This window comes from Styela clava, chromosome 7 (assembly GCF_964204865.1).
Source record: "Styela clava chromosome 7, kaStyClav1.hap1.2, whole genome shotgun sequence".
In the NCBI taxonomy this organism is placed as follows: Eukaryota; Metazoa; Chordata; class Ascidiacea; order Stolidobranchia; family Styelidae; genus Styela; species Styela clava.
This window is the reverse complement of record NC_135256.1, coordinates 22,514,228-22,569,715: the sequence shown is the minus strand read 5'-3', so window position 1 is coordinate 22,569,715 and position 55,488 is coordinate 22,514,228. Positions and strand designations below refer to the sequence as shown.

Here is a 55,488-nt window from a genome sequence, read left to right as displayed (position 1 = left end):
TATATCGAGGGGTGTTCTTGTGCAGTCGCCTCGTCTTCCCACAAAAATAGTTTTGAAAAAGCATAGGCATTTCTGAACAAGAAACCAAGATGTATGGAGCATGCTGGAAAAGTTTTTGTTGTGTTGTTTGTTCCATCGGATTTTATTTAGGGACTATTTGAAAACATTCACAATTATGAAAGCATTCTTGTAAAATAATTGACGTCATTTGCCGGCGTAGCAGGAAAACGGAAAAGATGATAATGGAGATATCTTGTCGTATCGAATTAACATACAATTTTAAACGTGATAAAAATCGTGAATAAAATTTGATATCTGAATAAAAGTATTTGTATCGGCCATGAAGCTGTTAGAAACGCATTTGTGAAATAGCTTGTAGTCAATACAAATATTGTACTGTAGCGATTGTGGATTGTAACTGTGGATTATAATGTTATTTGACTCCTCCATATTAATAGTATGTTGCATTCCCTGAAAGAGGTCACTTTATGATTCGCGACAACGATAAAGCCTTCGTTCTATATAGCCTGCTTTATAAGCGGCCTATGTGATGTCGTATGTTTCCAGTTTCGCCGAAAGGGCTGAAATATATTGTGCTTGTGATATTATTCTGTTTTTGACTGCATTAAGAGTTAAGTGTATTATCAATATAATATCTGTATTTGGAATAAATTGTGAAACTCTCAATATAACAACATGTGGCATTCAATACATTGTGTGCTTTATTGACCAATGAAGGAGGAGGAGATTAGGATTACATTCCATAACGTGTGTTCAATAACACGGGAATCGACTATCTACCTATAAAGGCTGCTATTTTATGGTACTTTTCATAATGGCTATTCTTGAAAAAAATAAAGCTCTGTATCTGGTTTATATTCATTCAAATAATCTCCCAAAAGCGACCGAGCTGCTTACAAACTTTATGTGGGTGGGTGAATATGTACAAATACATAATAATTTTTCCAGAAATATAGCTTGACCAGAAAAAAATGAGAACGATCAAAAGCAAGCACATTCATTGCATTCACGTAGTTATATCTTACTATGACGTCATCATAAACATTATTCGAGCTGAGCTGTTTTCCGAGACTGTTTGTTAAATAAATGCTTCTTTATTACTCATGTCTTAATAATTCAAATGTAATATTATTTTAAATTTAATTTAAATTGAAAATGTAATATTTTTAGAGGAAATGAGGAATTTTTATTAATCTTCATTTGTTATTTATTTGGATGAAAACCTTTTAGCGGGCTACCACAAACTGCTTTACGAACTCCACGATATAAATGGATTAATTTAATTTAATGCTAATTCCATGAATTCCAATTTAGATTGAAAATAATCTAACCGATTATGAACACAAAACAACCACATGTAGTCAAACAAAGAACAACTTTGGAAGGAGAATCACTTCGGATGTAGCCAAACCAGTTGCGTTTTTTGCATCGCATTACTTGGAATCTAATTGACTCCTTAATAAAAAATGCAAGTCATATGTTGTCGCTTGGCTTAATTGCTGATAAACAAAGTTGCAAATTAGATTTGCTCTCTGTCTAGCTAAACCAATATAGGTGCTCCAAAGCTCAACTCCAGGCGAATGTAAAATATCAATGTTGTGAAATAAGTGAAACCACGAACTGCCTGCAACAATAACATTAAAAGCCAGAAGTTTGATTTCAGAAATGCTCAACACATAAATCGAATACACAAGGTTGCGAAAAACGCCAAACATGAGACATATTCATTAAAAATGCTATAAGGATTTACAAAAATGGGATTGGAAAAAGTGGTTTATCCAACAAGAAGATATTGATTGTCTGATGTACAACCGTGAACATTTGGCAGGAAAACTGGAAAGTCTTGACACGACAGAAGGTAATTGTACCTGGCAACAGCGAAACTTTGTTTCAATGTTATTTTTTAGAAGGGGGATTTTTTCAAAGAAGAGTTGGTCCTAGAGCAGGCTGCCCAATCCGCGGCCCGCCGGAGTGTTTTTTGCGGCCCGCCCTATAAAGTTTGTAAGCAGACTTTTCAAATTTTTACATACATTTTACTATACATAAGTCTCTTTCGTGATTTTGGTGTAATTATTCCTGCCATCATTCCACCTATCTACGTTCAAATGCCGGTTTTTATTATTACGTATGTGTCAAGTCTTGTACCCTGGTGGACATAAACGTCATTTTTTTTTATTTCTCGCAAAACTGTGCACTCTGTTCGACGAACTATAAAGATATTGAAGTCAACAATATCTTGGGTACTGGTCCCCGGACTCGTTGTCTTTTTATGTTTCTACTTTTGTTCATGTTATGTTCGCGTTAAATAAGATTTTGGAAATAAGCAATTATTAATTTGATTGATTTAATGTTAATAAACTCGCCTTTTATGTATTATGTAATTACCTATACTAAAATCAGGACTTATCTGGTACTAATGTTTGGTACAAACGTTTGCGGCCCGCGACCGATTTCGTCACGTGAAAGTGGCCCGCCAGATGAAAAAGATTGGGCAGGGCTGTGACCTAAAGGGGGTAAAAGCAGGCTCATTCATTGCATTAAAGTTTCAAGAATAAATAATTCACAGAACTCTGTTATATAAAGAATGTGCTGCAATTTTTTTTAGTGCTTTGAGTTTTGAGAGACACTGCTTATAATGGTAATCAAGGAAGAATGTAGTTATATTTGGTTATATCTTACTATGACGTCATCATAAATATTATTCCAGCAGAGCTATACCGAGCCTGTTTGTTGAATAAATGTATCCTTATTCTACTCATGTCCTAACATTTCAAATGTAATATTATTTTAAATATAATTTAGATTGAAAATGTAATATTTTTGATTTGTGAATTTTTAATAATCTTCATTTGTTATTTATTTGGATGAAAACCTTTTAGCGGGCTACCACAAACTGCTTTACGAACTCCTCCGATGTAAATGGATCCATTTAATTCAATGCTAATTCCATGAATTCAAATTTAGATTGAAATAATCAACCAATTATGAATACAAAACAACCACATGTAACAACATGTAACATGTAACAACATGTAACATGTAACAACAAACAACAACTTTGGAAGGAGAATCACTTCGGATGTAGCCAAACCTGTTGCGTTTTTTGCATCGCATTATTTGGAATCTAAGGAAATGTTCACACGTTGAGCGTTAAATTATTCGAAAATGCAAGTAATATGTTGTCGCTTGGGTTAATTGTGATAAACAAAGTTGCAAATGAGATTTGCTCGCTGTCTAGCTAAACCAATATACGTGCTCCAAAGCTCAACTCCAGTCGAATGTAAAATATCAATGCTGTAGAAAAAGGGAAACCACAAACTGTCTGCAACAATAACTCTAAAAGCCAGAAGTTCGATTTAAGAAATATTTTGATTCATATATAAGCCATAGCTTAAGTATGGTGAAAGCATTGTTGGAAAACATCGGTCATCCGTATTTCGAGTCTTGAAAAATTAAAAACTTTTATTTTTTAAATTTTCCAAAGCAAAAATTGGGGCCAAAATCACATCATTCATATATTTATTTGCATGCCGAACAAATATAAAACAGATAAGGTACAAAACAATCATTCGATTAGATATGGCCTCTGAAGCTTTCATGGGTCTTATAGCGACAAAATGTACCTGTTATTGATGTACTTTTTTCCAGTGATTGCTTTGCCACTAAATCTCATTATTAATGTTTGTTTATACAACAAATGTTTTCTTGAACCTTGTGATTCAAAATGTAATACTATATACTGTTAAATTCAATATCAATTAAAAGTGTAATATTTTACATTTGTGAATATTTTTTTCAATATACTTTGTTGTTGATTAAAATTAAGACTTTTTAGCGTTCTACCACAAACTGCTTTTCAATTTCGTTACATTGGAATAAAGTAGAGATAATGAACAGCTTATAAAGAACCACAGAACACAAAACAAACACATGCAATGAAATAAATACCAAATTTGGAAAGAGAATCACGTCGACTGTGGAAAAATCTGTTGTTGTTTTTTCAATTGCAAATTTAAACAGGTTTCGTTGGAATTATCACAAGATTTTGTGGAACTTTTTTAGTTAGAAATTGGCTTATCTAACATATTGTCCTCTCAAACCCGACGTCCCACAATCTCCGACGTGATCGTTTACTTTCCCATCCTCTCGTAACTCCGCTTGCTTCGCCATAATCCGATTTGTGGAATCTGTTTTACTGGAAATGTTTAGTTCCCGCCGATTTACATGGAACATGGTGGGTGGTTATAGATACCTACATAGGAATTTTCATTTTAGGGCTCAAGATGTATGTAACTATTGTTCATGACGAATTGCTTTATTTCTGTCTCGCTATAAAAGAAAAAACCCTCATTACATAAAACGTTTTTTTAGTTTTCTGTAAACTTTCCGAATACAATACCGGTTAAAATATGCTATGTGTATATTAATCAGTTTTTTTCAAGTTTGGTTATTATCCAATATTTGAATTTTACATAACACGAAAATAATTCTATATATATAAAGAAGTAATGATTTAGCATATTTTCATAGACAAATTTGCCGTAGGCTCTAATTGTGTCAATGATTGAAACTTCACAATTCACTCAGTTCACAAGCATTTGAGAATCTTTTTAATCCACTGCCGGAAGCAAATTTTATTATGTACATGAATATCAAAAACAATCGACTGAAAATCCAGAAATTCCATTTTTTATTTGTCCGAATAGGATTACATTTCATATGGTATGATTGTTCCCTTATTGGAAGAAATTGTTCGAAACGTTTTTTTATCTCAAGTTCGATTGCATACTTAATTTACAGTTCGCGATGCATCTCTCGCATACATGGACCATCCCCTTTAACTAGTAGTATTAAAAAATTTATTTTTGTGAGGCGATCCTGGCCATATTTCCAAACAAAGCTTTGAACAAACATTCACTTCCTCAGCGGGAAAAAACTTTCAGTGCTCGAGATATCTGGCATACAATAAATATCAGTGAGGCAGCACTGGGTGTCTTTGTTAGAATCCTGGTGCATACTTGTTTCTGCTCATGCATTCTCATACTATTATTATTATACAAGATTAGACGTAAGCAATGCAGCGTGATTTGGTCTTATGCAACTTCACGATGTTAAACAGCATATTGATGATTCTGTACTTATTTGTATTTGCCTTTATAGCTATTATATGGCACATACAAAATATTTACAAAATATCTATCTCAGGACATTGTACATCTTGAAACTAATTGTGTTTTTGTTTGAAATTCACAGCAGGCATTTTCTTTATAGCATCATTTATCAATGACTCATCAATAAATACCTCATGTAACCGAGTATATGAGCGTTGAACACAGAGCATATAAAATTCAAAGAATTGTTTACTTTTATTATGTTTGTCATGTATCAGACATGAAAAAATGAGAAGGGATTTTTTCAATGGAGCTTCAAGTTCTATTTTTGAGTATAGAGTATAGAAACCACGTAGAAACTCTTATTCAACAGATTGATGAAACTAATGTATCGAAAATGGCGTCATCATATTGACTGTGTCGTACTTACAGAGATATCTCAATTTTGTTCAAATGAATGTATATATAATGACTCATATGGGACAAATATTATTGTAATATTAATTTGTAGTATTTTTAATTTGTAATCCGTTAAATTAATCTTGTTTCGGTACGAGAACAACACGTTTATCGACGCAATACTTTCCCAGTTTCGCCCTGCGGGTCATTGAGATATTAACTGTAGTGATGCCCGATAAACGAACTCACATAGCAATGTCGAGTGATATTATGGATCGTCTCAAGGATCAAATATCATGCGATGAAATACCAAACCAACTAAACACACCGCAGTTATCTGATGTAGAGACTCACGTATGTACACCTACACCTACGCATTTTATCAGTAAATTAGGAGTTTACAGATGAAATATGAAGTTTTAACCTGTTTCTCAGAAAACTCGTCTTACATCAGATAAAAATTAAGCATTACCAAGTAAAAACCATTGATAAAGGCATAGTCGAAACATTTGTTTTAAAAACCAACGCAAAAATTAGATGGGTTTCAATCAAGTACAATGTCAGTGATATATTTGTTTTTATTTTGCATGCAGTTGAATGTATTTACAAAAGTTACCAAGATACAAAATTTTTGTCAGCCGTGACTACAAATTTTCTTTTCTTTTAATTCAAGTTAATTAAATCGGGTTGCACAGGAAAAAGTTGAATTACGACTTTTTCAACACTGACATTTGCTAGTGAGAGATAAATGTCATCTTCAATGTCTCAAAAGTCAGATGAATGAACAAATATAGCTCGATTTGAAACTAGTTAGTGGATAGAAACTGAAAAGTATGTTCATTCACGCGACATTTTTGTCTTACTTGCATGACTAAAACGACGTGAATGGCAAACTTGGAGTAGTTTACAACAAAAAGATACCGATCAGCCACCTAGTTTAACGTTAAGGACTTATATTTGAATTTGGTATAGCACACAGATTATGAGTTTGAGGTGGATATCAAATAAACTTTTTTTACATAAATGAAGAAAAAATACAGATGTTGTATAAAAGGGTTAACATGCTGAATAATTTGACATATTTTTCTCGCGATATCTAAATAAGCATGAAAGTTTTCATCTCGAAATTCTTTTCTTTAATAATTGTCTTACTTTAAGATTGCTCTTATATGATAATCTTTATATATCGGTATATACAAGTCAAACTCTGACTGATGTCAGCCATCAGCGCTGTGCGAATAACTGGTTAATTTCACAAAAATAATGAGCCAAATAACACTCGCAGCAACACTCAGAGTAGCGATCTAGCATTTTACATTAAAGTTTTGTCATTTTAAAATAATCCAAATCGACTGAATATTGACTACAGGTTTGGTGACTAATTTTTAGATTATACCCGACCCAATATACTTGATTTTCTGCTATTTGCAACACTTAAATTTGCCTATAATTCAATGTGTTTTTGAAAGATATAAATCGGAGAAATTGCTTTTAAAATGATCCGCAAAATATATTTGGTCTAATGATATTTAAGGCACAGTTGTTTGACTTCGCCTAAAAAGTTTAAATAAAACTTAACCATGTTTTTTAACATGTATATATGCCGTTTCTATTTCACTTTTTTGTATATTCATTTATTATGTTTTCATTGTCTTGTAAAGTAAAAATTATAAAAATATATAATTCACAAATACAATTTAAATATGATTTCTCAGTATTGTTCCAACAAAAAATTATCATATATTTCATTATTTTTCTAAAAAATATATGTGACAAGACTTATTTTTGACAATGTAGGCGTGACGTGAAATTAATGTTTTAAATCCCCGGGGGCGAGAGGATAAGTGAACAACTAAACTATTGGTATAAAAAGTAATGCGCTAGTTAATCTGATACCACTTTTCTATTTTCCAACGCCAGGAGACAGATTAGTTTTGCTGCTGCTATTTAAAGGCAAAGTTGAGAAAATGGGTTAAAGTTGTAACCTATGTTATACTATGCAAAACCGTAGTAACGATATTCGCGTTGTTTGTAAAACATAAGCTTGGTGTAATCATATGAGCGCAGGAGAAACTAGAATCTCAATTTGGAATAAACGAATATATAGAAAATAAAAATTGCTGTGCCCTCAATAACATATGTGAATAAATAAACATGCATTTTGATTCTTGCATCTGGCAGAACTTATAAATATACCACAATACTTAAATAAATTAGTGTGATATTTGTTGAAAAATGAAGCTGTTCGGATTTGTTGCTGTAGCAACTATTCTAGGATTGTCCTACGCAGATGACAATGGTTTCTACAACACGGGCGATGACTGTGAGTATACCGAAAAACATTTAATTTGCGTCCAGTATTGAAACAGCTTTCAAAAAAATCAAAATGGCTATTTTCTGATAGATGTTATAGGAAACCTTAATTGATGAAAAAATTCCTTCCACTCATAATTTATACTTTTGTTTTGTCGTAAAATCAAACATGGTACCAAAAATTGAAATTTTGGAAGCTTCATAGAATAAAATTTAAAAATAAATCCAAGATTAAATGATGAAAATTGAAATTAGTTCTGATGTCTGATAGCAGATTGTTTTTAATTTGAGGAACTATATACACTAAATTTTGCTCGATTTTGAGCATTCGATATGAGCTATATTTAGTTTAGACCTATTTTGCTGAATAGAAACAACCATACATTATTGACATTACAGATTTTGATTTAATCTGACGAAAAGCGTTTCCTATTTATTATTTTATTTATAAAAACATTGTGTCTCTCTGTTATTAATGCTTTAAAGATGACACATTTATTGAAATCATTTTGTTCGTTTTATTTACAGACATACCCAACGTATACCCACCAAATACGTACAAACCAGATTCTTACAATCCGAAACCTTATGAACCAAAACATTACCCAACGCCAGATAATACATACTACCCGCCCACCGATGACACTCTGTACCCAACCACTCCAACTTACTGCTCAAATCCAGGAAGAATTCCCCACGGAAGCCACAGTGGTGGAAATCAACAATCGTTTGCGGTTGGGAAGACCATCACCTACAGATGCAAAGCAGGTTACAAGCTGAGTGGGGCAAGCAGACGAACTTGTGAATTGAAACCAGACTTTTTACATGGACCTTTCTCTGCCTATTGGATGCCAGAAGCACCAACTTGCAGAAGTGAGAATTTACTTTCGTGATTTTCAAATCGTTTAATCGAATAACCTTGGAAATATAAATTATTTACAGTTAAAATTACAAAGTAACAATATAACACCACGAAAAACCACTGCAAAACATTGTAACAAATAAAGTTTTTGTCATCTTGTTGATAGATATTTGTTTAAAAAATTATTTACAAAACTAGCAAACATTCCATTTTTTATCAGAGCCATTTGTCACTTATTGTCGAAATATTGATAAACCCAATCACGGACACTTTACTGGGGAAAAGGAAGCTTACGTAGCAGGAGACATGGTCAAGTTTTATTGTGATGAAGGGTATACGTTAGAGGGATTTACTGTGCTTACTTGTGGAGGGAGCGCTTGGAACGATGTGGAACCAAATTGTATCTGTACGTGTAATATTCTCGCGCATGACGCATGTGAATGGGCAACACAAGTCATTCGAACTTTCCTTTTTGACTTCACTTCGATTTCACAATAACAAATTGCACCAAGGGCTATTTCTTATACTCTTGTACGCAGAACAAACTAATTTACGCAAAAAAAACAGGATGAAACATCTCATTCTAAGTCAACATAGAAAATTGAAAAATATTCCGTTAAATATTCGGGTATTCGTTTGAAGAAGAGTGAAATACGAGTATTCCACGTTAAATTTCTTGTTTTCCAATAAAGTTTGGGGACGTTATTGGTGTTTTGACATATTTTACCAAGTCACATAGTCGAACTTTGAGACAACGCTCGTTCGTTGATTTGGCATGGAATCATTAATTTCATTTATATTTGTCATTCATTTTTAACATCTGACACTTAACCATCAGAAACTTTTCTCAAATCTTACATACTTTTTAGATAACTTTGTTTCCTGTGAACACCATGGCAATTGCGGCGAACAGGAAATCAAAACCCTTAGAGCTATATATTGAATTCAGAAATATATATGAAATGAAAAATGATAAAAAAAATTGCCATGATATTGATCTGGTCCTGTACTCTAAGGCGAGATTCTTGCATGGTGTTGTTGAATTTGAGGAGTTGCAAATTGAAATAGATATGATCGTGAATTTTGTAAATGAATGGGTTGCGGATGTTTTGAGAAAATTGCATTGTTTTTAAGAATATACTGATAATTAATGATGAAAACACAACGTGGTTTGTAATATTTGAAGCAAATCTACCAAAAATTACCATAAATAAACTAGCTTTAGCTATGACTCATTGGTAGTATGGAGTTTGCGCATTATGGATTCTCATATTCATAACGAAAGCATGATTCTAATCAAACTATTTTCTATCTTATAGTTGCAACACTTTAACTTAGTGCTATTCTATCATCTTCAATCATTCAAAATACTTTATTTCTACATCATCCTCATTGCTGTTTGTATTCTATATTTACAAATATTTTCAGACGGTTTCGTCCTAACTTTGTTGTTTTTCTTTGCTTCGAATGAGAACTTGAAAATTGTTGTTGCCAGTGAACGTGCATGAAACATTGGCATATCTTCATTTAAGATATTTTTCCATTTGCCGTGTTCACATACTGTAGGAAAATGATTCAATGATCTATCTCTGCATCTTGTTGTAAACAATATTATTTACGCAAATTTGTCTTGTTTGTAGCTATCAACCCTTGCGCATATGCGTCTTGCCCGAAATATTCAAAATGTGTGAGAGATGGATATGGAGGACATAAATGTGTATGCTTAACCGGATACACCGATCAATACGGACCCGGATGCAAACGTAAGATATATTTTAAATATAGTTTCAATAAATAGAATTTGAACAAGATTTTAAAATACCTATAATGTAGTATTATTTTTCCTATCGTAGTAGGTCGGAAATATTTAGGTTAAATTTAATTTCATCGAATTGAAAAACATTACCGAAATTAAAGTATTTTGCACTCAAATTAATTGTCAAATCAGGCCAAGCCAAGATCTAAAATGAGTTCGTGATAATCTGCCAGATCTCTTATTTCTTTGTCTTTGCTTGTGCGTTTCAACTAAAACACTTTTCTGCAGCTGTTGACCCATGCATCGCTGCAACATGTCCAAGATACACAGAATGCAAATCAGATGGTTATGGAGGTCATAAATGCATTTGCATGAAAGGCTACACCAATGAGTACGGAGGCGGCTGCAAACGTGAGTATAGTCAATTATTAAATTGAAAATAACGAAACATTTATGTCATATACAATGCATGGTCCTGATATTTCAAAATAAAACAAAGCATTTCTTTATTTTCATTTAGCAATCGACCCATGCTATGGAAACAAATGTCATAAATATGCAAAATGCTATGCACGCGGTGATTCATACGATTGCAAATGTATGGACGGTTATAACGGAAATGGATATGGAAATTGCAGACGTAAGTGCAGTATTTGTTTTACAAAATGAAAACCTTCAAACTTGATAGACAGATATGAATCTGTTACTTTTTCAATGTATGAGAAATGGAATTTTCCCCTATTTTTACCACACCATCGTCAGTGAATGTCCAACCAAATAAACACCGTCTGTTGAATTACACTAGTGCACGATAAATCAACTGTTTAGATATAAAATCGTCATGAGTGACGGCGCTCCCAAAGTATGTTCACCAAGATGGCGCACAACCTGGACCATAACCTGCTATACATACTCTGTTCCGATTGTGCTCCTTCTTGGCGCACATACTTCTGGAGCCCCTGAGTGACTGCTACACAGAGCAAACTTGTACAATCTAGAATTACTCACATATTTTTTTAGAGGAACGAAATAAGCGATGAACAGGACATTTCACTTTTTTTATCTCGAAAATGTCGAATTCCCAAATTCCGAGATTTTGCGCATTTCATCGCGTTTCTAGATCAAGTCATTGTCAATCATACACCAGTGTTTAGTGTCAGTCATCTCTCCCGGCTTGAAAATTCGATAGCTTTGTAAGAAATAGGAGATAATAAATATCATTTAAAAAAATCTTTGAAATTTCTCTTGATTCTGCACAATATGATATAAAACTCTTACCTTGTCTTCCCGCGATTAGATAAATGAAATATTAGTAATTATTTATATCGACACACAACACTTATATTATGTAAAAACATGTTTAGTAAGAGGAACATTAAAAAAAACTAATGCATATAATGATATAATATGTATATATGTATCTAATGTATATGTATAATAATTTATATCTATAATTCTTTAGAGGTTTTCCCTTGTGATCGTAAACCATGTCACGCAAAGGCAACGTGCGAAAATTATGGTAAACATCAATTCAAATGCACATGCATCAAGGGATACGAAGGTGACGGAAAGAAGGTTTGCAGAGGTAAATCAGTTACAGTACATAAACATTATATTGCGATCTAGCTCCCGGTTATGGCAAATAGGTATTTATCTAATGTAAAATAATATTGAATTGGTAATGAAAACGTTTTTCTGCAACTGTTCATCAAAGTCTTATTACAATATTTCTTAAAATATTTAATATTATGTATTGCAGAGATTGACCCCTGCAGAAATCATGGATGTGACACTTACGCTAAATGCATTCCACAAGGCTATGACAGTTATGCATGTGAATGTTTCGATGGATACAGAGGAGATGGTTACAATTGCAAAGGTGAGTTCATATTGAAATACAATAAATCGTATTGTGATTGATAAGGTCAACATTTCCAGCTTGGAATTTATAGTATTCTTGAGACAATATCTTTGAAGTTTATGAATATTTAATTTATCTTAAATCTGATATATATTGCTGGTAATGCTGATAAATAAAGTATACTACAATGAAAGCCATTTTGGACAATTACAAAAATAAAAATAGGCTGCATGTATTCGAATATAGTCAGTTAAAACTTGAACTCTCTGTAAAATATATTTGCCAAGAGGTTTTTTTCTGCGTCATAAATGAAAGCTTTCGTAATACAAGAAATCGTTGCAAGATCGTGTGACGAACTGTCTAAGCCAGTGGTCGGCAACCTTTTGTCGCTCGCGGGCCAAAATAAGTGTTGCAAGGCATTGGCGGGGCGCATATATTTTTAGAAAGTTGAAAATCAAACAGAAGATACTTTTTATAATAAAAATCAAGCATCAAGCAGTGATACATCTATCGAATAGAATATAGATTTATTTCCCCATTGCATTGCATCTCAAAAAATCCCATTTGGATATTTTTGGCGCCATTAAACCTTTTACACTTAGCATCAATTTTTTTTTGTGTTTTGTTATCATTTGTCTAATTATATTTATATTATAGGCTCATTAAACGAATAATTGTGAATTATATACTTGTTAGGTTATAATATAATTTTGTCTACACGTGTCTCACAATAAATTCTGTTACGTTAAGAATATAAGTGTCAAAACAGTTTTGTCGCTATAATTCAGTGAAGCGTCGCGGACCGGATTATATTACTCCGCGGGCCGGATCCGCCCCGCGGGCCGTAAGTTGTTGACCCCTGGTCTAAGCACAAATCATCGTTTCATCAAGGTTTTCAGCTTTCGTGCAAAATTTAACAGTTGAAAGTAATAAATCATTATCAAGATTAATAAACAATCAAAGTGTATAATTAATATACGTATTCCCATACTTGTCATGTAACACCTGTACATTATTGCCCAATTTCCAATTTTTCAGAGGTTTTCCCTTGTGATCGTAAACCATGTCATGCAAAGGCAACGTGCGAAAATTATGGTAAACATCAATTCAAATGCACATGTATCAAGGGATACGAAGGTGACGGAAAAAAGGTTTGCAGAGGTAAATCAGTTACAGTACATACAATATTATATTGCGATCTAGCTCCCGGTTATGGCAAATAGGTACTTATCTAATGTAAAATAATATTGAATTGGCAATGAAAACTTTTTTCTGCAACTCTTCATCAAAGTCTTATTACAATATTTATTAAAATATTTAATATTATGTATTGCAGAGATTGACCCCTGCAGAAATCATGGATGTGACACTTACGCTAAATGCATTCCACAAGGCTATGACAGTTATGCATGTGAATGTTTTGATGGATACAGAGGAGATGGTTACAATTGCAAAAGTGAGTTCATATTGAAAAGCAATAAATCGTATTGTGATTGATAAGGTCAACATTCCCATATTGGAATTTATAGTATTCCTGGGACAATATCTATGAAGTTTATGAATATTTAATATTTCTTAAATCTTATATATATTGCTGGTAGTGCTGACAAATGAAGAATACTACAATGAAAGCTATTTCGGACAATAATTACAAAAACAGAAATAGGTTGCGTGTATGCGAATATAGTTAGTTACAACATGAACTCTCTGTAAAATATATTTGCCAATTAGTTTTTCTGCGTCATAAATAAAAGCTTTCGTAAGACAAGAGATCATTGCGAGATTGTGTGACGAACTGTCTAAGCACAAATCATCGTTTCATCAAGGTTTTTAGCTTTTGTGCAAAAGTTTAGCAATTGAAAGTAGAAATTCATTATCAAGATTAATAAACAATCAAAGTGTATAATTTATATGAATGAATGTATTTCCATACATGTTATGTAACATCTGTACATTAATCTTTCTGCCCAATTTCTATTTTTTCAGAGGTTTTTCCTTGTGATCGTAAACCGTGTCACGCAAAGGCAACGTGCGAAAATTATGGTGAACATCAATTCAAATGCACATGCATCAAGGGATACGAAGGTGACGGAAAGAAGGTTTGCAGAGGTAAATCAGTTAAAGTACATACAATATTATATTGCGATCTATCTTCCGGTTATGGCGAATAGGTACTTATCTAATGTAAAATAATATTAAATTGGTAATGAAAACGTTTTTCTGCAACTTGTCCCCAAAATCCTATCATAATATTTATTAAAATATTTAATATTGTGTATTGCAGAGATTGACCCCTGCAGAAATCATGGATGTGACACTTATGCTAAATGCATTCCACAAGGCTATGACAGTTATGCATGTAAATGTTTTGATGGATACAGTGGAGATGGTTACAAATGCAAAAGTGAGTTTATATAGAAAAGCAACAGGTCGTATTTTGATGGAAACGGCAATTTTGGCTAACAAACCCAGCTAAGCTTTTGTAGTATTGTTGAGGTAACATCGATATCCGTATGGCCTTGCTGGGCTGTGTGGCGAATTGCATATTCCTAACCAATATTATATATATCACAATTTTTGGACATGGCTTCAATAAAATTTAGCACAGCTTTTGTGTGAAGACTAACGGTTGAAAGTTGAAATTTAATAATTAAGAGTAACAAATAATTGAAGCATACAATTGATATGAAAATATGTATTTCCATACTTGTCATATCAAGGTCTGTACCTGAATCTTTTTGTATAATTTTCTCTTTTTCAGAGATTTTCCCCTGTGATAGTAAACCATGTCACCCAATGGCAACATGCGAAAATCATGGTAAACATCAATTCAAATGTACATGCATTGAGGGATACGAAGGTGACGGAAAGAAAATTTGTAAAGGTAAAGTGTGATCACATCAAATCCCTAAATTATATGGTACATCAGGGTGATCCACGGTTGCGAGGTTGAAGGACCGCAAAACCTTTGGAGGAGGTCTGGCGGGTCGCAGTTGTAGAAAACCCACAAGTGATCAAAACATGGCGAGTTCACTCACTTTAAATAATTTTGAGAATGAGAGTTTATCGTTCAAATCAGTTTTTCTTTTCAAGGAGACTATATAAAGCCTTTAGTTGTTTTAAAATTGCTTCTCGAAAATTGCTTACCGAAATTGCTTCTATTTTCGGTATCATTTCTCGTGTTTGGTTTTGTAATGTCGCTTGGAATTATATTATTTCGTGAGAGATATTACTCGAAAACATACCAGAGACAGTGATTTGACGTTGTTGTGGGTTAGGAAATACGTTTCCTTTCCGTTTACTTTTATCACCTTTTTTCTACACTCATTGTATGAAGATTTGTTATATTACCAAAAATTTATTACTTAGCGTGAGCAGGCCTAGTGCCACCGTCGAAAAACAACAAGTTCGTCTAAGTTGGGACCTCGGACCCAATTAAAAAAAAAAAAAGATTGCGCTTTTTGTCACTGCGGTAACATGCCCAACGCTTAAAAATAGGGGAGTGTTTTGACTAAGATGAAGGAATGTATCGGCGGGCCGAATGCGACCCGCGGGCCGCAGTTGGGACCACCCTGTGGTATATAATTGTTGTTTGCCATTCCAGTGAAATAATTCCCGTGATACCAAAATAGGTTCATCCAAAAGCAAATACACTGATTGCAAAGCTAAACTCCCTGCAGTGTGTTTAAAAAATTATAAACAAATCTAAATAATTTATAATGCAGAAATCAACCCATGCAAAAACCACGACTGTCACAACTATGCTAAATGCGTACCAGAAGGGTACAAGAGTTATACATGCCAATGCGTCAACGGATATTATGGAGACGGTTACAACTGCAAACGTGAGTTTTTTAAAAATTTTCATTGTTATTAATCATACTGTACATGTTTTGGGCTCAAGAAAGATGCCATAAAATCGTTGCAAAACTACTTTTGTTTTCACGGACATCAGTATTTATTAAATTAGGTCACGTTTATCACTGTAAGCGTCTGCAAGTTTGTATTTGTGACTTGAGGCTATACTTATAAACCATAAAACGTGATGCACAACACATTGAGCCGATCAAGAAGAAAGTAGGTAATTTTGGTTTTAACTGGTTTGGTTTTTGTTCCAAGCTATTTCATATAAAAGAGAAGCAAACGCTCTTTTACCTATATTTACGAAGAAAACATGCATGACACTAAATGTTAACTTTTATCTCAAGGCAAATATGAAAATAATTAATTCTATAAATAAATTTCAAATTTTATTACTATATCACACATGATTAACAATAAAGTAAAAGAAAGTTTAATATGGACGGGTGTTGGTCGAAAACCAGAAACAATGGCGTTATTTTCTATTTTCAGTTTTCAAATTTAAACTTTGAAAAAACAAATTTAAATTTATTTCCCAGTTCCTTGTGATGACCATACCTGCAGCCCACACGCACAATGCATTCCCACAGAAGGGGGCGAATACAGATGTGAATGTACAGATGGATATTACGGTTCTGGATACGAATGCAAACGTAAGTTCATTTTTGAGGAATGTTTCTATATATGTATAATGAAGTCGGCATTGAAAATTTGTAGACACTAAAAACAATCATCCCTAAAGCACAGGTAGGAACACATGATCAGAAATGTAAAGAGAAAGATTGTATACATTTTAAATTGATTTTACCACCGTGTTAGCCTACAGAATCCTATGTAGCGCATTCTAAAACAAAACGTTAAAAAGTTTGGAAACGAATAGAATCTCCATGTTCAAAAACCCACCTCATAGGTTATAACTACAAATTGATTCATTACCGAAATACCCCGTAAATAATTATTACTAAATATATTATATATAATTTTGCAGGACCATGTGATGATCACATGTGTGATGTGAACGCTCAATGCTTCCCAACCACAGATGGCAACTATGCTTGTGTATGCTTTGAAGGTTATACTGGTGATGGTTTCAGCTGTAGAAGTAAGATTCAATTCTTCTCAATTATACTTCAATTTAATCATATTCGAACGCAAGGGTGTATCTTCCTCTATCACTGTAATTAAATGAACTATTTTATGATATTGCCTACTTTGTATTTATTCAGAACTTTTCCCGTGTGATCGTTATCCATGCCATGCGAATGCTTCTTGCACAAACGTCGACGAAACTCATTTCACTTGTGAATGCAATAAGGGATGGAAGGGAGACGGCAAGATTTGTATCAGTAAGTTTAATTTAATAATATTAATAACTTTGTTTATGAATGCTAAAATGTTAGCCTTGTGGTAGCTAATTTCTGGATTTGAGAGACTTTAAAACTAAGTTTCTAAAACAACCAAATACCAGACAATATCACATATATATTTATATTGTCTTTCGTATATAGGAAAATATCCATGTGAAACTCCCGGTCTTTGCCATGAACATGCAATTTGCAAAGACTTAAATTACACTCATTACACCTGCACATGCAAAGATAATTACCAAGGAAATGGAAAAGACTGTAAAAGTAAGTCATGCAATATATTAAAAAAGCGAACGAAAGTTTTGGTTGAACATTATTTTAAAACTAATTAGTACTGTACATCATGCCATCCTGTTTCTAAAGACAACCTATATTCGATTCAAGTAGAAGCCTTTTCAACAAATTTATAGTTTTACAAAGAGGAGAGCAATGTTCAGATATACGCTCACAAAGGCCACATCGTCATTGTGGTACAATTTTTCAAAAGTTGTTTTTTCCACCGTTTAATAAAATAGAGTTTGACTCGCGAAAAACGTACTCTCATAACTTTCAAAAGAAACTGTTTTACTCTTCGTTCCTGTTCGTTCGTTTCTGTTTTTTGCTAAAATTCATGAATATATAAAATTAAAATCCTTCTCTGGGCATAATATATTTCTGTAATTTTTATAGTTATCAATCCTTGTTTCCTTGTGGACTGCATGGAAAACTCCAAATGTTTTGTTGAAATGGGCGAAGCCGTTTGTAGATGTGCTAAAACCTACAAACTAGTTGGTGACATATGTATAAGTAAGTAAACAGAATAATATTTCAAAAGGTGATGCAAAACGTACCAAGATCTAAAGTTTTTAAATTGTACCAAAATAACCTTTTTTCAGAAATCAAGCCGTGTGATCGAAATCCATGCGGCGAATACGCTAATTGCATAAATCAAGGAGACTATGATTACAAATGCGATTGCCATCCCGGTGACTATGTTCATGACGGACCTAATAAATGCAGACGTATGTATTGAAATATAGTTTCCAATAAAACTCCCAATATTTCGAAATCGTGCAACCTTCCTTATCGGTACCTTCTACATGTTTTGAAACGCATCACTTTTTTTGTCTGTGACTTTACTTTTGTCACGGCCTGTAAACATGTGAGCGCACAGCATAGGTTACTTAAAATATTTCATGGTTTATTGCTACTAAATATATAAAAAGGGGTTGGCCGACACCCTAATATAATTTTATGGATCTATAGTGATATGAAACAAAACATTGACTTATGAAGTGTTTTTTATTTCATAGTGTGTACCGAATGTGAAAAATCAACACTGTTTCCTAAAAATTGAAAATAGTAATCATGAAAAAACTTTAAAACTTTACAGAATTGTTTCCATGTGAACGCAGTGTTTGTGACCCCCACGCAACTTGTGAGGATAGAAACGCATATGAATACAAATGCACATGCAAAGAAGGGTATTATGGAACCGGGAAGCCAGGACATTGTAAAAGTAATTACACAAATTTTTACGCATTGCTTCACACCGTCAGACGTTGGAAAAATTGGGACCACATCAATTAAATAATCTACACTAGGTTGCCAACGTCTTCCTGAGGCTATTGATGTCTTCGAAATACAGCAACCCTTCGCCAGCAGAACGCGCATATGAGTTTATACGTAACTATACTTGACGATTTACAAAAGTACATTTTGCCATTGACTCACTCACGTGACAAATCGCTATGGGAAAGTCTCTTATCATCATCGCGCGAAATAGAAGTAAAATAGTTGACAAGTAAATTCTTTTTCACTGGGCTCAAAAAACAGCTTGGAAAGGGTTTCTAAAAGTATATTTCTGCCCAGACTTTTATAAATTATTGTCTTTTTTACTTTTATTATTATTTTCAGGACGAAACCCATGCGACAAAAAACCATGCGGCATACATTCAACTTGCAAAAACATAGGATACGATAACTACGAATGTAAATGCTACACTGGATACGTCCAGGGTTTAAATAACAGATGCAGACGTAAGAAAAGTCAATTATGGTTGTGATAAAAAGAAGTGTAATGTAGTTATTTCTAAACAATTTAATATTTGAAAGCGAAATTCGAATAGCATAATTTATTTCATCTGCGGCTTTCAACTGATTATTATGACATGGTGTTTGTAAGGCGAAACGATTATGAAATGTAATCGGATTGAGACTGCAAAATTGATGAAATAGAATATAAATATATGCATGGTAGCAAAATCGCAAAAAATATTTCTTTGCAAATACCAAAACTAAACAGAAAACAATGAATCAGTATTCAAATTTTAAGTAACAAAATGATATAAACCTTCGATAGAAGGAGAATAACAGTCAGTTCTCTGGTAAAAATTGCGATTGTAAAGTCTTATATTCTGACTAAAACATATCATTTCTGTTATTTTTGGAGACAAAATGTACATATATACGGATCGATTTGTTATTATGTTGTTGTTGTTGTCCATGTTCAATTCCTTATTAGTATTTTTCTCGCTTTCCTCATCGCTTTTCTCATTAACTACTGCACCAATTGCTTCATTTATTAAAGATTGTATTTTTTGTTAGAAGGATATTACTGTACTTTTATTTATCTCAAAATTTCTGTGAGCTTTGTGGAATTCGCTTTTTTTCAACGTCATTTAAAAATTGTGCTTATTGTGGCAATATTATTCTGTGACAGATTGTATGCCCGTACTTTCATGTCCATAAATTTTGGAATAGCTCTTTTGTTTAATCCATATTTAATATTTGCGGTCCAATTATTGCAAAATGTTGTATTAGAGCAAACTTTAATTCCTGTTATCTCAGAGCAAAAAATGTTATGTGTGCAATATGATAGAAATTGGCTTGATATCGTCTTTTTTAATTGATTATTCGTTCACAATACACAGAGGTTTTCCCGTGCGAGAAGAGCGTTTGCGACCCGTATGCGACTTGTGAAGACATCAGCCCCACGGAGTACAGATGCACGTGTAAATCCGGTTACATTGGATCTGGTAAACCAGGACATTGTAAAGGTGAGGTATACACAATGCCATTAAAAACGAAAAAAGTTTAGATAATAGATTTAGATTCGCTAGAATATTTACTAAGGATTTTAATAAACAATGTATTGCCGATTGTCACAAGTAGTTTCAAACCAACGCTCATGATTTCTTTTTTATAGAACCAGCGCCACCAAAGCCATCCTGTAAAGGCAGATGCACCAACTTAGGATTGTATGGATATACCGATGAATGCAACTGCGACTCTTCGTGCGTGGACACCCGTAATTGTTGCCATGACTACCACAAATATTGTAAGAATTTATCAGTTTTTGAAAAGTTATGTTTTTTTATTTTCTCAAATTTCGCCTAAGTTGATACAATTTTGAGTAAAATTGGTTAAGTAAGATATTGCAGAGAAGCAACATTGTTTTACTGCTTGGTGGAATCTTGTGTTGTTCCTAAATCTAGACTCGATTGATCACAATTTAACCTTTTTTGCAGGTAAATCTATTATCTACTAAATGCTGAAGACAACAAGCAGCATTAACAAGAAAAGTATATCTGGTTTTTCAATAAAAATGTAATAAACGTATATTGTATCAACATATTGTATTCTGCCTGATTCGATTGAAATAAATGCATACTCATGAAAAAGTATAGTAAATAAGAATGATTGGACAGGATATATATCGCAGAAAAAATGAAGTTTTATTGCAATGAAGCGTGACGAATTGTCTTCACGGCGTATATAGGTTGTTGGTATCAAGATTTACAGTAACTGTGAGAAACGAGAGCAAAAATACTGATTAAATTAATCATCAGGGGGATTTTATTAATTTTAAATATCTCGTGTTTCCTAATTGCTGAGGCAATCATTCAGAACAATTCAGTCTCACGTACTAAGAAACGGGACACTTTGTGAATAAATTTCCACAAAGAAAAATTGCGTAAAGCAAGGTTATGTCAATCATAAAAAGACGAAAAATCGATGTAGACTTTTCTTCGATTCAGCTCTCAGCACAGCAACATTTTTTTAGGGAGTGTAGCATTTATACAAATGTGGCCGCTGGAATAGGAATGTTACATCATAAATCACGTACACGTAAAGCAAAACAAATGCTTAGTTGTAATTTAAACATAAATTCCGGGAACTCATGTGTTTTATAATCAGATTAATTAATAAACAAGTAACGTAATCTACCAGTAAAATGTTCTATGAAAAAATTTATAAAGAGCTTCATTCAAAGGTTCATAAAACTTTCTTAATGTAATCCTGTCATCGAGAGTTAACAACGGAAATGGTGACCTTTTTTCAAGACTCAAAGATCTTGTCCTGCCTTTATTATCTCCAAGACAACTATGAACACAGTAAAATCCTTTTTCATTATTGTAGAAAAAATCTTTTTTTGTAATAACCTTATCAACTCCTAAGAAGTCTTGTATTTTCTCAATCACGTTCCAAGGTCGTTTAATAATTTCCTCGCCGTTGACAATAAGAAGTTGGTCTTTTGAAAAATACCTAAGCCATCTGCTTAGATGAAACATGTAAAATCCATTTGTCAACAGTGAAGCTTCATAATTGTTTCGAATAAATTGTGTAAATGCTACATGTTTGTGATTAGACGACAGATTGTTGCTGCGTACGATTTCGTTCAAAGTTGATGACACGTTTTCTGTTAGTTCGTGCACTAATTCAGCCACCGTGGGATTTTTCTTTATCTGAAACGAAGATTAACTGATTACAAGAATAAAAAGCGCAAAAAGTTCTTAGCATCTGAAATTGCATATACAGGCAAATTATACTATTTAATGACTTATAGTATAAGACTTATCGATCGAAACTGCGGTTTTGATTCATGACTCTATAGTGACACCGCGTGTCCCATCACTAATTAATTAATAACCCGCTAATTATACGACATAATTCAAGCCAAAATCAATAGGCTTCTGGTCCAAGATATGATGATTGCACATGCGAAATTTGGAGCAGATTCAACCACGCCCTCGTGAGATATCGCGTGCATCTAACAGACAAACAGACAGACAAACAAACAAACAGACAAATACCTATCAACATACTTACTGATCTAAAGATCGATAAGTAACAATATAAACTATTGTGGTATTGATCTAGATCACAAAATGCACTGAACGTTATTCACCTTTTTTGTAATGTTGTATGTTTTCCCAGTATAAACGTGAACAAATTCAGAATAAAACCTGTCAATTGGATTGCATAATATAAGTATGAATTTAGGCCGAATTGACTGAGAAGAGTAGAATTTGTGAATTCGTTCAGGAACCCATTCCGTCACAAAATATTTCGGTGTTTTTTCCATAGTTATTTCATCTTTTCTGCTCAACGGCATTAATGATCTGAATTAAAATTTGATATGATTTATTCATGTTTATAATATAGCAAACGATAGCAAACGAATATTTTAGCTTGGTTTCAACTTTTAGCTAACAGGGCTAAATCAATCAGGCTAATCAAGTCCCATGCTCCGAAAACTGGCTAACTAATTCCATACACAACATGGATTGGTAACCGAACGAATGGCCGTAGTTCACCATATGATGAAGTCGTCTAATCGCCTTTCCTCTCTCCCGGGATAAATCTGTAAATCCTAGCCTATATAAATTATGCATATCGCACAATTTCTGATTTTGTACAAATTAAAGATGGGAGGTAACATTCGAGCACCAAATATACTTAATATTCACATCGTTTTAAATGGGCCGCTGCTGAACTGGCTGTTACTGGTGATCAGATGCAAGAGATACAAAAAAAGTTAATACAATATGTATAATATAATATTTTATTTCTTATAACTTCTTTCAAAACCTGTGTACTGTGATACAAATATCACAAACCTGTAATATTCTACACCTTTTTCAAAAGTAGCATTGTTGTCAAAAAAGTGTGGTTCTGCTTCAGTTGGAAGTTTGACTTTAGGGTGTTTACCCAAAAAACTTTTTAAAGCTCCGGTGCCACATTTTTTGACTCCGATACAGATGACCTGAGAATTAATCAGAAAAGAAGAGAAAAAACTCGACAAGTTTGATAACAAGCAGGCGTAGCAAAAAAAATGTTTACCTGAGGAATTCGTCTTAATAACAAAGACTCTTTGCTCCTTTTTGTAGGTTCATTGTTCTTCGAAACAATCCGTTTTTCTTGTCTATTCTGCAAAATGTTAGACATGTGGTTTATTTTCATATGTGTCGGTCTGCTTATTTTTACAAAGTTCACCGAATCTCTGAAAAGTATATGAGACTGCTACTCTCATCAATTCGCGATCTATAGTTATGATCAAAGACAAACACACCAGATATACTGGTAGTTGGGGCAAACATTTATGGGTGCAAACGACCCCTTGGTGAAAAAGACCATATTTGCGAAAGTCCGTGCGCGTAAACCAGTGCTTCTCAAATGATGGGGCGCCCCCTACAAGAGAGGCGTAAACAATTGGGGGAGGGGGACGTGATATTTGAAAATAAAAATATTTGTTAGATTTGATCTTGCCCGCTTTATTTTTGATATTTCATTTAAAAAAACTTCATTTATTTCATTATTTTACGTTCCATCCACGTATTTTCAGTGCAGAGCTATGCAATAAAATTATCATCTCACGTTCTGGGCGACGTGGATGTGCGTTATATGTTATGTCTACTTTTGTTAATTCCTGGGCAAATGTTTTTATCCGCATCTGACTGCAGTTTCTAGTTATGAATGACTTGAGCCATCGACGGTTTCAGTTTTGGGCGCTTTTCCAATTGCGACCTGCACAACTTTTACAACAAAATGCCGTTTTTTCACCAACATATGTTCTGATGCCGTCGCAACGAAACTGGCCACAGTGTATAGATATCTTAATTTACATCACAGTGATCGTGGAAAATTCAAGTTTTCCCAAAAACCTAATACTAGTAGTTTTTTGTAAAAGATGTCTTCCAAAAATACTTGGTCTAATGACTATACACGACGCACCCAAAGAATAGGCGGTCTTGAGAATGTAACGCAAAGATTTCCCACAAGACCAGTTATATACAAATTCATTTATTATAATCTATAGCCTTGCACGATATTAACTTCAACTGTTGGAATAGTTGGGGTTCGACAGAGCTTGCATAATAACTTATGGGTACGGGAGGTTCATAAAGGTTAAGTCTAAACTATGGTATTCAATGTTGCTGACATTATTTGCAACGTAATCTATAACTTGAAGTAACCCAACCACTTATTACTCCAATTGGATTTCCTTAAACATCCTCAAACAATTTTTTTTTAATTTTTCCGTTATAACTTGAATATATTAAAATGGTTCGTGTGTTCAAAATATCACTGTGAGTCTATACGGCGGTAGAATCAGCAATGTTGAGAGCTTCTTTTACAAGCATGACAAGTACTTACGCTTGTCGTGCATGGTTAGAGTTACTATTATACGCCAGTTGTGGTGTTCCTTCGGCGATCTTAATTATTATAATTTACTGATTTAATAAATATATTCAAATTCCGTACCTCCTGATATATTTTTGTTTTCCATCCAATATCTATATCCAAATTTTTACCAACGATTTTAGGTCTATAAAAGGTGTAAATGAATACAACACTCGCAGCAAGAATAAATCCACTTAGCGTAATCCGTTTTGACTGAGTTCTATTTGCCATATCACAAAACTGTGAGGCTAAGATTGATTTGAAAAATGTGTTAGATGTTGCGTTAATGAACTCCGTAGATGCAAAGTTTTGTAACAATCCGCCTTCTGGTTTGTATCAACAGCTCTTTATTGAAACTACCGGAAAACAATCTTTTGCCTATAAATTCACAGCTAAAATACACACGTTATACGATTATTGCCAATAATCAGCCTAGGGTAGTGTTTGTGTTTCTTGATCTTTTCAAGCCGCATGCCCCTTTGGAGAATCTTATAATCTTTGCGACCTCACTCTACAGATAAATTTATAATTAATATGACTTTCTATGATGCTTTGAAGTGAATTTGCCGTTCATGAACTCATGGTGGATTGAATCTCAGCAGACTACTTACACACTCAAGCTTTCGCTAACCTGTCTTACAACATTCAAAGCCAAAACAACATTTGGATTTTCTGACAATTCCATTTTTGTTTGCTGACCAGAATCCCTTACTTTGATGCATTCATTAATGATAAGGCGAAGATATCATGAACGTACAAACATACAGAGGCATTGGGGCAAAAAATAGTTTATTTTTTATTCTGATTCAACCGGTTGAGTGTCTCATTATACTGTCTTCAACTCTCGTGCAATCTTTGAAGTTGTCGTTTCAAATGAATTGATTAAAAATATTTTATATACCGTCAACTCTATTTGCGACTTGACAAACCAGGTTGCCGTTGAAATTCGCTCAAGCGAGAAGACACAATTCAAAAATAAATACTAATAGATGTTAATCGAAAACATATCGACTAAATTAGCTCTTCAACAAAAGCCTGAGTGGACTAAAAATAACTTTTATAGGAACAAGGGTGTATAAATCTACATCTTGACTAAGTAAAACTATAATCAGTCAATTTAATTGGCATAAGAATATTAGGTTCCCTGCAACTGCCAGTACATTTTACAGTTTTTTGGGAGTGCCACACCTTAAGGAATCGCTTCCATGATTCATTTGAACAGTGCGAAAACAAAATAAACCTTATATATATATATGGGGATAAAAATTTGCAAGAATTAGCTAGCGCAATAGACTTCCAAGATATAAAATAAAAATGATGGCATTTAATAAAATCATTCTTAATAAATAATAAATACAGGGATCTATGGACCATTAATATATTAAGTATCTTCAAAATTTGAAAAACGTATACAACGTCAAATGGTGATATATGATCGTATATGTATGTAATACGGTGACAAACTTATTCATCGTTCCATTGACGACGATGTTGGAAATATTTAAAAGTGTGACTCGTTTGTATCATCTTTTAGTAGTATTTCAATGCTAACTATTCGGTACTCTCGTAGTACTTGTATGTGTACCATGTTAGGGTCAGGCCATTATTTTATTTTCCTTATTTTAGTACTCTTACAAGCTCGGGGACTGTCTGTGTTAGTCAAGTGAATATACCCCCTGCCCATGGTCTTCAGTCTTTACACAACTTGATGTAAAGTAGGCGAACAAAATTAGTTACCTCCATATTGGTACACATACTTCTGGAAGGCCTACTATATTCAATCGAAAAGTATTGTTAATATCCGCCAATTTCGAATTAATATAAATTCCGCGGAAACCATTCGAAATTAAAACATTCAAAGTTTCTTATCCTCAAGGAATTCAGAAAAAAATGGAAGCCGAATTGTAAACATGGAAACAAATGCAAATTCATGGATAGAAAGATGTCAGGTAAAAAGAAAGTTTTCAAACCCTGGTCAAAATGCTGAATTACAATTTTGAATTATTCAATTTGCTAGAATTAGCAATGGCAATTTAACATGATATCTAGATATGTATCAATGACACCAAGTCTATTCTGACGGGGATTGGGGAAGGACGAGCACGCAGCTAGTTTTATTTCATGGATTCTCATGCACGTTTCTGCCGTTTTTTAGTCATTTATTTCAAATATCCATCCATCATGACAAGAATATTCAATATAACGTGCAGTATGTTGGCAAACTACTACTTCTGACAAATCTCAAAGGATAAGAATGCTCTGTCTGATCTGTTTACAAGAATCATATATTTGAAATTTAGCGTTGTGGATTCTTATTATAAAACAGCAGGTTTATCATAAACCAAAAACGTGCTCGGTGAATCCTGATTTCTACTTTTGGTGTTGCGGAGCCCTTGAAAATGTTGACTATTATTCACGGACCCCCAAAATAAATGTTAAAATTGTTACTTTCAGATTAATATTCCTGAGCAAGGTAAAAATACTTTACTTAATTTAAATGCTGAACCTTTTTCAATAGGGTTAATACAAGTCATAAATAAATCTAAATTTTAAAATTAATTATATATACTAAAGCTGTAAATTTGACACTTGACAAACATACTAATAAATTAGGGGTCGAATCTTTTCCATTTTGACATTTTTGGAAGACTTAAAAGGCCGCTAATAATGTGCGCGATTGCATTTTGTTACAATCGCCGATTTTTTTCCTCAGCATGGCGTGTTTTTGAACCTTTAAACATCATTACGCCGGTGTTTATTCTCCCTAAATCAAATATTTCCCTCGGCATACACTTGTATTGTTACACAATGACGACGTTAATTGCTCTTTTGTTGTTCTCGTGAGGAATTAAGAGTTCAATGTAAAAAATATGTTAACATTTTATAGTCATCGACGACGAAATGCTAAAAATAATAATTAGTAAAGAGGTAAATCCGCAACTCAAATTTCTTGATTGAAAATAGGCATTCTAAAATATTAAAACCTAAAATGGAAGATCACACGTTTGGTTTCAGCAGACTCACCTCAGATTGAAAACGCTTTTATAGACATTGTAAATCACAAAATTTGGTGTTATGTTAGGTTTTCATCGTAGTAACTGCGAAATCGAAACACTGTCAATTGCGTGCGCGATGTACCTTCTTTCCCATTTTGAAACTACCGACGGAGCTGCACGCAATCCATTGTGCGCGCGATCCGCGATGTACCTTTTTTTCATTCTGAAACTACCGACGAAGCCGAATGCAATAAAATAAATTTCAATTGTTCGTATTTTGCCCAGACTTTGTGATTTTTAAAAGGTGATATCTTGCTTAAAAATAATCTCAAGTGCGAAAGAACAAATCAAGTTTGACAAATCCCAAGATCGCAAAAATACTACTCCAATTTATTTATAGTTGGCAGTTCATCACGTATTTTATGTTACTTTAGAATAGTATTCTTTCATTTTAGTAATCCTAATAGTAATCTCGAATCAAGCGTGAGAAACGATGAGCACAATTACATTATAACGACGAGACACGTTAAATGCTCGCGTCGGTCATGGATTGAATATTTTACGCAACAGAAATCTCGTTATCCGTTTTTTCAATCGCGAATGTTGCGAGGAAATTTCCAATTCCAATTTTGAACCACCTCCCTCTTAAGAATCCTGGCTGTGCTCCTGCTTATAAATAATGTCATAATTCCGCCTCTTTGCCATATTTTGAGACTATATTGTTGTCAGATTTTATCAAAGCTGTTATTGCTTCTTTGAACAGTTACAAAATTAGTCAGTATTTTGAAAAGTAATCGAATAGCTCGCGGAGCCCCTGGGTTTCTCTCACGGAGCCCTGGGGCTCCGTACGGAGCACTTTGAGAACCTATGCTCTACTCTACTACTCATTCGCTATCATGAATTTGTCAATCAGAATAAAAAGAGAAACAACAACTTGACAACTAACACATAAATGTAGTTCAAGGAACCGCAAGTGTTCCGCGGAACAACGGTTGAAAATCTACAGTGTAGATTATACTTTTTTCACGATCCAATTTTCATAAAATCAAAGCCTAAGGTTACTCGCGACCCCACAACTGGAAACATAGAGCAACTTCAAAAAATCAATACTGTATATCTGTTTAATTATCTAAATGGGAACAATATCGACTGCAAGTGGACGTTGACGGTGAACATACATTAGCCCAAAAAAATATATGAACGATTCCGGCAATGCGCCGGAAAAACCTCAGAAGATTTGATAACACATGGCGTCGTATGAAAACCACGGTGTAAACATCTCAGATCATCTTAGATAAGAATTACAACGGTTCTTTGACGAAACAAGTTGTTATGCATTGTCTCTGAATAGCCGGACCTGAAGCGTACGATACTTCGGGAATAGTAAGATTGCTTCTAAATATACATAAATTTTAATTCTTATTTAATATATTTCAACGGTGTATTTATTATTTTTAGTTTGATATTAACATATTACAGATTGCTCCATCATTAATTCAAAAATAAAACAAAGCAAGAAAATAAAATAGGAAAAAATTTGTACGGAATCACATCTTTTAAGTGCCTTTTTCTATGCTAGAACCCAATGTGGTTTTGTGTTTAACTGCTCGGAACGCTTCGAAATTATGTATCAAACGTCTAAATACGTAATATCGCAATACAAAAATGTTCGCTTTTATGTGGAGGCGTTGTGGACAAAACACGCAGCGTACTCCTAGATTTCAGACACGTGTGCGATTAACAAACCGTTTCGCAACTGACCGAATCCTAAAGTGTAATTACTCAGCCAGCCAAAACACCGACTGGCAATCAATACCATATTTGCCAATCACCTAATAGTGGGCTAATTGTCAAATAAAGAAACTTTGCTTTGTATATTCCAAGCGGCTACACCGGTACAAAATAACAAACCAACTTAATTTCGCGCAGCCTGGCAAAAAGTCCGATTCGCGTACCAGCGGGACAGCTCACAGCTACTCATTCGGATGTAACATGATCAAAAATGCTGTAAATAGGAAAATATTATTGGCGCTCGTCACATTGTCACTTAATTCCATTTACTATTACCGGTACCTGCCGACAAGCTGGAAAGGTTGTGTACCACATAAAAGTTTTATCGAGCAGTTTTGGCGCCGTTTGGACAATAAATGGAGTTGTTGCTGAAAAATCCGAAGTTAGACACTATTACGTTACCTGTCGAGTGACGACTGCTGAACAACACAAATTTCACTTCCCAAATCCTATTCACTTGTGTGCGTATCCGAGGTCGCGACCCACAGTTTAGGAACTACTGGATTATATGATAAAACAATGTGATGATCAATAAAAAATACGCGTTAGGTGTTCGCGTTGATGTCTTTATCACACGAAATATACCAATACTATGGTCGAACAATGCGCTTTATTAAAACGAAATCTATTTAGAAGTATTGCCAAGAATCACATCACCTCAGTTAATACGTAGATGTATACGAATCATGATTCAGCATGTTAACAAATAAAGGTCGAGGTATGGATGTCGCGACTGTGGGATGATTACTATGGTTTGTAACAGTATTTAACCCTTTGTGTTAATAGTACGTTGAATTTAATGAAATCATACTATTCTGGCCTGTTTCCATTATTGTAATTTATTTGCGACAAACGTGTATGCAGTGACCTTGTGTGTCCAGAAGATTGATGACGTATTTGGATCAATTCAATTCGATCATGCAACTTTATGATATATATATACGAATATTTGGTGTTACAATATAATATGTGAATATTTAACCTTTGAAGGAGTTCTGTTGCCTAATGGTGATTTATCGGCAACGAGCGTATGTACCTGTCTTTGAGTTCCGAGAATTTGAATCCGACCATCACACACGAAATGAAAAACAGTGTTTTTTTGATGTTCTCTTTGTATTGGACGTTTTGATTTGTATTTGTATTAAGGGTTCAACAGCATATTCCAATACATCTGTTTTTAGATCATTTCAATCAGATCGTACAACTTTACGAAATACGAACATTTGTCGTTACAATTTATTGTGAGCTTATCAAAGAAATTTCGTTGAGGTTAATCCCGCTGAAGCTCGTTAATTAGTACAGGAGAGGGACATGCAAAGATTATAGGGTCCGTCTTTCCCCACACGGGAACAAAGCTAGCTTGAATTAAACTCACTGGTGTGTTTAACTAAAAATGATACATGTAATTAGCTGAAAACAACCAGAATTACTGAACTCATACCCATTTAAAATTCATTATTAAAACGTGTTTGTCACAATTAGTGATTGGCACAATTTTGTTTGACTATTCTGACTCCTTGATCTTTAGTCTAAATCAAAGCACGCGCAAATAAACACAAATAAAGATAAAACCACCAAAAATAAGGAAAATAAAGTCCTTTGGCATAATAATTGATTTTTTTACTTACTCTTATTAGTATATCTGTAGAAGTCAGATGTAGAAGAGAAATATGGCGGCCAAGACTCGTACATCGGAAACAAGGCCGTTATCAGAAAAAGATCTGAGAGACAAATTTGGATATATGCCTGGTGAAATTACAACTCTCAGATTAAAACTCCAGAATCTACTCAAGTGCAATATTACTTGCTTGAGAAGCAGGCTCAGAAGTTTTGTGCCAATTTTGACATGGCTTCCAAAGTATATATTTATGGAATATGCATTAGGAGATTTTATTTCTGGAATAACAACAGCTATAGTGAGGATTCCTCAAGGTCTAGCATATGGATTACTAGCAGGATTACTTCCTATAAACGGATTATACACTGAATTCTTCTCTCCTCTCGTTTACTCTGTATTCGGTAGTTCAAGACATATATCTGCTGGAGTAACGACTATTATAAGCCTTATGCTTGGGAATACTTTGGCCAGAATAGAAATTAATCCAAATATATTTTAGCTGTGAATATCTCAACAGTTGATTTCTCACAAAATGGAACCGAACGACCTAATAATAATATTATTGCAAACTCCAGTTATTCACTAGAAGGATCCTCGATTGAATACACGGAAGCTCAAAGGCTTACGGTTATCAGCTCCTTAACTGTTTTGGTTGGACTTATATTACTCTTGCTTGGTTTCTGCAGACTGGGCTTTGTTGCGATGTTCCTATCAGAACCAGTTGTATCAGGATTTACAACAGCTGTTGCTATCCATGTTGTCACTTCACAACTTAAACATTTGACAGGAATACCACTGCAGATCAAAAGTGGATATTTTGAAATAATTTTAATTTACATCGAACTATTTTCTCGTCTATCAGAAATTAAATGGCCAACTATAATTACCAGTGTTATATGCCTAATCATCCTTGTACCGATAAAGTTCGTAAACCGCCAATACAAGAAGAAACTGAAAAATATACCGATTCCTGTTGAACTACTGATTGTGATACTTGGAACAGGAATTTCATATAGTGCTAATCTCAACAAAACATACAGTATCAAAATTGTTGGTTCTGTTCCTAGTGGGATGCCATCTCCCATATTGCCAAATACTTCGTTATGGCCTGTTTTGATAGGGGACGCAATTTCAATTGCATTAGTCTCATTTGCTCTCGCAGTTTCAATAGGTAAAATTTTTGCTTTAAAGCATGGGTACAGTACTGATCCAAATCAAGAGTTTATTGCACTTGGGTTGTGCCAAATAGTGTCGGGATTCTTTCGTGGGCATTGCGGTGGTTGTGCGTTATCGAGAAGTGCGGTACAGGAAAGTGCAGGAGGTAACACACAGATTGCTTCACTTGTATCTTGTTCTATTATGCTTCTAGTTATACTAGTTATTGGACCAGCTTTTGAAAATTTGCCCGTTGCGTGTTTAGCTTGCATGATTTTGGCAAACATGCATAATCTTTTAAAACAAGTCGAGACATTACCTCGACTTTGGAAAGTCGATAAGTATGATTTTTCAACGTGGCTGCTCACATTCTTATTTGTTACACTTCTGAAGGTTGACACCGGACTTCTCCTGGGCGTGATATTTTCTCTTTGTTGTGGTGGAATAAGACAACGCCGTGTCACGAACAAAATCTTAGGCAAACTAAATGGAATTGATGTATACAGAGATGTAAATTTATATCAGGGTGCACATGAAATACCAGGAATAAAAATTATACAATTTTCGCAGTCTCCAACGTATGCCAACAAGTCATCATTAGAAAAAATAATTTCACTTTTTCATTATGATCGAATGGCGAAGTTAACGATTAGTAAGTCCAGTGACATAGAAAATATCGAAGAAGGAAACCCCTCAGCTAATACGACGACGAAAAAAACATACTACATCATATTTGATTGTTCTTGTTGGAGCATGATTGATACCGTTGGAATGTCTTCTTTACATCAAGTTATAACAGAGTTGACAGTGGCTAAAAATACAGTGTTTCTTGCGTCTATTCAAGGAGATGTTTACGATAAGCTATCCTTATATGGCATAGTAGATGGCGAAAAATCAGCAGTGAAAGTATATCCAACAGTATCTCTGGCTGTAGCGACCGCAAAAGATTTATTGGAGTCAGAGTGCCAAATGTGTGATGCAGGATATAGTCATGCCTAAATTTTGTTAACAAAAAACTACATCTAAACTTTGACGTTCTTTGGTTTAAACGCTATTTCAATATTTTGTTGATTAAAATCCACTCTGTGCTTCATTGTATATCTGAGCTTCAAATTATTTCATCTTATGAAGGAATGCATATAATTTGTAATACCTTTGGATATATTTTGATAACATATCTTAATTACAATTATGAAAAAAAGATATATTGTTATGTATCAAGTAATAATTTTCTGACAATGTTTTAATCAAAATCGTTTATTGAATTGTTAAGTTCCTAAATGCCTACGACTACTTGCCATATCAATAAAATATTTAGCGGTTTTTACGTTGATTTCTTCCTACTACTTGTTGAAAGCGTGAAATACCACGAAGAATTACTCATTATTAATAAATCTCATTTTTCATGTCTTGGCAAAATGTTCAAATATCTTATATATAAATTAGTTTTCACGTGGACTTGGGATCGTGCAAAGTTTGGAAACACCTCTATAATCACCGTTTTAGTCCCGATCACTGATTTTGGCGTACCATGCTTTCAACGGTGTTTCAATTTCATATCTCGTAAAGCCGGTATAAAATCGCCGAAAACAGCAATTTTGTGGGTCCATCAGTCAATCATTTAAGTGAAGATTGAATACCAATACCACGAGAAATGAATATCAAATCCTATTATATGGGAATATAGACGGAATAAAAATTTCATCTGACTCCAAACAAATTTTAATGTTCTCCTCAAACCACACCATTTTTGAAAGTTCAAGATAAAAATGGCAGTCTTAAAGAGCATGACTGGAGATTAGGAATCTGTCTTGGAACTTTATAACTATTTGCTAGGTAAATTTTTAGTGCTGTCTGTGCATCAGATGTCGCGTGCGACTTTGTTTTTAGAGAGTAAATGAATGTATTTGAGTGTATTCTTGGTATATATATAATGCTCTAACAAAAATCTAGATCTAAAATGTTTTATTGAAGCATTCCAACTTATGCGAGCATTTGACAACAATATATCTGGAAATAGTTTAATTAATACACTGCATTGCTGCTGTGTCATGTATGAGAATAAGTCATAGACATATATATTTGCCACATAAAAGTATCATACAGATGAACGAACTCCATTTCACAACCAAGCAATTTTATTTGTATAAATAAAACAAAACAGCTGTATAGTCGATAGACCAACTATTTTTGGGAGACATGCACTCTGGATTTGTACAGTGTGGGCAGGTAATAATGGAAACGTTGGTCTAAGCCAGGGGTGGGCAAGGTTTTCAGACCGGGGGCCAAAAATTTTGCTCATCTAGACTGACGGGCCATGTAGGTATGAAGTGAAAGTTACATTTTATAGACAATATTTACACTAGTACAAAAGCAAAAGTGGAAAACGATAAGCCTCAAAACCCAATTTGATCGCAATCCCAACAAATTCCTTTAGCTATTTTTTGCTGGTCTAAGCGAAGTGAGAAAATAACCAAGGAATCGATTTCCACTAGAATCTACCATGCGGACAAAAAGGATCTGTAAGTCGTTTTAATATCATGTTCTTGTTCTAATTCTTTGCCGTGTTATTGTTGTTATAATTTACAATATTTGGTACAGGAACTATATTACACTGTATACAACCCTAATAGAGTGACACACCATCCAGATGGGAAACAAAACTATGTGTAACAGTCGTTCTTTGTGACCTGGACGACACCAACAGCACACTAGAAATTATTAACAATTCAATAACGCGGTCTTTCTAGTCCCAAGTTTGTATCCTCAAATCCTGAAAATCACAACTTGAAGTATACAGTTGACACGGGTATCTTGATACAAACATAAAACAAATCAGCACAAATGACTTGCAATAAATAAGTAATCCTAATTAGAGCCTACTCGAATTTAGGAACATGATTATCAAACCTAAGTGATTCAAGAGTCTTGCTGCACACTAACACAAATATATTTCTGTAACGTTTCGTCTGACCAAGGTCAGACTTCTTCAGACATACATAGTTCAACTACAACACGAAAAGCAGTTACATGCATATTTAAACAATCAGTGTAGAATTATAGGAGTCACGCATGTTAAATAATCAATAAAATCGGTGAATTTCTTGATTAAATAACAGCGGTGGCCGAAATAAGTGTCATTGATGAGATCTCTCTCTCTTTGTATTATATTTAGCAATTGAAGTCCAAATTAAACAATGGTGTTTTGTTTCTCAGTATTGTATAATGCAGACCAGAAAAGTTGTCTGTGTGTTAAATGTAATATAGTGATATTTTGTCTGTTATTAGCATATCTGGCCATGCATGATCCAATTCTGAAAAAAAAAAATATATTAGGTACACGAATTGATTAAAACAATGAATGAAATTTTTTTTTTTTGTGATTGGTCTAAACTTCCTTAATATTCATTGCTTGTGGCTCGTGTGTCCCGAAAAGATGAATGTAATGGGATTCCTTGTTCTTTCGATAAATGTGGTCATGAAATAGTTTTTCAATGCCAATGACACTAAAATCTTTAAGCGAATGTCCCGGTTGACTGAAATGGGTGCCAACAACCAGATCTTTGTTTTGGGTTTTTATACTTCTAATATATATGTTCCGTTATTCGGTATTTTAAATGTCTTCCCGTTTCTCCTATGTATTGCAAGCCACACTTTTTGCAGCTTATCAGGTAGATTGCATTTTCCGAGTTGCATGTAACTTTTTGACGAATCCTTATTTCTGCTGTCTTCTGTTTGTTTGTTGCAATTTTCCTTTCTTCGGAATATTGGCAGGTACTACATGATTTTCTGCCACATTTGAAAAAGCCTGGATTCTTTTTAACGGGAGTTTCTGGTTTCAATTTTGCTCTGACTAATTTGTCCCTTAGTGTGGGGCATTTACGATAGGCTAATCTTGGTGGTTTTGGAAAAATTACTTTTAGTCTATCGTTGTTATCTAAAATGTATTGGTAATCTGAAAATATTTTTCGAATGTTTGGTTGGGTCGGGTGATAGCTTGTGATGAAGGGAAGCAAAGTTTCTTTTTTTGTTTCAGTTTTTGGGATTAAAAGGAGTTTTCTGTCGAGTTCTTTTGCAGATTGTATTGCATCGTCAACTAATTTTTTTTTGTAGTTTCTCTTTGTGAGGTATGTTTTCAATATTTTTGCATGTTTATCAAAAAACTCATTTGTTGAACAGGTTCTTCTTATTCTGATGAATATACTTTTTGGAATATTTTTAGTGACATGTTTAGGGTGGCAGGACGATGGCGAAAGATACTGGTGCGAGTCGGTTTCTTTGCTGAAGATTTCCGTTTCCAATTTGTTGTTAATGATATGAACCTTAACATCCAAAAACGTAATCCAGTTTGTTGAGCATTCGAAGGTAAATTTGATAGTTGGATGTAAAGAATTTGCTAAGATAACAAATTCTGATAGTTTCTCTTTGCCATGTGTCCATATAAGAAAACAATCATCAATAAAGCGGCAATAGTACTGTGGTTTTAAAGGGGTTTTGTCTAATAAATTGGATTCCAGGTTTGCCATAAAAATGTTCGCATACTTGGGTGCCAATTTCGTTCCCATCGCAGTTCCCTGAATTTGAAGGTAATGTTGTTCGTCAAAAACGAAGTTGTTGTTTGTCAGGACTAAGTTGGCTGCTTTTGCTATCTAGGGGATTTCTTGTTTGTCTTTGCTGAATCTGTTGATGTATTTTTCCATTGCTTCTATGCCATCGTTGTGGGGGATGTTTGTGTAGAGGGAGACTACGTCCATACTCACTAGTAAAGATTCCTGTCCTATTGTTTTGATTTTTTGTAAATGATTTAAGAAATCCATGCTGTCTCGAATATATGAGGGTATAACTCTTTTACACATGAGCGGAGTCAGTTTATAATCTACATAGGCCGAAAGTTTTTCTGTCGCTGTGCCATTCGTTGATATTATGGGACGACTAGGGTGATTTTCTTTGTGTATCTTGGGCTGGAGGCGTAGGCGACCTGGTTTGGGGTCTTTTGGAAGGATTGATTTAGCTAATTTATCGTCTATTACTCCAGCTTCCTTCATTTTTGAGCAAAGATTAATAACATCATTTCCAATTTGTCTTGACTTATCTTTCGGCGTCATTTAATTGACGCATCCCTTCAGCGACATAGTCAGTTCGGGATAGAATGCAAATACTTCCTCCTTTATCGGCCGGAACTATAATGATATCTCGTGCTGCTCGTCCTTCGAGTTCTTTTAGTGCCATAATTTCATCTTTATTTAAATTAGGGTAAGCATGTTTTCAAAAGTAGTTAATTACAAGTCGACCCAATTACTATTAAATAACTTGCAGCCTGCAGATCAGAAAGAGTTACAAATTATAACATGTCGAATTTGTCTGCTATTCCAGGATTTAAATATTACAAGTTGAACATGAATCATATGGCAATGAAATTCAATCAAATAATTAAACTATAAGTATGAAAGCAATCACAAAGGCAATCTAATGCTCATATAAATATCCGTAAACTAGGCCTATGTGGAGCAATCCTAATCCACATTATTCAATCGTGCCTAGAGCGCAACAATCCTAATGTCAAAACAGAGAGTCAAGACCGCTAAACCAAATTCAACTTATTTACAAAGAAACGAGAGCCACTCTCTACAAAAGTATATCCCTGACTAAGCAAGACAGTCAGTGGCGTATCTAGGGTATGGCAGCCATGGCTCGTGCCATGGGCGCCGTTTGGACGGGGGCGCAAAAAACGCGAAAAGTTCTAATTGAATAATTTTCAATAAAACTTGAAAATGAATGAAACTCGTATTTCTAATTAAATCATAAAAAATTCAACAAAAGTCAATGCAGTTTGCAGTTTCCAACGATCAATGCAGTTTGTTTCGTCACTTAGCGCAATTGACGGTGATGTCATAATTCAACATTAATAAGCCGAAATTGATACGGTACTGGACTTACTGCTATACTGCACCTCATATTAGCTCTGATATCGTACTGGAGTGAACATTTATGAATATTCGTACAATGAGAGAGAATGTTTTACAGCGTGGAAAGAAATTTGAGCAATAAACCGGAATTATTGACGCAGATTTCCATGTACAAATTAAAAAGGAAAGGCAAAAATGTAGTGGGATTCTTAAATGAATATCGCATAGAATAAAGTGTCTGGCGGAACAAAATCTCGCTTTGCGAGGGCACAGGGAGTCACTTCAAGCAGATAGTAATTCAAATGTTGGTCATTTTCTTGGCTTAATAAAAATCCTTGCCGTCCTTGATGGTGGAGGGGGGGCAAGGTCTTTGGTTCACGGGCCAAACATTTTGCCCGCCTATAGTGACGGGGCATGTAACTGTGACGTAAAAAGTTACATAATATGAACAATATTTCCAGTATTACAAAGCAAAAGCGGAAAACAATAAGCTTCCTGCCAAAACTAAATTTAATCGCAATCTATTCCTCGAGCTATTTTTCAGCTAAAACATCAAAATTTGATTTTCGTTTGGTTGTGGAAGCATCAGGCGGGCCAGTTTGAAATAGCCAACGGGCCGGATTTGGCCAGCGGGCCGTAGTTTGCCCATGTAAGATATAGACTATGACTAGGCTTACCATACGTCCCGCTTTAGGCGGGACAGTCCCGCTTTTTAAGGTCTTGTCCCGCCGTCCCGACAAGTCAGCCAAAAGTCTCGCTCTTGCGTTCAGCCATCCAGCATAATACACGAACATGTTCTCGTTACTGTCTTTGCTGTGTAGCGCAATGCTAGCGTACTTACTGAAGGTGAATGCGTTATTTTGTTTGTTTCGTTGTTTCCCGCTAACATTGTTAGCGAACGTATCACATGTAAAATCAATTCTACTTGGTCCTGTTAGGACGTTCGCGTGAATGTAACATTGAACAACGTTTTTTTTAAACGTGTTATCTACAAGCATGCTTGAGCGAATGAGCAAATTCTCAATGCTTTAAAACGGCAGACTATTTCAATATTCTTTATTCCTCTTGATGTACATAAAAAATCTAAATTCGGATCATTTGTATCGTTAGCGTCTATTTCTTTCTATTTTTCGAACTGAACTCGATATTTAGACAGAGAATATGCGCATGAACTCTCGATGGCAATATGGTCAATGAAGACAGCCGGGATGGCTTAAATGTAGACCTATGTAGTAAAGTCGGAAACAGGAGGCGTCCCGCTTTGAAGTCAAAAAAATATGGTAACCCTAACTATGACACGAAAACAGTGTGTGTCAAAGAGTCTTTTCTGGATTTCCCAATCTCCGGATAGATTTGCAAATTTTGCTGACATTGGCAGTATCCATAGAAAATTACGATCGGTCGTTTAGTGAACTAAAATTAATTCTGTCATACCTTCGATCTTCAATTAGCCAGGAAAGCTTTGTGATCTGGCTATATATTAAGTATAAAGAGGGGTGAAACAAAAAAACAAATAAAATTGATGAAATCATTGGCAAATTTGCGTCACGAAATATACTATTCTAAGATCTTGTTATTGCACGATCGTCTACTGCTTATTGTTTATTGTGTAGTTATTAAATTGCTTGTTATGTTGCGTAGTTGAGAGCAATCAATTTCATGTAAACAAAAAAAGGAAACAAGCGAAGTAGGAGGCGCATTTTTAAACCTTTGCCATGTGCGCCATTTTACCTAGATACGCCACTGAAGACAGTATAACATAAAACATGCTGGGTCACAGATTTACTCACGAAAGGTATGAACAAAATTGGAATTGCTTATTCGATTGGAAATAACTTTGATTAGTATGTCGTCAAAGTAGTTCGGGTATGAATTGTTACGAAAATTATAAACTAATGATAATACTTCAAATTTTATTATATTTTTGAGTGTATTAAGCATTCAAAATAATGGTTCACAAATTCATATTTACTTTTCTTGAAAACAATTCTTGAAAAATTATTACAAATACTTTTTGAGACAAGTTTTTTATTCCCGCTGAGCAACAGTAATGTATGTGTTTAAGTAATAATGACGAAACATTGCTAGTAAAGCCGATTTATTGATACAAGTTTCTGCCGAGTTTCTTTCTGTTTTGCCACTAACATGTGCAATTTGGTATTTACATGAAATTTCTATCACAGAACATTTCTAAGAATTTTATTTCACTCACTCTTCCAATTCCATTACCATTGTTCGCTTGGATGGAATGGTGATAAAACTTACTCAAAAGAATGAAATGGTCATAATAATGAATAATTATAATCATAATTATGAATAAAATTATTAGCCTGAAAGTTTCATACCAATTGGTCCAGTAGTTAAAGTAAAAGGCTATATTTTTCACAACAACGACAAAAAGAAATAAAAGAGGAAAAACAATAACATAATAACAAAACGATCCATGAATCCACTCTTTGTCCAATAAGCATATTTTATTTTCTCGATGGTCAATTGCAAATCCACTAAAATGACCACATAAGCTTTAATTCCAGTTGAGCGTGGCCACAGGGCCACGATCACTGAACTGGAAATATTTATATATCTCTGTGGCCACGATCCACGTTTATGTGGCGCACGCGAGTCGCCAATGCTGTAGACATGTTCGTGTTTTTAGAAGTCATTAAATTTGAGCTGTTGAGATCGACGATTGTTTATATTAGAAGGATGTGGCGGAATACGCATTCCTGATGGCTCGTGTTAAGCCGCACGAAGTGAGTTGCTTGAGGCCACGGTTATTCAAAATGCTTTACTGTTAGAGTGTACATGTGTTCCCGTATCGTTTGACAATTGGGTTAAATGAATACCAGAATACAGGAATATAAAAGGCTTTTGGAGCTGTTATTTCGGTATTTGGCTGCCTGGCGAATTCATTGATTGATTTATTGTCGGAAATGCACGCAGCGTGTCCCGGATTATGAATGGACGAAAGATTATATAAGTACGCTATTAGTATTGGGAATAGTGAATGAAAGCTCGGAAAAACCTAACTGGTTGCCAATATTAACTGATTGAGAATGGAGTCAGTTGATAGATCCGATGAATCGTCTGTAACAGAAAATGATTTGAGGGTAAGATATGGATATAAGCCTAAAAAGAGAAAGACTCTGAAGAAAAACATAAAAAATGCAGTACAGTGTAATGTTCCATGTATGAAAAATAAACTTTTTAATTTAATTCCTATTTTAACATGGCTTCCAAAGTACCCTTTTATGGAATATGCATTAGGCGATCTTATTTCTGGAATTACAACTGCTATAGTTCGAATCCCACAAGGACTTGCATATGGATTGTTGGCAGGATTACTTCCCATTAATGGACTGTATACAGGATTTTTCTCGCCACTTGTTTACACAATCTTTGGCACATCAAGGCATATTTCAGTTGGTGTATTTTCAGTCATAAGTCTTATGCTTGGTAATGCTTTAGATAATCTGGAAATTGATGCCAGTGTCTATTTTGATGACAATTCTCCATCAAGTCGAGCTACATCAAATAACACGATATTATCTCATTCGAATATATCAGATGCAAATTCAACTTTGCCTAATGTGGAGAATATCGGTCGATACACAAATGCTCAGAACCTCACAATAATTTTGTCATTGACTGTTTTGATTGGGCTTATTTTGCTTATACTTGGTATCTGCAGACTTGGTATTGTCGCAATGTTTTTATCAGATCCTGTTGTATCTGGATTCACAACAGCTGCTGCTATTTATGTAGTCACAGCTCAAATGAAATATATAACTGGAATACCACTTCAAAGAAAAAGTGGGATTTTTGGATTGATTTCAACCTACATTGATCTATTTTCTCGAATTTCTGAAATTCAATGGTCAGCTATTATAACTAGCGCAATTTGTCTTCTTATTCTTGTGCCAATCAAATATGTAAATCGAAATTACAGTGAAAAACTGAAAAACATTCCGATTCCTGGTGAATTGATGATAGTAATACTTGGAACAGGAATTTCGTATGGTGCGAAGTTAAGTGAAACATACAGTATCAAAATTATTGGTTCTGTGCCCAAGGGAATGCCATCTCCTATGTTGCCAAATATTTCACTTTGGCCTGTTTTAATAGGTGATGCAATTTCGATTGCAATAGTTACTTTTGCTGTTGCGGTATCGATGGGAAAACTCTTCGCAAAAAAGCATGGCTACAATATTGATCCAAATCAGGAATTGATTGCCCTTGGATTATGTCAAATAACGTCAGGATCCTTTCAAGGACATTCAGGAGGTGGTGCATTGGCCAGAAGTGTCGTACAAGAAAGCAGTGGAGGGAACACACAGGTTGCTGCACTTGTTTCATGTTCAGTAATGCTCCTGGTATTACTAGTGATTGGACCGGTTTTCAAAAGTTTGCCCGTTGCGTGTTTGGCTTGTATTATCTTGGCCAATTTGCACAGTCTTCTTCTGCAATTTAACAAGCTACCCAGACTATGGAAAGTTGATAAGTATGACTTTTCAGTATGGCTTATGACATTCATATTTGTTATAATTCTGGGTGTAGACCTGGGGCTTTATGCTGGGGTAATATTTTCACTTTGTTGTGGTGGACTGAGACAAAGTGGTGCAAAAGTTAAATTTTTGGGTGGATTAGAAGGTACTGATATATATCGAGATATTGAATACTACCAGAATGTGCATGAAGTACCAGGTATAAAGATAATAGAATTTACACAATCTCCAACATATGCTAACAAGTCATCATTGCAGAAAATTACACCAACATATTTTGAACATGAAGTAAACATTTCACCGACAGATAAAAGTCTATTGTCAAAATCTAATGATGATATTGAGAATTGCGATATTCAACAACAGATTCTCACTAAAAATGTAACAACTAAGATAAAGTATATAATATTTGATTGCTCGCACTGGAATATGATTGATACTGTTGGAATGTCTACCCTACTTCAAGTCATTACAGATTTGAAATTGGCTGAGAAGGAGGTATTTTTAACATCTGTGTGCGAAGATGTGCACATGAAACTGTCATTGTATGGCATGGTAGATGACGAGAAATCTGCAGTAAAAGTATTTCCAACAGTGTCATTGGCTGTAGCTGCAGCTAAACTTTTGTTGGAAATGGAATCAAATGCAGAACCAGAATCAAGATATAGTTTTATTTAATATTTACGAGCAATAAAAAATCCTGTTATGGGAATGATCCGCCATCAGTATTCAGTTTGCTTCATTGAAAATGTTTAATCTACCAGTGAATTTCAGTTGGTTTACCACATAATTTTTTCTATTGAAATTTATATGAAAATTTATATTAGTTTGCTGTGATATCTGTTTTAACTTTTTATTTATTTTATGAACTGATGGAATGTAGATATTTCAAATTTGAGCAAAACAGTGCTTCCTATTTTATAGAACTTAAATTTTAGGCTTTGTCCATACATGTTTAGTCACTAATATGTACACAAATAGTATCATTTTATTGCATTTGATTTATCGCTTTGATATATGTTGTTAATATTTTAGTTTTATCAATTTCAGAGCAATGGTATTAAATTTTACCCAGTTTTTTATATCAAAATAATTGATTATTTATTTCATGGTGCATTACTGAATTTTAATACTTGGAAATCTAGTCATAATTTTTTTGCAATTAACAATTTTAACGAGAAAGTGTTTATTGTGCCAAACTATTAATTTTTATAATTACAGTTATATAAACTGTGACTCATCTTTTTTCAGTGTGTATATTATTTACGCTCTATTACGCTGAAATCTTTTCACTTTAGTATTTTATTAGTGTATAAGTGACATAAAACACAATTCAAAATTTTACTCTAGCTTTCTTTGCTTTTTTATTCACTTTTGTTGTTTGTCAAAACCTGTTCCAATGTTATTTATTTAATTTAACAATATGGTACACTAGAGAATTTTATACTAATAATAACAGATGTCAGAAATGGTGTTAAAAAATTATTTTCAAAAAACTCTCAATTAAATATATTATTATTCTTCCATACTAAAATCAGTTCTTTTTTAAACTTGTCCCTAAAATGGATTTATTTATACAAATTTATTACATATTCGAAAAATTCAACATATATTGACACCCAGCATAATACTTACGTTTTATTACTGACATTCTACTGGCAACATATTAATTTTTACTTTATTCAATTTTCATTAAGCTCTCTGTAAGATGCAGTCCAAAACTGGAAATTATAAGAAGGTGTGGTTTTAGAATGTGCTATTGGTGAATTGTGAAAAGACGTAGTGTGGCATACCCTCATAGCTCTTTATTCATTTTAATGGCATTAGCGACATAGGTATATTAATGAGTCGTCGTTTTATATAAGATATCATCAAGATGATTTTTCAAAACGTTACAATTAAACAATTATTTCTTTGAATTCATCCTGCTTTCTAACTTGTATGCAGAATATTAAATTTCTATGCAATTGCCATGATACTGACTTTTCGACTTGAGCCAAAAATAATACAGACACATGTGTTAATTTTCATTGAGAGATTGGACAGAATGCGGTTTATTATTATTCATCAATGTTAATGAGCTGTATATTCAAAAGTTCATATTATTCATCATTCTTATTTACAATGTTATGCCTATTGTGCAATGACTTTCCAATTAAAAATCCTTACACAAATATTTTTATAACATGTAATGATGGTTTATGCCATTTTCAGAAATGGGTTAGACATATTTCATGCAATATTATATTCATATTAATATGATATGCTACATGCTTATGTGTTTGTAATGTCCATATATTATGCACTTTTCTGCAAACTTCCAGTTCATGTCATTACACCTTCATTATACTGATTTCTCTTTCTATGTCAGTACCATGGCTGGGAAGTTGGTATTTAATTACAGTGGCTACTGCTCCAGAGCCACAGTTTTCCAACTTTGGAGCTCCATAGCCAATAATCTTTTTGCCACCATGAAACATAAGCCCAAATTGAATTTGGGGGAAGTGGGACTCAAAACTATGATATTAGGCGTCAAATTTTAAATTGAGTATTCAATTATACACATTTAACTTGAAACTTTCAAATTTATGTTTAAAACTGAATATTGAAAAAATCGTAACAGCTACTCTTCCCCGCCCTGAAGAATCATGTTTCATAACCATAACCATACTTGAAAGTACGTCTCGCCCAATACAAAATAACCTGATAGGTCTTCTTCAATACCTTGAAAGATATTTTAAAAGTGATTGATAAATGAATCTACATAATATTGAGTACTTTTTTATGCTGGATGATGCATAATTTGCTGGACCATACCAAAATTATAATTTGATTATTATTGAACTGTAGTTCATTAGGATGTTATATCACACTTTAGGTGGTATATATGTAGCACCTTTATCTGACAATGACTTTCACGACAGCCAGAGCGCGAACGAAATTGTTTATTGGCCGTGTGCTAACACCACGATTGACCAAGTTTCGACAACTCCAAACGAGCCATTTTTGTGTTATTTAGTGCTGCTCTGGGCTGTTTTTGATTTAAAACTGTCACGTCATCCTCACCAATAGAATTACGTGCGATATTTCATACTACGCTTCGAATAGCTTCTTTGTTTGTAGGTCGGAATTGTAAATACACATTAACTTTACTTCGATCACGTTACGAAGAGATTATAAAACGCAATTTTAGTTTGTCAAGGTCAAAGATCTTTTGTTGGTGTTCATATTATTTTAGTTTACCACTAGTGAACAAAATTTCGCCCACGACTATATGGTCTTTTTGGTATTTCACGTTTTACATTTATAACGTAGTGGTACTGGTGGTGGCCTAGTCTTGTCTATGGTGCTATGCTTTTTGGTGATTTTGAAATAGCAAAATGAATGGTGGCTTGACATATTACAGAAATCAATAAAAGGGATTTATTCTACATGTCTTGACTCAAGCGAGTCCAACTGTTCTGGAACCGGACATATTGAGTTATATTCTTATCAGTTACGGATGTTCGATACTTTGCTTGGATAGAATGGGTCTTTCGGCGAAATGCTATAAAATTATTCGGTTTAAAAATATGAAATAATCTCATAGGTGATATCTCATTAAATTTCTACATCCATCACGTTTTTGATCACATGCCCCGCATCATTCGATAATTAAATCCGCCTCCAGTACGTGACAAAAACTAATAAACCTCGCAGCCAAGAATCAAGGAGGATTATATTATGTATTGATCCACGTTATGTCGTGATGCGGATTATTATCAATTGACCAATCAAGAAATGTGAGGCGCTTGTCCAGATTAATACTCGATGAGAGATATTTACCTAAAAGACGGATTATTGCTTTGATGAATAAAACGTCATGATAAAACGTTCTCGATCATGCTAAGCACTATGCATTTATACTGCCCGCTAGTCACCATCTGGTTCGCAAGTTTGGAAATGCCTTTACGATCATTTGCGAGGGCGATACTGGATCCATCGCATGGCAGTTCCGATAGTTTATTGACGATTCGGCTCCCTTCACTTCCTGGTTCCACGAGGCTGTGGGATGAATATCCCCTCAGACGACTCAACTGGTTACTGGGTACGACGCCGTAGTTCGTCATACAATTGAGCTGTAATGCGTGTGCTTCTCTCATCCCTCATGAACCAATTTATTGGGTAAACACCTAACGCGGTATTGGGCTTTAAAATCTCGGAAAAAAATATTCCTGGGATACCACAGCCACATGTGTTAATTTACAGCCACATGTTTCAATTTTCATTTAGTATTATTAGTTTGATATTATTCGTCAATGTTAATGAGCTGTATATTTAAATGTTTATATTATTTACCATTTTTATTTACAATGTTATGCATAATGTGCAATGACTTTCTGATTAAAAATCCTTACACAAATATTTTTATAACATGTAATGATGGTTTATGCCATTTTCAGAAATGGGTTAGTCTGTTAGACCTATTTCATGCAATATTTCATTCATAATAATATGATATGCTACATGCAGATGTGGGACCTCCTGAAGTATGCGCACCAAGATGGCGCACAACCTGATGAACTCAGGTTGTGTATCAGATTAGGGTTCAGGTTGTGCGACATTTTGGTTCGCAAACTCCAGGAGTACCCAGATGTGTCTGTAATGTCCATATATATATCATACACTTTTTTGCAAACTTGCAGTTTATGTCATTACACCTTCATTATACTGATTTAACTTTATATGTCTGTATCATGGCTGGGAAGTTGGTATGTAATTACAATGGCTCCTTCAACAGAGCCACTGGTTTTTGACGACCACTGTCACCACCATGAAACATAAACCCAAATTGAATTTTGGGGCAATAGGACTCAAAACTATGATATTAGGCTTCTAATTTAAAATTGAGTTTCCAATTATACAAATTTGAATTGAAACTTTCGAATTTATATTAAAAACTAAATAGTAAAAAATCCTTACAGCTACTTATTCCCGGCCACGAAGAATCCTGTTTCATTACGATAACAATATTTGAAAGTACGTCTTTTGCCCAATACCACATCGTCACGCTAATAACCAAATTGCGTAAGTCATTTTTAGCAGTTTTGAGAAAACGTAAAAAACTTCCTAATGATGTTGTTATGCCATTGAGAGTCACTAATTTCCCATGGTTCAATTTTTTAGTCGTAGTCAGATTTAAATTAATTCATATGACGTCATAATGGCGCACTGTGACTTACGCAGAAATGTGCCTATGACTTGGAGACATACGCAATTTTGCAACTTAACTATATCCACCAATTCCGAAAACCAAACATTTGAAAAACGTATGTAATTCCCAGTATCTACGATGTCTAATCCCCGAAATAGTTTATCTGCTTCAATAACATTATTTTTATGTTTGAAATAATATATTTCATCAATATAACGCGCTCTGCACACCCACCTAAAATAGGACTTACCATATATATTAAATATAACAGCAATGCACCCTTAAATAAAAACCGACCAATGTCAATTGGACTCAGATAGTGAATATCACTAGGGCACACTTTTCTATGCTTTAGTGTAAATTCAAATTTATAAGCGCGAAGTTAGAAACTAAGATGCAAAAACTCGAAAATACTTCGCGATATTATTTTGTCTTTGTGACGTCACAGTAGTCATACAGGAAACAATGACAAATCATTGTGACGAAACAATTGCAAGATTGTGCATGTCACACAAATTCAATTCGTTTATTACTCCAGACCGCTGTGGTTCATATAAAAACAACACAACAAAATCTCCATTTTCATGGGTTTCGGAATTCTTGTGATAAAATCTGAGTTAACAGACAGTTGTGCAGCATTACATAAATAACTATTTTATAAAAATCTTAAAATCGCCAAAAATGACTTACGCAATTCGGTTATAAGCCTGACGACATTATTCAATATTTCTTGGTTTTCCCCACTTGATAGTCTTGTTTAAGACAATGAAAGATATTTTTGAAAGTAATTTGTAAATGAACCTACATAATATTAGGTAATTCTTCATGCTGGATAATGCATAATTTGCTAGACCCTACCAAAATTTGAATATTATTAAACTGTAGTTGCATTTGGGTGTTATATCACAATTAGTGTGTTATATATGTAGCACCCTGAATGACAATGACTTCCAGTCAACCCAATTAACACCTAAAAAACCGAACAAAATTGTTTATTGAGCGTGTGCTAACAGCCCGATTGATTTAGTTTAGAAAAACTTCAAAACTAACCATTTTTGTATTATTAAGCGCTGCTCGAGGCCGTTTTTTGATCTGAAACTGCACGTCATCCAAACCAATAGAATTACGTGCGATATTCCACGCTACGATTTAAATAGCGTCTTTGTTTGTAGGTCGTCGGAATCGTAAAAACACATGTTGAAGAAATTATCACAATTTTATTTTGTCACCGTTGAGGTCAAATATCTTTTGTTGGTGTTCATATACTTTTAGTTTATCACTGGTAACAAAATTTTGCCCATGACTATATATATCGTCTCCTTGGTACTCCACGTTTTATATTTAACGTAGTGATACTGGTGGTGGCGTAGCCTTGTCTATAGGGCTATGCTTTTTGGTGACTTTGAAATAGAAAAATGAATGATGGCTTGACATATTACAGAAATTAATGAAAGAGATTTATGCTACATGTCTTAACTCAAGCGAGTCGCGACTGTTCTGGAACCAAACATATATATTGAGTTATATTCTTATCAGTTACGGACATTCGATATTTTGTTTGGATAGAATGGGTACTTACGGCGAAATGCTATGGAATTAGCGGCGTATTCGATTTAAAAATATAAAATAATCTCATTAGTGTCTATCTAATTAAAATGATAGATTTATTACTTCCGATGAAATTTCTACATCCATCATGTTCTTAATTGCATGTCCCGCATCATTCAATAATTAATTTTGCCTACAGTACGTGATAAAAACTAATAAACCTCGCAGCCAAGAATTAGGGGGATTATGTAGTGTCTTGATCCACGTTATGTCGTGATGCGGATGACTCTTATTTATTGACCAGCTACGATGCAATGACAAGAAATATGAGGCGTGTGTCCAGATCAATACTTGACGGAAAGACGCTTTATTGCTTCGATAAATAAAATGTCACGATAAATCGTTCACGATCATGCCAAGCACTATGACTTTATACTGCCCTCTAGTCACCTTCTGGTTGGCAAGTTTGTATCATGCAATGAAATTATTTAAGAAGGCGTTGCATCTCATGATGGCGGTTCCGGTACATTCCGGAAGATTCGGCTCCCTTCGCCGCATAATTCCACTCGACTGTAGCATAAATATCCCCATTCCCCACAGACGATCGTACTTGTTTACTGGGTGCGATGCCGTGATTCGTCATACAATTGAGCTGTAGTGCTTGTGCTGTTTTTATTCCTCGTAAAACAATTTATTGGTTATTACTTAACGCGGGATCGGGCTTTTTAATCTCGGAAAAGATATACCTACTGTATAATTGTTCGGTGGTGCGTGATACAGTGAAACTAGAAAGCCAAAAAAATTCACTATTACAACAGCTTTAATCATAAAAATTGTGCCAATTCGATTTAACGCTCCTAAATAAAAAAAAATATGGCGTCTTTTCATGCAATTATTAATTTTCTCGTTGGTATATCATAATTCTCTCAAAATATTTTGCATTTTAGAATAGAACGGTGTATATTCGGCGTTGCTACCATTGACAGAAATTCCACGTGACCACGATAATGAGTAATGCAAGACTATTGGTTGGCGGTTCCTCCCCGATACCAGCTGTAAAAAATCTAAGAATGGAGCAACTCAGGCCATAAACGTAGGGCATATATACAGGTCACTGGGAAATTATGTAAGACCGATTTTACGCTGGCGTCGTCGTGATAAATTTGTGCCTCAACTATTCTGTGCGCTTGCAGCTCTCTTACACCAGCTATTTTACATGCTTCCCTGTAAAGGTTATATGTCCGACACAATACTCTAATCCAACGATTTCTCTTGACTAAGCACTCCCCGGAGAAAACAAATAAGACTCTTCACTGAAGATCATGCCAGGTTTTTCCAGAGCTTCAAAGAAAAGGCTTTCGTCCTTGTCACACTACTGGCATCTGCCATCAAAGAAACAAGAGCGTTAAGTATTTGTTTTCTCGATGTTAGTTTTGAATGCGGACAATTTTCGACAATCATGTCCCATTCTGTAAAATGGGCTAAAATGCCGGATGTAATTGCTTCTGACCGAACGGAATTAAATTTCACAAAGCCTGTGAAGCACTCACATACTTCGTATACTTCAAAACAATGCTGAGTTGTATTTTGCCAGAATTATCAGACCACTCATCGGTTATTACGGACACAAACGAATCGTCGGTCTCAATAACGATCTCTCTTGCTTGCTAGTTCGAGAATTTCATTTTGTTCCATTAGGTATCTCGTTCCCTGCCATTCAAAGAAAATACTATTTTATGATTTCGTCCCATACCTCAGTCAATACGGAATTGAAGGAGCATCAACTAATTATCATTTTCCTAGGAATGGCCGCGAAAAGGTATGTGTTACTTGGGGCACAATATATTAAAGATTTCAGAATGGAAGTCATTATTTCTGTTTTCTCCCATTTCGGGTTGCCTGTCATTCTGAGAAAATGTTTTTTTAGGATTATATCTTCTGCGTCAATACGTAATTGGAGGAGCATCACAAAATTACCTTTTCCATCGGAATGGCCGCAAAACAGGATGTCGTCACGCTAATAACCGAATTGCGTAAGTCATTTTTGGCGATTTTGAGTTTTTTATAAAATAGGTATTTATGTAATGCTGCGCACCTGTCTGTTAACTCAGATTCTATTTTAAGAATTCCGAAACCCATAAAAATGAAGATTTAGTATGACATGCACATTTGTGCAATTGTTTCGTCATAATAAATTATCATTGTTACCGCAGGACTATTGTGACGTCACAAAGGCAAAATAACCTCGCGAAGTATTTTCGAGTTTTTGCATCTCGAATTTTAGCTTAGCGCGTATTAATTTGAATTTATACTACAGTATAGGACAGTGTTTCCCAACCCGAGTCCGCGGTCTCAAATGAGTCCATGGAGCGTTTGAATGAGTCCGCAACAAGCCAGAAATTCACTGCGGGTCGCAAACGTTTTTGCGAAACTTAACTATCAGCCAAGTTACCATTTGCATTAGATTTTAACATAAAAAATAAAAAGCAAGTTTATTCACATAACATTAATCGAGTAAATAATTACTGGTAACGAGTAGGGCTAGGGCATATATATTCAACTATTAGAATAGCAAAACACATAGTGGTGTTTCTCGCAAGTTCGAGCAACAAGGAATAATTTTTTTTTTTGGTATGATTCAATGGTGGCACCCAGAATTTTCTAAATTGGAAAGCGGCAATACAAAATACTAAACATAAGACGGAGAACACCATAATGTTGTTTTAAGATTGTCCGCGTCCGAATAAAAACGCTTTTTTATACATTGCAAAACGCAAAATTTCGGGTGTTACCGTAATGTATGTTTCCGGGCATTTTCCCTTAGGATTCTTTGCTTTACTGCCTCCACATTGGTACGTACAGTACTGGAGCGCCATGAGTAATCTACTAACAGCTCAGATTTGTCGAATTCACAAAAATACGAATTAAAACAACATATAATCGGGCACTTTACCGCGCATTTTTGTGTACACGGATTGTCATGATATTTTCTGAGTAATATTGGCTCCTAATCGCCCAAAAACCATATTACCTAAGTGGGCGTGGCTTTCCACACGTTTTCTCACCACACTTGGGGGGGCGGTGGCAGTGCCCCCACCCCCAATAGTACTTGTATAAATTCTCAATACTCGGGCAAACGCTTTCTGGCCCCGGAAACGAAGCTAAACGGCCTCTAAACACCAAAATCACTGTAGCGTGACTTGATTGACAGCTGGATTTTCCAAACGGCGATAACAAATTCGCAAGATTGCAAAAAATATGTATCAAAACTAAATATAATCGGGCAGTATATTCTTACATTATTATGTTCGCAGATTGCCGTGGCATTTGAAGCAATGCTTTCATCTTTTTATAAGTTGCCGCAGCCGCGTGTTACCATTAACACATTTGAATTAAAATAGAAAGAAATTTTAAATACTCGTTGTTGTCATGGATTGAATATTGTGCGACAGAAAAGGCAATCATACACTCAAAAATTAGGCTCTCTTAACGAACGCGTAATTGCGCGAACTTCCGGTTTCGAAAATCGTTAAAATTTCGTTGTGTTTGGTTTTATTGTTTCTTCACACAGAGTACGGCTGCAATAAACGCACCCTGAGTCCGCAAAGATTTTTGCCGATGCGAAAATGGTCCGCGACCAGAAAGGAAGATTTGCACTTGTGATATTCACTGTCCGAGTCCAATTCACCTTTAGTTGGCTTTTATATTGGGTGCATTGTTGTTTTATTCTTTATATTCAATCTTAGTCTTATTTCGGTGGATGTGCAGAACGTGTTATATTGATGAAATATATAATTTTAAATATAAAAATAATGTAATTGAAACTGATTAGCTATTTTGGGAATTAGACATTGTAGATACTGAGAATTACATTCGTTTTTGAAATGTTTAGTTTTCAGGACTGGTGCATATAGTAAAGTTGCAAAATTGCGTATGTCCCCAAGTCATAGACACATTTCTGCCTAAGTCACAGTGCGCCATTATGACGTCACTTAACTGCGTCACCCAAATTAACTTAAATCCGGCTACGATCAAAAAATTGAACCATGGCAAATTATTGACTCTCAATGGCATAACAATATCATTAGGAAGTTTTTTACGTTTTTCTCAAAACTGCTAAAAATGCTTACGCAATTCGGTTATTAGCGTGACGATGTGTTACTTGGAGCACAAAACATTACAGTTTTCAAAATGGAAGTCATTATTTCTCTTTTTTTCTCTAACTTGAGCAGCATAACTGACTTCCAAGTTGACACACCTATTTTGACCGGTTCCTATATGCATTCCAATAAATATATTTGACGATAAATGTTTTTTTGGTATATTCCGCGCCTCCTTGCCCAATAGTCTCCTAGATGAAGTCAGTGCATGGCTTTGTAGCAAAATATTCGCCCTCGATATTTTCAGTCTGGGATAGTTTCGTACCACGATTACTTCTATTGGGCGTGGTTCAACAATTTGTTAGCATCTCATTCCTAACCGCCACCTGACTACGTCATCCAAAAATCACGTCACAGATAAACTATCAAAAAATTGTTGACCCACGCCCACTAGAAGTACTTTTGGTACTAAACTATAACAGACGCTTTTCGGGCTGTAAGATTTTCACCGTGACAACGCTGTTGACCGCTGAACATTAACAGTAGGCAAAATATGGGTGATTCTGGGGCCTGCCAGTTTTTACATCTGGTGACAAAGAAAAGATCTAACCTTGCTCGTTTAAATTCTGCCATGGAAGTAAATTCTTGCGGAAATCAGAAGCTAAACAAGAGAGTTATGCTCAACTATGTGGACACGGAGAGCAGAGTGAAATATTTTATCAGCAATTACGCGAAAATTATATGCGGTAATTTACCGGTCGTGGCTTCGGGTAGTTTGTAGTCTAATATAACATTCAAAATTAAATAAAGTCCCGACCGGATGTTAAAATTATTTATCCAAATAAGAAACTATCATTAGATTTATGTTGATAATATTAGCCTAATTGAAGAATTACTTCAAAACCATAATTTCTTGAAACACTACAAAGATTGATTATATGCTATATGTAAAGAAAGGCTCATTCACCACGGGATCTGTCCACAAATATCTCATTCATTGGGAAAAAGAATTCTTCCCCGGGGAAAAATTTTGCTTTGTATTTTCTGTAGTATTATTGATTTTTCTAAAGTTCGTTATGATTACTATAATACCGAGTATCTCAAAAGTAAGTATACACTTTTAATTTGCTTTTTAGGTAGGCCTACTCATCGGAGAGCGTTTAGTTTTTCAGAAAACATAGTATGGACGATCAGTATAATTTGGGTATTTTTTGCATTTTACCGGTGGCGGCGCGTGGTCATTTTGACAACCGGGGCAAGCTACTGCGGGACCAAGTCACCCCCATATACGGGGACAGGATGAGCGCTGTAAGTTCTCCCATCATTTTATGAGTATAAAAACCATTCCATCGGTAACAGCCAATCGGCAAAAGCGACAATTTTTAACGATAAGAAAGTGTCTTTAAAACCGGTCCAAGTCAAGGGATTAATAAATATAGACATAGTTTATTTTGAAACCTCTTTCAAAAGGAAAGGCAATGTTTACCCAGATAAATACAATGACATATTAACAGAAACTTCGGGAAAGCAGACAAAACCTAAAATAAGGTTTAAAACGTTACTATGAAGAAAGGAAAGTTAATGCAAAGATAAGGACATGCGTCGCTCACTCATAGATATATATGCTGCTAGACTTCTACTGCTTGAACATATATGCAACACGCCGCGGTTTCTTGGA

At 34.5% G+C, this 55,488-nt stretch overlaps 3 protein-coding genes and 1 pseudogene across 7 annotated transcripts; 3 read left to right on the top strand and 1 right to left on the bottom strand.

Moving 5' to 3' along the window:
• Positions 1 to 7,693: 7,693 nt before the first annotated feature.
• Positions 7,694 to 21,213, top strand: LOC120328919 (uncharacterized). 5 transcript variants are annotated; one of them, XM_039395504.2, is made up of 25 exons: positions 7,694 to 7,854; positions 8,373 to 8,717; positions 8,927 to 9,112; positions 10,347 to 10,469; positions 10,751 to 10,873; positions 10,983 to 11,102; positions 11,925 to 12,047; positions 12,222 to 12,341; positions 13,362 to 13,484; positions 13,660 to 13,779; positions 14,310 to 14,432; positions 14,608 to 14,727; positions 15,085 to 15,207; positions 16,049 to 16,168; positions 16,724 to 16,837; positions 17,173 to 17,286; positions 17,411 to 17,530; positions 17,693 to 17,815; positions 18,221 to 18,337; positions 18,427 to 18,552; positions 18,924 to 19,049; positions 19,448 to 19,570; positions 20,464 to 20,589; positions 20,739 to 20,870; positions 21,061 to 21,213. In XM_039395504.2, the coding sequence occupies exons 1-25, from the start codon at positions 7,767 to 7,769 to the stop codon at positions 21,078 to 21,080; spliced, it is 3,198 nt and encodes a 1,065-aa protein (XP_039251438.2). In that variant the 5' UTR covers positions 7,694 to 7,766; the 3' UTR covers positions 21,081 to 21,213. The 5 variants fall into 5 exon arrangements, with proteins under 5 accessions (XP_039251438.2, XP_039251436.2, XP_077970584.1 ...); XM_039395502.2 differs by lacking the exon at positions 8,927 to 9,112; XM_078114458.1 differs by lacking the exon at positions 14,608 to 14,727 and having other exon boundaries at positions 14,310 to 14,408; positions 15,184 to 15,207.
• LOC120328665 (heparan sulfate glucosamine 3-O-sulfotransferase 6-like) lies at positions 21,064 to 25,388 on the bottom strand. The gene is made up of 5 exons (XM_039395194.2): positions 25,079 to 25,388; positions 23,657 to 23,743; positions 23,434 to 23,579; positions 22,722 to 22,935; positions 21,064 to 22,278 (listed from the first exon to the last, which is right to left on the bottom strand). The coding sequence occupies exons 1-5, from the start codon at positions 25,226 to 25,228 to the stop codon at positions 21,757 to 21,759; spliced, it is 1,119 nt and encodes a 372-aa protein (XP_039251128.2). The 5' UTR covers positions 25,229 to 25,388; the 3' UTR covers positions 21,064 to 21,756.
• A 6,066-nt stretch (positions 25,389 to 31,454) lies between these two features.
• Positions 31,455 to 33,556, top strand: LOC120328666 (prestin-like; annotated as a pseudogene).
• A 7,511-nt stretch (positions 33,557 to 41,067) lies between these two features.
• On the top strand, positions 41,068 to 46,409 carry LOC120328923 (prestin-like). Its single transcript, XM_039395511.2, has one exon. It carries the CDS (start codon positions 41,520 to 41,522, stop codon positions 43,644 to 43,646), a length of 2,127 nt encoding a protein of 708 aa, XP_039251445.2. The 5' UTR covers positions 41,068 to 41,519; the 3' UTR covers positions 43,647 to 46,409.
• Positions 46,410 to 55,488: the final 9,079 nt, after the last annotated feature.

Bases quoted from the DNA above. Each gene is read 5' to 3' on its own strand.
- LOC120328919 (XM_039395504.2), top strand. From the start codon at position 7,767: ATGAAGCTGTTCGGATTTGTTGCTGTAGCAACTATTCTAGGATTGTCC. The intron at 10,470-10,750 runs GTAAGATATATT...ACTTTTCTGCAG, and splicing joins ATACGGACCCGGATGCAAAC to CTGTTGACCCATGCATCGCT. The intron at 16,169-16,723 runs GTGAGTTTTTTA...TTTATTTCCCAG, and splicing joins AGACGGTTACAACTGCAAAC to TTCCTTGTGATGACCATACC.
- LOC120328665 (XM_039395194.2), bottom strand. From the start codon at position 25,228: ATGGCAAATAGAACTCAGTCAAAACGGATTACGCTAAGTGGATTTATT. The intron at 23,744-25,078 runs GTACGGAATTTG...AACATTTTGCAG, and splicing joins AAACAAAAATATATCAGGAG to AATAGACAAGAAAAACGGAT. The intron at 23,580-23,656 runs GTAAACATTTTT...ATTAATTCTCAG, and splicing joins TATTAAGACGAATTCCTCAG to GTCATCTGTATCGGAGTCAA.
- LOC120328923 (XM_039395511.2), top strand. From the start codon at position 41,520: ATGGAGTCAGTTGATAGATCCGATGAATCGTCTGTAACAGAAAATGAT.